Source organism: Brachyistius frenatus, unplaced genomic scaffold (genome assembly GCF_029030835.1).
Source record: "Brachyistius frenatus isolate BFR_SWC_R1_liver_20210118 unplaced genomic scaffold, ASM2903083v1 Contig_7, whole genome shotgun sequence".
Taxonomy (NCBI): Eukaryota; Metazoa; Chordata; class Actinopteri; family Embiotocidae; genus Brachyistius; species Brachyistius frenatus.
This window is the reverse complement of record NW_027210606.1, coordinates 134,750-187,815: the sequence shown is the minus strand read 5'-3', so window position 1 is coordinate 187,815 and position 53,066 is coordinate 134,750. Positions and strand designations below refer to the sequence as shown.

General features: G+C 41.1%; 3 protein-coding genes and 1 long non-coding RNA gene across 5 annotated transcripts; 2 read left to right on the top strand and 2 right to left on the bottom strand.

Moving 5' to 3' along the window:
* The first annotated feature begins 553 nt into the window (after positions 1 to 553).
* Positions 554 to 7,047, top strand: dla (deltaA). Its single transcript, XM_069689463.1, has 11 exons — positions 554 to 1,079; positions 1,222 to 1,524; positions 1,810 to 1,870; positions 1,952 to 2,209; positions 3,265 to 3,325; positions 3,430 to 3,560; positions 4,163 to 4,332; positions 4,653 to 4,869; positions 4,960 to 5,740; positions 5,843 to 5,951; positions 6,063 to 7,047. The coding sequence occupies exons 1-11, from the start codon at positions 1,011 to 1,013 to the stop codon at positions 6,066 to 6,068; spliced, it is 2,166 nt and encodes a 721-aa protein (XP_069545564.1). The 5' UTR covers positions 554 to 1,010; the 3' UTR covers positions 6,069 to 7,047.
* Positions 7,048 to 12,032: 4,985 nt separating this feature from the next.
* Positions 12,033 to 26,471, bottom strand: zbtb45 (zinc finger and BTB domain containing 45). Its single transcript, XM_069689461.1, has 6 exons — positions 26,296 to 26,471; positions 24,451 to 25,792; positions 23,940 to 24,074; positions 19,610 to 19,750; positions 16,227 to 16,500; positions 12,033 to 14,195 (listed from the first exon to the last, which is right to left on the bottom strand). Exons 1-6 carry the CDS (start codon positions 26,406 to 26,408, stop codon positions 13,777 to 13,779), a joined length of 2,424 nt encoding a protein of 807 aa, XP_069545562.1. The 5' UTR covers positions 26,409 to 26,471; the 3' UTR covers positions 12,033 to 13,776.
* Positions 26,472 to 26,745: 274 nt separating this feature from the next.
* LOC138615701 (uncharacterized) lies at positions 26,746 to 34,367 on the top strand. 2 transcript variants are annotated; one of them, XR_011310549.1, is made up of 4 exons: positions 26,746 to 27,031; positions 27,598 to 27,745; positions 31,640 to 31,793; positions 33,877 to 34,367. It is a non-coding gene; the product is annotated as an uncharacterized lncRNA (long non-coding RNA). The 2 variants fall into 2 exon arrangements; XR_011310550.1 differs by lacking the exons at positions 31,640 to 31,793; positions 33,877 to 34,367 and adding an exon at positions 30,723 to 30,780 and having other exon boundaries at positions 26,752 to 27,031.
* On the bottom strand, positions 29,769 to 52,244 carry LOC138615699 (hexokinase-1-like). Its single transcript, XM_069689460.1, has 19 exons — positions 52,170 to 52,244; positions 51,819 to 51,994; positions 49,220 to 49,382; positions 44,224 to 44,372; positions 42,883 to 43,002; positions 42,280 to 42,375; positions 41,959 to 42,058; positions 41,353 to 41,536; positions 40,877 to 41,032; positions 40,442 to 40,675; positions 39,463 to 39,767; positions 38,430 to 38,578; positions 37,971 to 38,090; positions 37,501 to 37,596; positions 35,232 to 35,331; positions 34,794 to 34,977; positions 34,361 to 34,516; positions 31,466 to 31,699; positions 29,769 to 30,986 (listed from the first exon to the last, which is right to left on the bottom strand). The coding sequence occupies exons 2-19, from the start codon at positions 51,879 to 51,881 to the stop codon at positions 30,836 to 30,838; spliced, it is 2,760 nt and encodes a 919-aa protein (XP_069545561.1). The 5' UTR covers positions 51,882 to 51,994; positions 52,170 to 52,244; the 3' UTR covers positions 29,769 to 30,835.
* Positions 52,245 to 53,066: the final 822 nt, after the last annotated feature.

Below are 53,066 nucleotides of genomic sequence, written 5' to 3'. Positions count from 1 at the left end.
CTTTAGTTGAGTTTCTATATGTTCCTAACTTGACTGTAACACTTGAATCATGTACTTTATAGGTGGGGTAACTGATCTCCAAACACAACAGTGTTTTTCCCAGTGAGCCCATTGAATTTTGGGTCCACCACAATAATGCTTCATTCCACCAGTGAACGAGATGTTTAGAAATATTTCAACAACTTCAAAATTGTTGTTATCATCATAATGAAAATTAATTGAAGTCATATCCACAGTAATGCATTGTCGTCTGTCTGTGGGAGTCACACAGCTGTCTTTTAAAGTTTCACTTCTTATTCGGTCAAAAATACATTCACACAACCCCTTTTGGAGATCAGATATCAACACTGTATGTGCTGTGGTGCTACAGGCGCAATAAGGAGGCTGTTGGGGTGCTTGCATAGGATCCCATTGTGGAGAGCCGGGCCAGATTGGGAGGTGAAGTCGAGCAGAAGGAGGAGGGGGTCTATTTGCATGTTATTACCATAGCATGTGTCAGGCCGTATATAACAGGCTGCAGGCGGCCTTTGCTGGAGACAGACGCACAGTTCACAGTGAGGAAAGACATTGGGAGATAGAAGGAAGCATGCTGGACCAGTGACAAATCTGTCCTTGCGTTAGACCAAGACCTTCACTCAAACAGCTCAAATTTGTCACTTTTTTGCAGCAACAAACAAGGAACCCATCATTTTCCCTCTTTAAGCACTGGATTAACGCTTTTCAACGGAACTGGATGACTTCTGCTTTTGAATCACCCACCGCGCACTCGCACAAGTTCACGTATCTCGTTTGGTGATATTCTTTTTCTTTTAAAGGTTTGGGATTTACCCTTTTTGGTTCAACGGGACATGAATGAAAGCGTAGCTGACATCGGCAGCAGTTTATGAGAAAACCTCGTGAGGCAACATAACGTGCTCAATGCATCTTCCTCAGAGGGATTGAACAGGAGCAGGCACCCTGAGGACAAGCCGAGCCCCGAGACTTTTTACTTTATTTATTCATTATTTATTATGTATTTATTAAATATGGGGCGCGTCATCCTGCTGACGCTTGTCGTCATGTCCATGTTGCTGTGCCAGGTGAGCTTCTAAATCTTTTTTGTTTCTTCTTCCAAACAGTGAATCATCACCCCTCTCTCCCTCCCCTCCCACCACAGCACACACTATTATTACACAAGCGGCACTGTGAGTATAGTTAATGATAAGTTGTTTTCATCCGCAGGGGTTTTGTTCGGGAGTGTTTGAGCTGAAACTGCAGGAGTTTCTAAACAAGAAGGGAGTACAGGGCAACAAAAACTGCTGTAAAGGAGGCCTGGCTTCGTCTTTTCAGCAGCAGTGCGAATGTAAAACCTTCTTCAGGATCTGTCTCAAGCACTATCAGCCCAACGCCTCCCCGGAGCCTCCATGCACCTACGGTGGCGCTGTGACGCCCGTCCTTGGCTCCAACTCGTTCCAGGTCCCCGATGTCATCCCGGAGAATTCGTTCTCCAACCCCATCAGGATTAACTTCGGCTTCACGTGGCCGGTAAATACAGCTATTCGTCTCAATTTCACTTTAGTAGGAGTTAAGGCTGCGCTATCGCGCCATTTCTGGTAAATCCCTGCGTAAAAAGCGAAACGGCACGATTTCTGACCACAATTTAAGAGCTGAGAGCACACAAAGCTTTCAGGTATTTAGTTTCACTGGATCAGGTTAGGCACTTTACATTCAGCACAGTGAGTGTATGGCACAATTGCCTCTGGCCTTTACGTGATGTTATCGCCACATCTCCGCTGGCCACCTGTCTCACGAAGCCATTTGTGTTCCCAGGGGACCTTTTCGCTGATCATTGAAGCATTGCACACCGATTCCAAAGACGACCTTTCCACAGGTAGGAAATAAACCCAATTTCCCTCACATTTACGCACTTTACGCAAACCGCTCACCTCCTGCCTTACCATAAACATTTTAGAGAACCCAGACCGGGTTATCAGCACCATGACCACCCAGAGGCATCTGACGGTGGGAGAGGAATGGTCCCAGGACCTGCACACCGGAGGAAGGACCGAACTCAAGTACTCCTATCGATTCGTGTGCGATGAGCACTACTACGGGGACGGCTGTTCGGTGTTCTGCCGGCCGAGAGACGACGCCTTCGGCCACTTCACCTGTGGAGAGCGCGGGGAGATTGTGTGCGACGCAGGGTGGAAGGGACATTACTGCACTGAACGTGAGTTACCCAAGTTTGTTTCTGTAGTAGAAGTATGTTCGTGCGTGTGTATTGGACGCATTATGGGAACTTTAAAGGATAATCGTGAAAAATACTTTTACAAAACTAGGTTTAAATCAGAAATTGAGAATAAAAATGGAGATAAACCAATACCAAACTTCACATAAACAGATTTGGTGGTGATTTATGAGTGTTATTTGTTTTAAGTGAATGAAATGTAAAGTTTCAAAAGTTGATTTCCACGTAACTCTAGTCAGATCTCTGAGTGCCGTTAGAAGGCAACTTGTGCGTAAACACCACGCGCACCCCCTTTCCCCCCTCCTTTTCCCTCACACACACACACACACACACACACACACGACCACTTGATTTATTCTAAGGAAAGTTTTTGGGAATAATCTCACGCGTGCCATAAATTTACATGCTACCTTCCGATTCGTTACTCTATGAGTAGGGCGGGCGCTGATTGGCTGATGCAGGGGAGGTATTGTTTGAAGTGGGCAGCTGCCGGCAGAGCGGAGACAATGGAGCAGCTGTCGCGCACTGGCAACACACTCGCCAGCTGTCCACTCTTATCTGCCCCAATCCGAGACATTAAGGGGAGTGTGTGTGTGTGTGTGTACGCACACAGAATGAATAAAAGAGTTTTGACCCGCAGCGAAGAAGAAAAAAGGAGGGTGGTTTGAGGGGGTGTGTGTGTGTGTGTGTGTGTGTGTGTGTGTGTGTGTGTGTGTGTGTGTGTGTGTGTGTGTGTGTGTGTGTGTGTGTGTGTGTGTGTGTGTGTGTGTGTGCACTCTGGGGCACACACATTCACACACTCCCTCCTTTGTCTCTGCACTATGTTAAGCAGAAAATTCTTCCACGGTGATAAGGAGATTGGGTTTAAGGTAACAGTTAATGGGTTTAGGAGCCACTCCTTTCTTTTATTTTAATGACTTTGTTGGAATTTAGGTAATACGTTTTTCATATTCAAAAGCAAATCTAAATTAAGAACCTGTACTTCAGTTTTTCTTGCCTCAGTGTGTCTAAAACATTCTCTTTCTCTTCCTGTACAGCGATTTGTCTGCCGGGTTGTGATGAAGAGCATGGCTTCTGTGAGAAACCGGGAGAGTGCAAGTAAGTTTTCTCCACCAGTTCACTGAAGCATTAATTAATTAGTGGGACACATGAAGTAATGTGAGTGGACTGACCGGTGTTCCCTCCTAATTGGACAACAACAGGTGCAGAGTGGGATTCAAAGGCCGCTACTGTGATGAATGCATTCGTTACCCGGGCTGCCTCCACGGGACCTGCCAGCAGCCCTGGCAGTGCAACTGTCAGGAGGGCTGGGGGGGACTCTTCTGCAACCAAGGTGAGGAGAGAGTCTGACGAGATGTGTGGGGTCATGAGTGATGACGATGGACAGAGAGGAAAGGAACCAGAGAGCAATGATTTGGTGGTTTGCTGGCTATATCTATATTGCCTTACTATATATGTTGAAAGGAAGTCTTTGACATGCTGTTGAAACATTGGCCACATGTAGCCAACTCTAAGGAAAAGTGTTTTGCTCGGGCACCCCAGGGATCTTTTGACAGTGTAAATTACAAAATCTTTTGCTGGGTGTCGATCAGCTGAAACTTAACAAAACCTTGCTTAGTGGGAAGAGAGACAAAGGCATCAGCAAGTGTACAAAGTGTTTCTTAAGGCCAAATATTTTACAATAGTTTGGCAAAAGATCCTTCCAGGATGTTTTCTCTCTGGTTCGCCATCATTTAAAACAGAAAATAACAAAATAGAAGTGGTTGTTTTGAAATGAACAGTAAAGACAGGAGGCTAGGAAACAAAAACAAAAAAACACTTGAGGGAGAGAAATAGTCAAGTGTGCCGAGGACAAAAGACATTCTGTCGCCGCTGCTGTCGTCCTGCCATGTGTTGTGCTGTGGCTAATCCACATGTGCTGCTGTGTCTTTCCAGATCTCAACTACTGCACTCACCACAAACCCTGCATGAATGGAGCCACTTGTAGCAACACTGGTCAGGGCAGCTACACCTGTTCCTGCAGGCCTGGCTTCACTGGGGCCAGCTGTGAGATCCAGGTCAACGAATGTGCTGGAAACCCCTGCCGCAATGGAGGAAGCTGCACTGTAAGTGTTGTATGCTCTTCTGAAATGTACTTGGAATAAGAGTGTGGACATCCTGTCAACTGTGGCTCAGTGCCAGTGATATCTGAATGCAATCTGGCACCTTTGTCACATGCCTTAATTCTCATCCGCCGTTTTCTGTTTTAACTCTTTACTACACATTAAACCAGCAAAGCTTCCAAACAATTAAGTGTTTAAAAAAAAAAAAATCAAACAAATACACCATCCTGGAATACTGGAATTCAAAAGGGAACAGTTTTTTTTAGCAGATGCAGTAGAAAGACGGATCTTGATGTCAAGCCAGTTCTATTTTTTCCCCACAGGATTTGGAAAACACATATACCTGCACTTGCCCTCACGGTTTCTATGGCAACAACTGCGAGCTGAGTGCCATGACGTGTGCTGATGGGCCTTGCTCCAACGGTGGCCGCTGTGCTGACAATCCTGACGGAGGCTACTTCTGCCAGTGCCCTACAGGATACGCAGGGTTCAACTGTGAGAAGAAGATTGACCACTGCACCTCCAGCCCCTGCTCCAACGGTAGGAGAGACTAACTGGCACAGTGTAGTCTCACAGAATTGTGCACCGCATAGACCAAACACTAATGCCAGGCTTCGTCTCTGTTCTCAGGTGCACGCTGTGTGGATCTGGTCAACTCATACTTGTGTCAGTGTCCAGACGGTTTCACTGGAATGAACTGCGACCACACTGGGGACGAGTGCTCAGCGTACCCTTGCCAGAACGGTGGGACGTGCCAAGAGGGTCTGAACGGCTATACCTGCACCTGCCCACCGGGATACACCGGCCGCAACTGCAGCTCGCCCATCAGCCGCTGTGAACACAATCCTTGCCACAATGGCGCCACCTGCCACGAGAGGAACAACCGCTACGTCTGCGCATGCATTCCTGGATATGGTGGCAGAAACTGCCAGTTCTTGCTTCCAGAGCACGCTGCGATCCGCGGGTCAGAAGTGCCCTGGATGGCCGTCGGGTCCGGTGTGGCCCTGGTGCTGCTGCTACTGGCAGGGTGTGCTGTTCTGGTTGGATTTTTCCGATCCAAAGTCCAGCGTGGTGGACAAGTAGAAACTGTTGGCGAAGGAGAGACAATAAATAACCTGACCAACAACTGTCACCGCAGTGACAGGGACCTGGCGATCAGCGTGATGCCGATGCCAGGCGTCAAAAATATCAACAAAAAGATGGACTTCTGCAGCGGTGACCCAGATGAAGGATCTTCACCGGGGAGGGGCAGCTACAAGAGCCGCCATCCGCCCTCAGACTATAACCTTGTACACGAGGTCAACTATGAGCAGGCGGCTAAAGAGGCCATGCTGGAGGCGGCCTGCGAGGACAAGTGCCAATCCCTGGACTCATTTGAGTTTGAGGAGAAACGAAGCAAACGTTTAAAATGGTAAATATTTGATACTGAAAAGCTGACAGTCTACACTGATAAAAAAAAAAAAGGAGGCTATCAGAATGTTAAAACTAACTCGGTTCTTTTTTCCCCCTGAAGCGATGCATCAGAAAAGAAAGCACCAGAAATGTCTGCATGTGCGGACACCAAGTACAAATCTGTGTTTGTGATGTCAGAGGAGAAGGACGAATGTATAATTGCAACTGAGGTGAGTTTTGTATGTTTTATTTTGTTAACCTGTCAATGGAAATCAGATTTCTGTTCTTGTCATTTGGCCAACAATTACTAAAGTTTTTTTTCTTCTTTTTTGTGTCTCCAGGTGTAACTAGCCACCAATGGGCTGCCTGTTGCTCATTTTGCTCTATGGGAGAGTTTTTATGCTCCTTCAGATGCTGCTCTAACCCTAGGGGGAGGTGTCCCACCTTGAGACTGCTGCTGATACTGAGACGTTTAACTGATATTCAGAGTGAGCTGGTTCTCTACTGGAAACTAAGCGCAGGCAGCGACGGCCTGTGGGATGAGAACTGGCAGGGTATAAAAGAAAAGTTTACAGTTGAAAGTAAACTGCCACTTAGCTTTCTGTTCTGCCGTTTATTGGGAAGTGTGGGTATAAAGAGAAATATACACGAACACTGTCACGTGGCGAGTTTTGTTTTTGCAACATTTGCACCCAGGCCTTTTCTCTAACCCACACGCTGTTGCTGAGCGCAGGAACTGCATCAAACGGTGGATGTTTGGCCATACTGGCCTGTTCTTCACAAGGCTGTTCACATGGGCTGTGCACCCATCACTACACCTGCGAAGACTGTATGTATACTTGATCACTGTGTTAACTGAAGTGCGTGTTCTTCCTTAAGCCCTCCAAACCATTTATGACATAGTATTGTTATTTTCTTCCTTTCTTTTTCGGGACATGAAGACAGTGTCCTGATTTTTTTTTTTTTTTTTTTTTTTTTTTAAATGTTGCTTTTTGATACAGATTGTCCTTTTGTAAAATAAATAAATAAAAAAAACAAGAAAAAAGTTATGATTTAAAATTATGATTTAATTTAAGTTAATTTAATGATTTTGTGTTATTTTTATTTTGTATTGTATATTTGTGATGTTTGTTATGATTATTTAAGTTGCTTTTTTACTGATGATATTTGCAAAGGCACTTCAGGTCAATGGGACTTTTTTAAAAGAAAATGTTATTTAAGAGGGATTGTACTGTACAAATTGTTATGTTACTGTTTCCTTTACCGTTTTTGAATGAAGGAATTAGCCAAGACTATTTTTCCAAATAAATATTGCTAAATGTGAAATTTTAATTGCATCCAACTTTTGTTTTGTCCATCTGCAAGCACTCTGAAAAACACTTCTTTAGGGGTCTGTGAGCAAAGTTAATCAGTAACATCTGTTGTCTTCCCCTGGCGACCCCATAGTGGGCTTTTCTATGCCGACACTGTTGGCTACTGCCAGAAGTTGAAAGTGTCTCCCTGGAGACGGGAGAGGGGGCCTATTCATAAAAAAACAATGTCCCTACGCTAGATTTACCACTCCTATTTCTCCTCCTAAAGAACAAGTCAGGTAATTTATAACTCTAAAATACAGATCACTGTAAAGTAACGCCTACTGGACTTCCAACACTTTGGGTTTTAGTTTTCCACTCTTCCTGTTTCCACCAAAACAACTTTAATGGCGTTTTCAGTGCTAATGTCTAAAGCTTTTCCTTTTACCAGCAGCAAAGTTTGACCATATCCGAACACAGCAACCATACAGTTTAAAATAACACATTTATGATTCCTCACAACGACCTCTTTAAATTCCCCCTAGTTTTCTTTCTTAATTGCCCCACAAAGCCACTAATTGTGTTGAGACACAAATAACTGTAAATCATCAGCCCAGTAGAGTTGGCCTCTGAAGGGGTTTATAACCCCGCAGCATTATGGGAACAGACTTCTGCAGACAATGATGGAATTGACAATGGGGCACACAAAAGGCCACCCTTGGGAGAGCCTGCGTGTCCCTCGGCATGCTGGGAGAAAGAGAGTAACAGGAACAGATGTTGTTGAGTAACAGATGCCTTCTGGCCAGAGTTCAGCCACGACCAGCCAGACCTTCAAAGGCCTGAGCTGCAGAAAAAAGATTATCTATGGGCCTTCAAGACAGCTTTAACATCGTCTTCCCGATACTTTTTTTGTTTTTAGGATTTATGAGAAATGGCCAAGATAAGAGAACACCAGAGAGGAATTTTGTTTTATGTGAAAAAAAAAAAAAAAAAAACTAGTGTTAAATCAACAATTTGAGGAATACAGGAAGGTCAGTTTACACTTTTGAAATAATACACAGGGATTTAGCTTTTGAGGACCAAACTGTTGTGCAAAAATCACACAGCAAGAGCCACTCTGATACTGCTTCATTTATATGGAAGGTAAAAAAAAAAAAAAAAAAGCATCCTTTATTAACCTGACATCGCGACCCGACTGTAAAAGCTGCACATTATGGAAAAAGGCTGCTCCTAACTACTAATTGGATTATTGAGTCTGCTAGATATATTCCTGAATCTCGATTAACAGTTGTTTGTAAAAGGTAAAACATGTCCATCATCATTTATGTTGACACATCTGAATTGTCGCAAAAACAAACATATTCTGTTTCCTGCTGTAAATGAAGACAACAGCAAACATTCACATTTGAGAAGCTGAGAATTTGTTTGCATGTCTTAAAAATGTCTCAATCAAAATGATTTCAGTTATGTTTTAGTTGAGTGACGAGTCAATTAACTAGCATAAATTACTTTTTTTTTTTTTAAATGACCTTTTTTGGATGTGCTACTTTTCTCAGACCGTTCTTTTGTTTAATCTTCTTGTGTCTTCTTTTAGTCCTTTAAGACTTGAGGTTAGCTTTTGTCTTGTTCATCATTTTTCCAGTACAGTTCAAGTCTTACTAAAATTAAACAGTTTTAAATTTGCAGCATGTACTTTAGTTATTAGTTATTTAATATCTCAAAACAGAATCATAGAAGTCTGTGTAATGCCAGTTTTTTTTGTATAAACCCTATTTTGTCATTCAATAATCATTTTTATTTTTACAATGACAATAAACTGCCATATGTTCTATAAAACACTGAATTCTGAAGTGAATTTGTAATTAATATGCTAACTTTGACTTCATAGCCCCAGCAAGCTTTTCAAATGCATCAGTATTTCAAGGTTGCTTCACATCTATTATGGAAAGTGACAAATTACTTACCCCAATACCCCAAATTGCCCCGATGGCAAGCGAGCACCTTGCATGGCAGCTCAGCTGTCTTTACTGTGTGAATGTGTGCAAGCAAGTGAAAGGGAAGCAAACTGTAAAGTGTTTAGACACCCCTAAAGTCAGAACTAAACATGGAGAAGCAGCGTTCAGTTGTTCTGCTCCACATATCTGGAACAAACTCCCAGAAAGCTGCAGGTCTGCTGAGACTCTCAGCTGCTTCAAATCAAGATTGAAGACTTTTCTGTTTGCTGCTGCCTTTAATTGAACCAGATTCAAGGATGTTGATCAATCTCCTGCATTTCATTACTGTATTTTATTTCTTAAACTGCACTGCAACTTTCATTCTATTTTTTAGCTTGTTTAATGTTTTAATGACTGTTTTTAATGTTTTGATCAATGTTTTAAATTTGCTTTTCCTTTGCCTGTTTTGATGATTTTAATGGTTTTATGTGAAGCACTTTGAATTGCCTTGTTGTTGAAATGTGCTATACAAATAAACTTGCCTTGCTTTGCCTAAGGTGATAGTGCACTATATAAATGCACATCCTTAACCATTTAGTTACTTGTTAAATGTTTTACATAATTATAAAACATGTTATCAGCTTTATTATTAGTCAGTATTATTGACTGTACCAAACTACATTAAAAATGGCTAATAATTAGAAGTGACTACTCTGCTTACACAGAAATTCACTTGTAATAATATTCCCACACTGGAATATATAATCGCTCCGTATAATGACCCAGTGTTATATTTAAATAGCATCGTATGGCAGTGGTTCACTACTTGAACGGAAGATTTGTTTATATTTGTTATGTTTGTCTTATTGGCACTTGTGTGAAGGAATTTATCCACCAACGTTTATCACAAACAACCATGAACTTTGACGCCTCATGCTGCAAATTAAAATGATGCGTATACAAATTAGGTACTGTATGTTTGATCACCAGACAGTGACAGTAAACCTGAGCTACGATAGGTACAGACACGTGAATAAGAGGAGTCGGAAAAACTGCAGAAACAGGACGGGCATCTGGCCTGGAGCCATAGAAGACTTTTTATTTGGAGAAAGAAATCTTTGAAATCACTCATTTTTAAAATTCAATTAATTCATCGAGTACGACATCTAAGTTCTCAGAAAAAGTTAAAATCATGCCTTTAGTCTTTTTATACATAAAAGATGTAGTTTTACGATGACGAGTGATTTTTTTTTTTAAATTTTTTATAAAATGACTGTTTCTTCTTCTGACATATTTATTAACCTTTGTTAAAGAATTATTAATGTAGAAAAACAATGATCATCCCTCAATAAAACAGAAAACAAACAAAAAAAGGCAAAACACAGTACGTTACAATGCGCTGACATGGCTTCAAAGCACACATATTACAGTACTGTACAAGGGTCCGCCTCAGACAAAATGCACCAAAACCACTTCCACTGCTGAGGAAAGATCAAACCTCTGAAACAGCTCAACACTGCTTATTTACCAACCCAGATGACAGCGCGGTGTTGGCAACTGGCAAATGAGGTAAATTATTCCAAAAAAGCACCAAAGGTTTGGCGTAAAAATTTATATATAGCTTATAACCAACGAGAAGTTGGAGGGGTTTCAGTCCAGCTTCTCTTAAATTCATTTTTAAAAGTCTTTTTTTTTTTTTTATCCACAACAGTAGAGAAACAAACTACAGAGTCTGCAAATTAGTTTGCAACGCTCAGAAGCCAATGAACACACGCTGCCAGGCCTGCTCCGTGTAAATAAGCAATTTTTTTCCCACATCTAAGTGGGACATTTAATGTCATTATTTATAGTGAAGTTCAGAAGATTCACTCTTTTAAATGAATAGAAGTCTTGATTCAAGTGATTTTTTTTTTTTTTTTGTCAAATTATCTCATCACTCGCAAAGTTCTCAAGCTCAAAATGTCTCACGTCTTAGGGAGGTCCACTTATAAAATTCTGTCAATTAGAAGGCTGTTACAAAGCTTAAGTAAACTACTGAATATCATATAATGCTTCGACTAACAAACATTGAGGAAAATGAGCAAAAAGCAGGGACGTATAAGGTCTTTTTAAGATCACCTTGAAGGTGGTACAAAAGGAAAACAAAAACAATCTTAGGCCAAATACTTTAGGGGACAACAACATCTAGGTCTAAGTAACATGATGTGCAAACTTAATTGTGCATAGAGATCAAATTGTAATAAATATTAATGTGATAATAAACATTATCACCAGTTTGACTTTGTCAAAACTTGTCGGGGTGATTGTACATTTTCATGATTAATTTAGTTTTATTAAAATGTTAAAAAGTTAAATTTTTTTCATAGTGCTGAGAAAAGCTTTTATTGTTTTTTTTTAAGCAACAAACACTTCCCATTTATTATTGACCAGAGCCCCAAAAGACAAACACAATCAAACACTCAATAAAAATCCTGATGATAGTAATTGATTTGTCATAGTTATTCATCCAAGTTTAACTTCCTCTGAATGGCTCTTTCACTTTAAAAGTTTTTTTTTTTTTTTTTTTAGTTTTTTTTTTTTTTTTTTTTAATGTTCTGCCTTATTTCTGCATCAAAAAAAAAAAAAAAAAAAAAAAAAATCACATGAGCAACAAATAACAAACTGAGCGTTATAGTGATGTACAGGAATTTTACATAGAAGTACTTTAGCAAGCTTTCAAAAAGGAAACGGATCTATCTTTGCTTCTGTTTTCACTGTTTCTTCGTTTGATGTAGCTTAAAGATGTGAAGCATAATGCCTGTCTTTGGACCACCGAGGTAATTGTAGGTGTGTGTGTGTGTGTGTAAAACATGCTGAAATGTTTCCCAAACATTTCGAATGAGAAAATAGTGTCCCTCTGAGCCGCCGGGGGCTCGTCCTGGTTCGAGGTATATGATCCTAGGGGCCGAGCGGTGGCGCCTGTGGAAAATGTTACAAAGCCATCTGATGGATGATGGTGAATTTCATTCACGGTGCTATGCATCATGCCCCCCCCCCCCCAACCCACTCCACCCCACCACCCCCCACCCCACCCACCACCACCCCCTCCCTGCTGTAGTCTAACTCTGTTTGCACTACTTGCCCCTCTTCGTCGATTCATTCATCAAAAACCGTCTTTGTCACCGTGGTTTGTTCGTGATGAGTGCCGGGTTCACATTCACATTCAATTCAATTCATTTAATTCAAGAAGTGCATTTCTTTAAATGTAGAATACATGAAAAAGGGAAAATCATTTGACAAAAGGGGGTCTTAAGGTGCATTTGAACTAAAACGGAAGGTAATGTATTTCACCGAATCTGGCTGTGAGCGTTATTTCAGTCGGTGTTTTTAACCAGATAAAGAGAACGAATGTGAGAGCCACGTCATCCAGCGGTTTAACAATACATATCCGACGATGTGCGTTTCTCTATCTGAATTTCCAACAGCTAAACCCAACCTGAACACTGTGTTGACCTTGTAGGTATTTGCCTCGACATGAAAAACACCTTAATAAGAAAACAGAAATCACTGCAGCGCAACTGGAAACTTCAGGAGTCGGTTTTTCCACGTGAACAGATTTACACGGATTCCATTGACCAAACTGATCATTTTACTGAAATGTAAGCTTAAAATGTATTTAGAAAATAATATTTTACTTGTTTTGGAAGGCTGGTTTCACAACATAGCTAATATAGAACTCCAGCTGCTTGTAAGCTAATGAGGTGCCATCTTATGTAAGAGCAAATGTATATTCACATACTACTATACAGAATGTTATGATGGTGATCAGTACCAGAAAGAAGATAATAAAAAAGCTGGATACATTTTTTTTTGCTGTTATTACAGCTAGATTAAATAGAGCATATTTTCATCACATGCTAACAATAGGAACTTTAAATAGTTATCAAGCTAACTTGCTAGTGCGGGAGAGAAAGCAAAACATAAAGTCTTAAATACAAAATCCTTTCTTCAACTAATGGAGAAATTCTGTTCTCGGTTACATTATGGCTTCTTTTTTCATAGTTTTGTACCGTGAACGGTTGCCGAGAGGTCAAGATGAACAAATTGCTACACAGCGGTTGTATGATTGGGTTGTTAACGAACCTTGTTGTGTTCACGTGTTTGATTTTATGAACTTGAAGGTTTGACACTAAGGACTGAACTTAAATGAAGTGAATTGAGGGTGAACCAAATCTCCCCTCCCGGCTTCCTTACCTCCCCATCCTTTCCCAATTTCACAAACTCGCATCCCCTCATAACTTGAATCTTCGTCCCTCCCCACCCCGTCCACCACCTCCCCATCCTCACCCCCGCTCTGTTTTCCTCTTTGGCGACTCTCTGGTCTCTTTGAAACAGGGTTCCTACACAATTCGCCATTAAAAAAAACAAAGACTTTTTTTGGATGACTCGTTCAACAAGGTGTGTGACTGTTAGCGATGTTACTCTATAGCTTATACAGTAATTCCTTTTATCAGCAACAAATGTCACTAACCAGGAAATGACAGTAGGGCTACAAGAATTTAAGGTTTCTGGAAAAAACAACCTCTCCCCCCGCATCCCAAACTTTTCCCAGATTTTTGTGCAACTTCAAAACACCTTTTGAATTTACATTATTTTCTATGGGGAGGTCTTCCAGCCGTTTGTAGGAACCCTGATTGAAGGTGAGCTATGGGAACTGATGGGGACCTGCAGGCGCTCTTCCCACCGAGACAAAAGATCAACAAGATCGTCAGGACCAAATCAGTGTTGGTTCAAGGAATGGGCTCACTAACAACCCCCCCACCCCCACCCCCCCCACCTCCTTCCCCACTCTAGGTGGAGGAAGCTCCGTGGCTGGGTATGTTGGCCATGCTGCCAACCATGCCAGCAGCGCCAGCCATACCTGAGGGCCCTCCCATAGCTGGAGGACTGTGCTTGGTCGGTGAGGTCATGTCGGCTCCGCGCCCCTGGCCCGGGCCCGCGGTCTGCGGGGCGTGGTGGGCGTGCTGCAGGGCGTGGCGCTCCAGCAAGGTGCGGTGGGTGAAGGCCCGGTGGCACACGTTGCACTGGAAGGTGCGCTCGGCACGGTGGGTGCGCATGTGCACGTTGAGCGAGCTCTTCTGGGTGAAGCGCTTGCCGCAAATGGTGCACTGGAAGGCCCTGACGCCGGTATGCACCACCATGTGTTTGAGGAGGTAGTCCCGCAGGGAGAAGGAGCGCCAGCAGATGGAGCACTGATGAGGTTTCTGACCTGGAGGGGCAGATAGGTGCGCGCGCGCGCACACACACACACACACACACACACACACACACACACACACACACACACACACACACACACACACACACACACACACACACCCAAAGCAGTCTTGTCAATAAATCTGAATTACTTTTTAAGTTTTCTTCTCTCCACGTGGAGAGTGAATTAAATTGATTAAATTAGGCACATTAAATATCTAGTAATGTTTATTATATGTATTTTCATACATATCACACGAGGAAATCTGCACTTTTCTCAAAGTGGATTATCTCTGAAAGGCTTTGTCACACAGACGAGACACTGACATTGTGGAAATCTCCAGTCGTACAGTTTCAGGAAATGCACCGCATCTCTCTCTCTCTGATTAATACGTGCTGCGCAATTCAACCGGGAAGAAGGGTCGGGAATTTGGATGCAATTTGCATCCTTCGGGTTCTTAGGATGAACTTACGTCACCGTTCTGCTGCGGCGGTTCAGCAGCCAGATTGTCAGAAAGCAGCCCACGTATGAGGAGCTTGAGTGCGTCGGGGAAATATCTCTCTTTATCCTTTTTTATTAAAAATAAAAATAAAAACTTTATCAGACACCTGGATGAACTGCCAGACAGGTGAAGCCAGTGAAACCAATTCAGCTGCGTGCAGAGAGTTTTACGTAACGTGATGAGCTCCTCGGATCGGCCTTTTTAGAGACCGCAGATCAAACTTTTTAGAGCTAATATCGGATGACCATGATCAGTGGACGATAGATCGGAGCACCCTTATTTTAAAATCATTTTTGTGAAAAATTAGATAAATCCCTTTTAACAATCAAATAGATAAATCAACTTCAAAAAGCTTTTGCAATGCAAGTGTTGCTGATTGTTGAGGTTAGACGTGTTCAAAGAGGTTCTCCCATATAATCAATAATAAATTACACGGAATATCGAACACGTGAAGCTAAAGGGCTTCCTGAAATGTTACATTGATGAAAAATACTATTTTCAACAGCTGACTGAGTCAGTCTGCTGTTTTGTGCTGCACGGGTAGCTTACAAAGTTTTTAGAGCTTTGTACTGAAAACAGAACAACGCTGGTACTGGAAAAAGTCAAAGTCAACTTTATTGTCAATCCACCATATGTACAAGACATACAGAGAGACCGAAATATTGTTTCTCACAGTACCACGGTGTGCAAAAATAAAACGATCAAACAAGAAAAGTATAAAACAAGGTTGATGTAAACTGTGAGACGAAGGGCCGTCTTAAGACAAGAAGTGTTTTGTACGATCTGACTACTAGTCAGTACTATGAGGTGCAATCATAGAGAAAGTGGAAATGTGATGTTGTTTATTGTTTGTCGGGATAACTGCACATTTTCAGTCTTTCCTTGTGGTATTCTTGTTATACTCTGTTGTTTCAATGAAAAGTGACAGAAATGGTTGTGATGAAAAACAAACAAACACCAAAACTATTGATTGTATATAAAAGTGTTCGTAGCTTCCGGGTCTGAACAATGAGGCCGATGTGGAAGTGCTTTAGGCCGCAATACCACAGAGTGCCACTACAGGTCGGCTTCAAAAAGCCTCCGGCTCCGTAACCTGCCATTCAACCAGTCTTATCAAATTCTCAGTCAATAAAATTTCCCACCCGAGTTATTTCGTTTTTGTTAACTATAGTCTAAAGTTTCTGGCAGTCCATCGGAAAATAATTCGTCATTAATTAGAAAATAAGCTTCAAAAATATGCGTCTGTTTGATTGACAGGCCTGTGGTGCAGTCAGGTTACGGTTATCGGTGGGCGGGACGTGTTGTCGCCGGGTTTCAAATCAGATTGAGTCAGATCCCCGCATGCCCATGCGCGCCCAAATATGGTCACTTCCAGCTCCAAACTGCTCGGGACTAGCAAAACGATGCCGGCCAAAATCCGAACTAGAGGCTTCATAACGGCCGTTCATGAACCTATGGGTGACGATGTTGGTTGCCACTTAGATCTAACCCAGCACACCTACGCACAGCTGGCTAATCACTGTGTGAAGTGAACTTACCAGAATGGATGAACATGTGCTTGCTGTAGTTCTTCCTGGAACGTAAAGATTTGCCACAGTGTGTGCAGTCAAACGAGGTCTCAGATCCCTGGGAGGAAGGGGAGGGTCCCGCGGAGCAAGAGGAGGTGGAGGGAGGTGGGGCCGGGGTCATTGGCGCTGGGGGCGGAGCCTGCTGGCTCGGTTCTGTACCCCCCATGTTGTCAATCCCACCCATGGGCCCGCCCACATAGAACGGAGCAGGCTGCGACTGGCTCACTGGGTACTGGAACAAAAGCTGAGGAACACATAGACTGTTAGTTGTGGATGTAGATATCCTGACATTATCCATCCATTATCTATACCCGCTTTATCCTGAACAGGGTCACTGGAGGGGGGGGGGGGGGGGAGAGCAACTGTATGAGGGACAATCAAAAAGTTCAGAGGCTGTTCATATTGCACCAACAGAGAGCAGCACTCTGATGTCCACGCAGCGGGGGGGGAAGCTACAACCTTCATGAGGAACTATTCCATGTTGCGTTGCCAGATCAAAACCAGCACCTGAGCAGCGGTCCGTGCGTATTTGCGATTTCACCGTAGACATGAGCAGAGAGCATACGTCGTTCATCACATTTTGTGTCGACCTCTGCAAAATCTTCAACGGAGACCGTGGAAATGCTTTAAATAAATCTACAACAATGAAGCAATGAGCCGGGCAGATTTGGCTTAGAGTTTGTTTCTGATCTGTTCCCCAAAAACACTGATGTGCGCTTTCTGCTCAAGATTCAGGTCCAAGTCCAAATTGAAAATATGCACAGACCAGCGCTCACACAAGCATGCGTAACTCGGGTGCTGAATTTGATCGAGCGAGGTAACGTGGTTTACTCACTCGGGGAGGTTATAGATTCCTCCTGCTCCGTGCGTGTCACGGTGCTGAGCTTCATTCGAGCGAAACAGGAGCACCCTTGGAACTTTTTGATCGCTCCTCGTAAATGTCTGTTTTGTTTATTTAGTTCTTTGCTTTTCATTCGTGTTTCCAGTATACCATTAAAGTCAAGCTGCTTTGCCCTTGTTTTGTTTGTCGTGTCCTCGAGAAAAGTGAAAAAGAATACGAGTGTGAAATTTTAAAAAGTATGATCTGTAATTGCATTGTTCATTTTTTGTATTTGTTTTTATTTCATGTCCACTTGATGCCAGATGACATTTTCAAGTTAAGGTATGCAGCAGCCAATTTTTTTTTTCTTTAATGTATTATAAACTTTCGTTTTTGTTCTGAATCTTAACCCCTTTTCTCTTGTTTTTAGTGTTTCTAATTTTCTACAGGTTTTTTAAATTTCTTGCGAAGCACAATATTGCATGTCTATAAAAAGTACAATAATAACCATAATTATATGTATAATTAACAAACTAGCATTTAGTTTTTATATTTCTCTTCTAAAATTAGTCATTTAAATTAAAAAATTACATTTAAAAAAGAAAATGATCAAAGACAAAGAAAATTCTAACTGAATTTGCCATTTTATTGTTCATTTATTACTGTGCAAGGGTGAAATCAATCTTGGTGGCAATTACCTTTTCACACTTGTCTATCAACTTTACAAAAATGTAAAAGCAAATGTAGGCCTCTTTTGCATTTTCAAAGTTGACACACCTGTCAATCAAATTGTGTTGGCAGATGTTAACATCATTTCATTGTTCTGAGCTCAGTGTGGGTTTTTTTTTATAACCTCGTTTTCAAAAAGGTTTGTGACGTTGTGTAAAATGTAAATACAAACAGAATGCAACAATTTCTTCAAACGACACTCTGGAAATGTTTTGGAACTGAGGAGACCAGTTTCTGGAGTTTAGAGAGTGAAATGTCCTTTTCTTGCCCGATATAGGACGTCAGCTGCTCTACAGTTCAGGGTCTCCTTTTTCATTTCATGATGCGCCAGGTTTTGTTTAAATGGGTGACAGGTCTGGACTGCAGGGAGGGCAGTTTAGCCCCTTGACTCTTCTACTACGGAGCCATGCTTTTGAAACACGTGCAAAATGCGGTTTGCCGTTGTTTTGCTGAAATAAGCAAAGCCGTCTCTGAAAAAGACGTTGTCTGGATGGCAGCAGATGTTGCTCCAAAACCTGCATATATCGTTCAGCATTAATGGTGCCTTCTATGTGCAATAATGCGTCCCTGTACCATCACGGATGCGGGCTCTTGAACAGTGTGCAGATAATAAGCTGGATGGTCCCTCTCCTCTTTAGATTTCCCAAAAGAACGTTAAGTTTTGATTTCTCAAACCACAGGACAGTTTTTCACTTGACCTCAGTCCATCTTGAATGAGCTCGGGCCCAGAGAAGGCGTCATTGTTTCTGGATGATGTTTATATATATGGTTTCTTCTTTGCATGGTAGTTTTACCCAGCATTTAAGCAGCTTTGATCCTTGTGCACAGCAATGGTTTTTGGGAGTGTTTCTTAGCCCAGGCAATGATTTCCATGATAAATTTGTCTGTTTTTAATGCAGTGCCACCCGAGGGCCTGAACATTACGGCCATCCATGATTGGTTTTCAACCTTGTCCCCTGTGTACAGAGATTTCACCAAAATCTATGGATCTTTTGATGATATTATGTACTGTAGATGATTAAATCCCCAAATTCTTAGCAATTTTAAGTTGAGGAGAATTATTCTTAAATTGTTGCATGATTTTCCCCACACAGTCTTTCACAGAGCGGTGAACCTCTCCCCGTCAGAGACTCCGCCTCTCCGGAATGCTCTTTTTAAACCCAATCATGTTACTGATCTGTTGCCAATTAACCCACGTAGTTGTAAAACATCCCACAAGGTGGTTTTTTTAGCATTACACAACTTTTCCAGTCTTTTGTCGCCCGTGTCCCGACTTTTTATTTGCATGTTGCTGGCATCAAATTAAAGATGAGCATATTGGATTTGTCACTCTCTCTCTGTGTGTGTGTGTGTGTGTGTGTGTGTGTGTGTGTGTGTGTGTGTGTGTGTGTGTGTGTGTGTGTGTGTGTGTGTGTGTGTAAGTGTGGTGGGTCTTCAAATACATAAATAGTAAATAAATAGTTCCCAGTGAATACTGAATAGTATTAACGCTTGACATGCTTATCCCTGCCACACATTATTCTTTGATGGCACTCTTAATGTTGGCTTTCACATTATATTGGCTAATACAAACAAAAAACAAAACAAAAAGATTTAAAAATTTGGGCTTCATTTAGGCTGAGCAATGGGGTGTAGTGTGACTTGCAGCTAAATATACTCACTAGCTGTAACTGCCTTTGGTACATACTTTGTTATCACTTGTCAAGTCTTAAATCACTATAAAAAATTTGTAGCACCATTTTCTAATTGCAGGACAGATTAAATATAATCAGGATGCATGACATAAGACACGGACAGCACCAACCTGGTTGTTGATAGACTGTGTGGTCGGAGGCGGAGTCAGAGGCTTGTTGACCCTTCCTCGGAGATTAAAAGCCATGGCTTGAGGAGGCTCACTCTGGGGCCAGAAACTCTCAGAAAACACCCCCTGTTCATCATAGAAATCCTGAAAGCCAGATAAAGAAATAACTGATATTGACATTTTGGTGGTATTCATTGGCTTTTAAGGGTTGTTTTCGGTTCCGTTTTTCCAATGATATATACGTATACTGTATTTTGAACCCCTTCAGATGTGTTGGATGCTGAATTAGAGGTTGACCCATTAATCGGTCAAACCAGTTTGCACTTGGGCTCCATACAAAAAGTCAAGGGAATGTCATTGTCTACCCGAGATCAGTAGTGTGCTGGCCATTAGGATTATTGGGACAAATCCCGGGCTGCCACATTAGTCGGCCAGTGAACCATCAAAAAAAAAAAAAAAAAATCCAAGTTTTTACCGGCTCTGTGTATCTTTTTCCAACCCTGTCATTCAGGGTGTGCATGGGAGTGTGCTGTGTGTGTTCCAGACTATGCTCACCGGCTAATCACAACCTCCTATTGAAACTTAATAGGGGGGGGGGGGATATCAACCAATTAATTGGCTTTGAGCTTTTTACTTCTCCGAACCTCTTTTAAATCCAATGTTGGTCGATCTCTATGTTTAACACTTAACTGCTTTATAGGTGTAGAGCCTGTCTGTCTCTGTGTTCTAACACCGAGAGTACACAGAAGGCATTGTGCAAATCACACCACCAGTGTCGACAGCTGGGTTATATCAGACAAGCATGAGAAAGATGACTGAAAAACGCAGTTGAAATTCCTGCTCAGGTGAATCATAGTACGCGTTAACCTGAACAAGTGTGAGCATATGTGAAGAAAATAATTTCTTCTACCCTACACCTCTTCTTTTATGTACGTCCCCCATTTTTGTATTTACAAGCTTTTGCTTGCACAAGCATGACTATAGACGTCGACAAGATCGACTTGCACAGTGTAATCCAACCACTCAGGGTATGTAACTGTCAAAACTATTGATTAAAAGACCAGTTGAAATAAAACAAATTATAATAATTCGAGCAATTCACAAGGGTGAAATCTTCGGTCAGACATGGCTTTCAGTTAAGATTCAGTGCTACACTAATCTTCTAATTGAGGCTGTGTTCTGTAATGTTAATGTTGGCATCCTAATACACACAATCATGTTTTATAAAAATGGCAAGACTCAGTTTTTCAGTGTTTTCACTGTGAACTCTTAACTGGCAGAAGCATGTTGTATGTTCACACACAGGATATGCTCTCCGGTGCATGTCCACCCGTAAGCATACATGCATTTAGACCAACAACACAATTAAAACGTGGTCATATCCTGTTAACACAATTTACCGACCCAGGTTTCAAAAGTTGGGTCGTCCTGCGGCCTGTTACACCAACCAAAACCTAATCAGAGAGTCAGAGATCTGTGCATGGGCGTGTGGTGAAAGAGACAGAGGCAGGCAGAGCTGGCAGACCTGAAAACATGGAGGGTACATCCTCAAAGGCGCAATGACACACACACGGCGAGGGTTCGTTTCAGACAGAAAAAGCCAAAAGCATCTGTTGGCTACTTTGGTTCTTGATTTGATAACGAGGCAAACATTACTTACGACACCAACAGACTTAACAAACTGGTTAACAAGGCCGGCTCCATAATTGGCTGCAAATTGGACAGTCTGGAAAAGGTGGTGGAGAGGAGGACACTGAAGAAATTATTATCCATGTTGGATGATCCTGACCACCCTCTCCACCACCTGCTGCAGGGACAGCAGAGCACGTTCTCCAACAGATTCACCCAGCTCCGCTGCCACAAGCACCGATACAGGAGGTCATTCCTGCCCGCTGTAATAAGACTGTACAAGAAATCACCTCTGGCAAAATCAATAACACTGTTGGTTGTTTGTTTGTTTAAGTCTTTGCACTATTGTTTAGTTAATTTAATATTATTAAATTTGTATTGTATATATTGTGCATTTTTATATTTAATATTTTTTACTCAGTTATTTTTATTGCTTTTACCCTTTACCTATAAATGCTGCTGTAGGGAAAAAAATGTCCCCTTGCGGGATTAATAAGGTATCTATTTATCTATCTGTACACTCACTGGCCACTTTATTAGGTACACTTGTTCAACTGCTTGTTAATGCAAATATCTAATCAGCCAATCACATGGCAGCAACTCAATGCATTTAGGCGTGTAGACATGGTCAAGACGACCTGCTGAAGTTCAAACCGAGCATCAGAATGGCAAAGAAAGATGATTTAAGTGACTTTGAACGTGGCATGCTTGCTGGTGCCAGACGGGCTAGTCTGAGTATTTCAGAAACTGCTGATCTACTGGGATTTTCACGCACAACCATCTCCCGGGTTTACAGAGAACGGTCCGAAAAATAGAAAATATAGCGGCAACAGTGAGCGGCAGTTCTCTGGGCGAAAATGTCTTGTTGATGCCAGAGGTCAGAGGAGAACGGCCAGACTGGTTTCAGATGACAGAAAGGCAACAGTAACTCAAATAACCACTCGTTACAACCGAGGTATGCAGAAGACCATCTCTGAACGCACAACATGTGGAACCTTGAAGCAGACGGGCTCCAGCAGCAGAAGGCCACCGGGTACAACTCCTGTCAGCTAACAACAGGAAACCGAGGCTACAATTCGCACGGGCTCACCAAGATTGGACAATAGAAGATTGGAAAAACGTTGCCTGGTCTGACGAGTCTTGATTTCTGCTGCGACATTCAAATGGGTCGGTCAGAATTTGGCGTAAAACACATGAAAGCATGGATCCATCCTGCCTTGAATCAACGGTTCAGGCTGGTGGTGGTGGTGGTGGTGTAAAGTGTGGGGGATATTTTCTTGACACACTTTGGGCCCCTCAGTACCAATTGAGCATCGTTTAAACGCCACAGCCTACCTGAGCATTGTTGCTGACCGTGTCCGTCCCTTTATGATCACAGTGTACCCATCTTTTGATGGCTACTTCCAGCAGGATTACGCACCACGTCACAAAGCTCAAATCATCTCAAACTGGTTTCTTGAACATGACAATGAGTTCACTGGACTCCAACGGCCTCCACAGTCACCAGATCTCAATCCCATAGAACCTCTATCTACTTGTACTGAAAGTAGGAAACCAGAACCAGTGCAAAAGCTTACTTGCACTACTTCTACCACAGTCAGTCTTAATCCTCTGACATGACACTGCTGCCTGGACTCTAGTTATTTTTAACCGCCCATCCACTGATTTTTGACAGAGAGCTTGAGATAGATTGATGGAGCAGATTTAAATTACCTTTTGAGGTAGGGCTGGGCAATAAATCAATATTATATCTATTGTGTTAAATGAGACAACATTTCCTCTTAGATTTTGGATATGGTATGATCATGATATGGCATAAGTGTTGTCTCTTCCTGGTTTTTAAGGCTGCATTACAGTCAAATGATGTCATTTTCTGAACTTACAACATTGTTCTAGCTGTTCTATTATTTGGCATTACAGTCTTAGTCATTATTAGTGATCATTTATAAAAAAATTCCAGGGTATAAATATTGTGGCATCTGATTTTGACCATATTGTCCAGCCCTACTAAGAACACTAAATGTTTTGCATAGAAAAATCGTACCATTTAGGGAATGCAATTTAGAGGTATAGTGATAAATAAGAAAAACAGTCTGTGCTGAAATATAAAAGTAAGAATCTACTTCACACCATGTCGTGTGGAAAAAAAACAACTGCTCAAAGACAGAAAATGAGATTATTCAAGCGGCGGTGGGTTGATGATCCCCTGCTGTGCCTGGAAGGAAAAACATAATGTCTTAACCTCCTAAATTGAGTAGACTATTCCATTTCCAATGATTACTTTATCTGCAGCAATTTCTAGGAAACTGACAGACAGAGTTGAATCCTTCTGACTGCCATCTGTGGCAGATGTTCCTTGTGTAGTCTGCAGGGTACTGCAGGCTGCGGCATAAATCCGCTCCTACATCTTTTCCCATCTACTTACTTCAGGACGTATGACAGAAATGCTCAGTATAATAGAGAACAAAAATGTCAGACTGTTCACCAAAATGTTTCCTTAAAATTAAGGCTCAGAACTCAACAGATCTGACTGATGTGATAAGCTCTGAATGTCATCCTTCTGCAAGTAGGCGTTGATCAATTATTTAAACATTCAATAAAAGTGAACTTTACTGCTCTAATATGGTTTCGTATTGTATAAACACTTTCTTTTATCAGTCCTTCTTTTTCTGAAAGCTGTAGTTCACCTCTTAAATGAATGTACCTGTCCAAAGCTTGCCATGGATTCCTGGGAGCCCTCCTGCTCTTGATCCCGTCTCCCATCCTCCAAGGCATAGACGTTGCCATCTGTGTCCTGTACCCCTTCATCTTTCACCACCACTCCCTCTCCTCCCAGCACCTGAAGAGAAAAACGTCCATTTCAGTTTTGAGAAGCAAAGAAAAACAAAAAACATTTACAACAGTGGTCGGAGCTAAAAAGCAGCAGACAAGTCTATAAGAACAACACTGCATTGACCCTGCCACACCCCTTCAAACAGGTTCTAATAAGTTGAATGACCTACAGTGAATATGCAGAAGTCCATAGATTATCACCAAGGCAATTACTGCTCAAGTTGAGACGAGATTCAATTGTGGTAAGTGCAGAAACATTTCAGCGATATACGCCAATGCAGTGTGAGAAGAGGGAAAAGCATAAAAAGAAAGAAACGGAAAACGTTGCAGCTCTGCATGCCTGAAAGCTGTAACCATAGCAACCCTTCCCATTATCCCCCTACCTGGAGTCTTAGCGGCTGCCTCTGCTTGCGGCTGTGGCTCGCCCCCCTGTCTCTGTCTCCATCTCTTCCCCGCTCTCTCCCGTCCATGTCCTCCTCCTCACTGTATCTGTCTATCCCCACAAGGTCATCAGAGAGGTCAGTTGTATTGCCACGGAGGCTATCCCTGCCAATGCTGTCCACACTGCCCACACCGGAGCTGCAGCCCGCTGAGAGGTTCCCTGTGCTACTAGCGCCGGCTCCGTTGGCCGACTGTGCCAACAGGTCTCGGAGCTTGTACCTGACGTCCTGAGTACAGCTGGAGCTCTGCTTCATGAGGATTGTGCCGGCCCCGGCGCCCATCCCGTCACCGCCGCACATGGCGCCGGGGCCCATGTCGCCCAACGCCATCAGACTTACAGTGTTGGCTTGATCCATTGGGCCCGGGCCGCTCTCACTGACACTAACACTTGCACCCCCCAACCCCCCGCCCATGTTACTCGCCCCGCATTCAGCCATGAAGTTAGAGAAGTTTGCGTAACCCCCACCTCCACTTGCACCAGTAACCGAACAGCTTCCACTGCCACCGCTCTCTCTCCCTTTCCCCCCACCGCGCTCTTCCTGTTTCGGTAGAACTCCTCCAAGCATTGCTCCTCCTGCCGCTGCCGCTGCCGCTGCGGCTGCAGCTGCAGCTGCCCCTGCTGCTGCCTTCCTCTGAGAGATGATCTGGGTACACTCGTCAATGACCGTCTTAATCTGCAGGATGCTGGCGGCAGTGAGGATACAGAGGGCCTGCGACTGCAGCACCACGAGCGAGCCGCTGTACATGAAATCCACGAGCTGCTTCACCGTTTCAGCGGGCACCAGTGGTGGCACGGAGATTTCAGAGTGACCCAGCAGCAGTTTGTCCTGGAAGAAGGGGCTGCCGGCTGCCAGGACACAGGCGTGGGCACGCAAGGAGGCGTCGTGTATCCGCACAGTCACATCGCAGAAGAGGCCCTCACGACGCTGCGTACGTAGGGCTTCCAGCACCGACTGGCTGGAATTATGAAGGTGGATGTAGTGCACGGTCTCTGTGCCGGACACCATAGCGGGAGGGGGAGAGTCACTGGGAACGGGGTGGGAGTGAGGGTGGGGGAGAGGGGGCAGGTGTCTGGGGTTTTGCGTCAGCTTGAGGGATAAGGAGGACAGGGAGGGAAACGGGTACAGTGCATGGGCCACGTTGGGGCCGCGTCCCCTCAAACAGCCATGAGTCTGATGGAAGGTTCCAAAGTGCTGTTCTGCTGTGGTGGTGACGTGTGAGGAGCTGCCTTTGTTGTCCTGAGAAGAGGTAATGTCAAGAGACGGTTTCCACCAGCTTCGCTGTCTGTTAAAAATGTGTTGAAATAAATCATGATAAACATAAATAAACAACATGCAGTTGTATGAAGAGTTTTCATTTGTTCTGAAACAATCAATGGCTTGATTAGTCAATGAGCAAAAAAATAATAATCACCAACAATTTTGATAATGAGTCACTTATAAAAGTAAAATTCTCAAATGCAAGAATATGCTACTTTGTCTTGGTTTAGCATTATTTTCAATTGAACGTCATTGGATGGACCTAACAAGGCATTTTAAAATGTCACCTTGGTAACTGAAAAATTGCGATGGACATCATCATTATTTTGGAATATTTTGCAACCTGAATAGGTAATTAATTAATTGATAGCGACAATCCTAATAATCCTTGTTTGGAGCTCTGGTACGTGTTTTCTTCACTGACAAATGTCATTTTCAAGCCTGTTAATACAACTTAGGATGACATCGGTAATAGCTGAGCAGCTACTAATTAAGCATCAAATTAGTCGCGTGCATCATCTGTAGCACCTGTTTTGGACAAACGACAGCACGTGCCGTGCGCGAGCGCAACTGTTCCCCGGGTCGGTGTGTTTGGCAATCCTGCACAGTGGGTGGCCGATGTCGTGATATCGAAAGATCATTTAGACTGCTACCTTTGCTAAACAGGCGCACGGAAAGTGGGGGTAGCACGGGCTGGAAAATAAAACGTGTCGCCACCGAAATATTTGGCTGCTGGTTCCATTAAAACTGATTCAACCAGCAACAAGCGAACATGATACGGTGACAAGCTAACACCAGCTAGCGTTAGCTGTTGACATTAGCTGCTTAAGTCCCGCACGGAAATCTGCGCGACATGCAGTGATTTCTACACGCAAACTAAGCTTCGTCATCGACGAAAATACAAACGCCAAGTATTACATGTTAAATGGCAAGTGGCAACGTGACTATCGTTACATAAAAGGAGCTATCGCAGCTGCCCTCCCCCCCTACGCTCAAACACAATGCTAACCTAGCTAGATTACTAGGCGTTAGCGCATATCGCCGAAGACACAACTAGTAAAGTTAGCAATCCAGCAGCTAACAGGCTACCACCCTTTTTCGTGCTGGGCTCGCGGACGCTGTGCTCGAGCACTTTCCTGTCGGAGTGACGCGACATGTTGTTCCAGCTCGACTACTTACCGTCGAAATGTGCAGTGACAGTTTAGCGCGTGATAGTTTCAGTGAGAAGGATGCAGCAGGAAGCCCTCATAACGCACCCAACCTGGTGAGGACTGGACAACACACACACACACACACACACACACACACACACACACACACACACACACACACACACACACGCGCGCGCGCGCGCGCATGCATGCACGCGGACACTCAGACTCACACGTTAATAGGTAGAGCCACAGAAAGCGATGTGGAGTTTCTCCTGAACAATGACACCTGAACCACCCGCAAACTGTTCATGCACATGCAGTACCTTGCTCACTTTAATGCATACGTCTTGAACAAGGAGGGCAAATACCTTCACACACACACACACACACACACATACCACACACACACACACACACACACACACACACACACACACCACATACATGAATATGATGCAAACACACCTGAACACACCCTCAAAGAAACATACCTTTTAGATATTAGAATTTAAACTAGAATCTACGCGTTTGATTAAAAATGGTATTTTACTCATGGGCCAGTTATTATATGATATCAGCTTAAAGGAGGGAACGAAGGCAACATATTAACTTTTTTTTTTTTTTTTTTGACTGGATACGACTGTTGACAGATTTATCAGTTGGTTTCTGTTGGCAGGTGTTGAAGAGAGCTTGTGTACAAGGAGTTATCCTCTCTGTGCTGCAGCCTTGTTCTGGATGCTGAAGTGATGGTGGCAGCAGCCATGGTGCGCTCTGCACAGTCAGATTCCTGGATCAGCTTGAACCGCCAAGGACAGAGACTTAAAGTGAGTACAATTCAGTGTTGCATACAATGGACTACGTTAGTGACATGCAGTAAATACTTTTGTAAACTCGCAAGAAATCCATCACATGCCCGGTCCCAGATACTCAAGGGAAGTAAGATACAATTGGAAATATCTTGTATATAAAGTAGAGCTGAAAAAAATTACTCAGTTATTTCATTTTTTTAAGCAATAAAGCCAAACGAGTCACCTGTACCAGCTTCTCAGATATCTGAGAATGTTTGATGCAAGTATCTGGGTTTTGGAGTGTGGGTAGGATTAAATAAGGACTTTGATGATGTCACCATGGGCTCTGGGAAATTGATATTTTCTGATATTGTGGAGACAAAATTTCACCTTGGAAGCTGGGAAATTGTGAGATATTTTTCACGATTTTGAACATTTTGTAGAATACAAAAGTAATGAATTATTAATATCACAATTTTCTGACTGTGTGTCGACAAAATGTTTGATAGATTAATCAAGGAAATAATAGTCAGTTTAATTGATAAGTAAAGTAATAATGTTTTGAAACCCAAGTATTAAATGTGAGCAATATGTAGATTGACATAAAACTCCAAATATTCCAAAGGTTTGTCAGAGTCAATTAAGATGAAAGGATAGACAGAATGGAATGAATCATATTGGGCAAATTGTTTTAGGGTATTTTTCATATGTCTAAGGAACTGGCAAAAAGATGAAATGTTTGAATTTAGACTAATATTCTCTCAAAATGCGACAATGTTTACATAATCAAATGTAAAATTTATTTTTTGAAAATATATAATTTGCAAGCATCTATTTTTCTTTTTAAAGACACAATTTAAAAGATGTATTTTGTCAGGTTGTGAACTAATTATGCCTGCGCGTCAGCGATAGCCATACGTCTGTCTGTCTGTCCATCCCTTTCTCATAAACTCAATTTCTCAAGATCACCTTGAGTGAGTGAATTTATTCAAACCTGGCACAAACATCCATTTGGACTCACTCAAGGTCACCGTGACCCCTCGCATCAGTTTCACACTTTGAATATAATTTCTCAGAAGAACTGAATAGATTTTGTTGGTCAGAGGTCACAATAAATAGGACCTCACATCTGTCTTATTTTGTCTATCCCATTCATGCAACAGCGATATCTCAGGAATGCCTGTAGAGAATTTCCTCAAATTTGGCTCAAATATTCACTTGGACACTCGGATGAACTTATTTGAATTTGGTGGCCAAAGGTCACTGTGACCTCACAAAACATACTTTATAACCATAGCCTATGAATTCATACAACATTTCGCACAAATATCAAATAGGACAAAATGAAAGGGTGACATTTTATGTCCAAAAGGTCAAAGGTCAACTTTACTGGGTCATCATAACATTCTGTGAAGAACAGGCTCTTTAACATTCCCAGGTTCTTTGCAACAACATCTATGTTTTAATCAGTTTCTGCTGTCAATCAGCTTTATTGGCCAAGTACGGGAACACATTCAAATGTCCTCTTAAGTCTTCGACATACGTATATAAGTTTGGACAAAAATGGATGTAAACTCCAACTCCAGTGGTGAAAGCATACAACTGCGAGGCGGTGATTCTAGTTTTTTTTTTAGACTTTATCAAAATGTCTCTCTTTTTCCTTTTTTTCCCACCCATAATATTAACTAATAGTGACAGGTTTTCTGATAAACACAAATTCACAGATACTGTGCCATCGGTTGATGAAAAAGAACTCCGTTTCTTTTTTTAATAAACAGGACTTCATTTTTTTAGGGAGAAATTGAAGAATTCCACAAAATATGCTGGAAGTTACTTGTATTGCCACTACATATTTCTGTCTTCACCCTAAAACAAATCAAGCTACCAACTGTTGGATGTGTAGCCTGCAGTGGTTATAATGCTGAAGGCTCAAAGAGAAGACAATTCATGGGAGTGTTCAACATTAAAATGTGTCAGCTTAATAGTGAGTTCACATCTTGTATTACAAGTTTGGACAATTCCTTGCATTTGCTTGATAGTTTAAGAAAGAAACACAGGATTTACTCCACAACAAAATATAATTTAATGAATTCACGTTTTACTGTGTCGATCACAAATCTATATTGATGTAAAAAATAAAGAACAGAAGAAAATGATCCAGTATTCTCCTTTTGTATTGATGTAAGGCATGCAGTCTCCACAGAGCTTTGGACATTGAAAGCTACAAGTCACTACAGTAGGACACACTGACACTCGGCCACAAACACGCACAAAAGCGCTCATAGTATCCACTCTTTTCTTGGGGCCCAATGAACATTTATTCTTTGCACCTACAATGAGTAGAAGTGGAATCACAACACCAAAAGAATAGTAGTTCACAAATAGCAATAGGATACGCCAACACTTCCGCTGGAGCTTTTACTACCTTGTCCGCTCTTGAAGAATAAATGGTATAGTGCAGCAGGAATATTTGAATATGTGAGTTACACTGACAATTACACAAAAAAGGGTTAGAAGCCTAGCACATTGTGTGAGCATGTTGCACATAAATGAGGATGATTTTAACAGCCGTGACTCTTGCATTCAACCCTTTGCAGGGAGCCCTTTTGGAACTGGTTTTCTGAGCCAGTGAAGCCTGTAAAAAGGAGTTTTATCATTCAGTGAGAAGGACGTCCCTCATTTGGAAGTTACATTGAAATGCTGCTGTTGTAACTCTTCTATAAAAAGTGCAGACATTTTGTCTACGGTGCAAAATCCTAATGACCTTTGGGATTCAAAGTGGCCTCGGCTACAAATGCAGTTATATACTTGCCTCCATAAAAAAATAAAATTAGCAATACACAAATATTGCACACCTAAGGAGTTTAGATTTATCAGATTATTGACAAGCTATTGAGGAAAATGTACAAACATGGAAATCATAACCCCTGTGTTGAAGTATAAATAAATATTTAGATATTCAGGTTTAATCCTTTATTCATGCAGCATGTCTCTCTGGCTGTAGGTGGACCAGGTGGGGCAAAGGTGGAGTCACGGCTGCCAAAGGGGGATGGATTTGGACTGTGAGGTGGGTGAAGGTCAAGGTGGAGCATCAGGTAGTTTTGAGGACAAACTGGACAGAACTCATTAGTGTTGCTGGGCGTCCAGCTCCCTCTGGCGGCAACCCACAGCAGTGATGAGGGCAGCCCCCTTACCGCTGCCGTCCTCGGATAGCACGAAGGTGACATCACATTCGGGGGCAAGTTCCATCACCGTCTGTTGAAACTCCAGGGAAAAGCTGAGGAAAGAGAGCAACAGGAAACTGTGGTTAGCCGGCAGTTCTGAGAGATGCGTTCCCGTGTCAGCAAAGAATGTAGATATTCAAGCTTTAAAAGTAGGATGAGCAGCAGGACGGAGGAAGTGAAGTCCATTCAGGGCTCGTCAGAGGGATCATAAAGTTTTGGACTCAAGTTAAAAGATCTCTGAATTTTACTTGGTGCAATTGTCCAGCTCGCTTAGTTATTGATAATTCTTTCAAATTACAAATGTATATTTGTTATTACGGTGCATAATATTTGATTTGTATTTCTACAAAGTCTATATCCTTGACACCTGCATAAGTACAAAGGGTCTTCAAGAAAATAAGACAGAAAACTTTTGCAGCCCTATAAAACACCATGTACCGTTACCATGTAGTGTAGTGTTTTAGAACGCATACATTTCTTTGCCCACAAAAGTGCCCTCTTTTTGTCCATATGTTATCATCCTAAGTCTTACTGTGGGTGCAGCTTGTATAGCGTGCCGTCGACGCCCACGGTAACATTCAGGTGGTCTAGTTCTCGGTTCTCACGGATCTTGTCCACCACAGCAGCCATTCCGGCACCGCAGATCTGAGCCGCTCGGCGGGACACCGTGCCACACACCTCCTTGACGATAATACTGTCATCACAGGTGGTATCGAGCCCCAGCTGCTGCAGGATTGCCCTGACCTGCAACAGCGCCAGACGATCACTGTGGAGCGAGATGGGCGGGAGGAGAGTGAGTCAGAGGTCAGGGAACAGCAGCAGAGTCACCGGATACCTCACAGCTGCTCCAGGAGGCTAAGGTAGGCTTAAACTGAGTATAAACTCAAGTTGCCACATTGCATCCCCCTTCTTTTTTTAATTTTTTTTAAATTTTATACACTTTATTAATCCCCGAGGGGAAATTTCTTCATTTCTTCTCATTAGGTGTGTTGTCTCACCAGTTGCTACTTTTCTGTGAACTATGCTGTTTCTGCATATGCTTTCATGCGATTATCTTCCAAGTTATAACAGTATTTTGCACGTGTAAACAGATGCATATTTTGCAGTTTTGCAGAATCTTTAGTGTTTTAGTTGTTGTTGTTTTCACTACCTCCAGACTTCCACTTGGTTTTCATTAATTTCACAACAGTTTGAACATCCACCTGCATCTGTTAATCCTTCACATTACAATTCTGTCTACCTTAAGAAATACCATTTCAGAAGTTATGTTATAGAGTGGTAATTCAGGTGCAATATTCAATGGTCTGGTCTGCATCACCACAAGTAATATTGGAACTCTGAAAAAATGCCAGCAGACACTGTTTTCTCTGTGATGAATTACAGACTTTATATCAAAACACTGTAGCTTATTTTTCCTACTATATAGAAATCTGCGAAAACCAGTGCCTGCCCGAAGGCAGAAGAAACAAACTATATGCTTTTGAAAATCGTTAAAACCCTGTAAAACATGTGATTTTTACGAGTGCTGGAATACTTTTTATATACATTTGTAATGCGGGTATCCCATTGGTGATGCATCAGCTAACTGTTATAATTTGTGGTTTTGATGTATTCACTTTCATCTGCCTTGACTATTATACTCCAGTTAGTACATTTCCTACATTTTCTATAATACTCATTTTATGGCATCTATTACAAAGAACCCAAAAGGTGGCTGTCAGAGGTGAAATTGATCTTTACTGTGTTTACCAATGGATTTCTGTGTGTGATCTTGAAAATGAGTGCAAACGTTATTCAAGCTTTACCACCAATTGGTTCAATTATATATTTTTTATGGTCCAAAAATATCTTGTAGTGTGAAATTTATCTTTTAAAAATGACAGAATATATTGCAGCAGTCACAAGAGTGCATTGTCATTCAGCTATATCTTTCTATAAAACCAGATGAAACTAATCAGTTAGTAAAACTTGAAGCCTGTCTAAAAGACATAAAGACCTGGATGACCAAAAACTTCCTGTTTCTAAATTCAGACAAAACAGAAGTTATTGTAATTGGTCCTAAACACCTCAGAAACTCTTTCTGTAATCACTTAGTTACTCTAGATGATGTTGTCTTGGCCTCCAGCAAAACTGTGAGGAGCCTTGGAGTCATCTTTGATGAGGATTTGTCCTTTAGCCAACATATAAAGCAAATCTCCAGAACTGCCTTCTTTCATCTACGTAATATTAATAAAATCAGGAAAATCCTTCCTCAGCGTGACGCAGAAAAACTCATTCATGCGTTTGTTACTTCTAGACTAGATTATTGTAATTCCTTGTTGTTAAGATGTCCAAATTACTCATTAAAAAAACCTTGCAGCTGATCCAAAATGCTGCAGCAAGAGTACTGACGGGATTTAACAAGAGATCATATTTCTCCAGTTTTATCTTCTCTTCACTGGCTTCCTGTGAAATCAAGAATAGAATTTAAAATTCTCTTGATGACTTATAAAGCTCCACATGACCAGGCTCCATCATATCTTAGAGATCTTATAGAACCATATAATCCGAGCAGAGCACTTTGCTCTCAGTACGCTCGTCTACTTGTGGTTCCCAGAGTTTACAGAGCCTTCAGTTTTCAGACTCCTCTCCTGTGGAACCAGCTCCCAGTTTGTGTTGGAGGGGCACAAACCCTCTCTAGCTTTAAGATTAGACTCAAAACGTTCCTTCTTGATAAAGCCTATAGTTAGGGCTGGCTCAGGTAGACCTGAACCAACCCTGAGTTATGCTGTTATAGGCCGAGGCTGCTGGAGGACCTCGTTACATGCTGATCTTCTTTTCTTTCCTCCTACTCTTTAACTGACTCATACCTCACCATCTTTTTCTCTCCCATAGCTTTTTCTTATTGTCTGTTGTCTCCATTCAGTTCCTTCGCTCGTGTAGTTTCTCTTCTTTCTTTTCCAGATGTCCCGTCATGGAGCTGCATGTCTCTGCTCTGCGCTTGTCATCTCCACCAACAGTTCTTCTCTTCTATCTCTATGCTGTCCTTTTCTCTCTCTGCTCTCCTCTCACCCCAACCGGTCGAGGCAGATGTTCTCCACCTCTGAGCCTGGGTCTGTCGGAGGTTTCTTCCTGTTAAGAGGGAGTTTTTCCTTCCCTCTGTTGGAGGTTTTTCTCCCTTAAAGGAGTTTTTTTTTTCCCTCCTAGCTTATGTGGGAATTGTTGAATTGTTGGGTTTCTCTGTATAATGTTGTAAAGTCTTGCTGTAAGGACTTTAATGTGTTAAGTGCCATGAAATAACCTGTGTTGTGATTTGGCGCTATATAAATAAAATTGAATTGAATTGTCTGCCTTTGGATTAACTCTTAGGGATTAGATATTGCAAACAGCCACTGAAACGGCACAGTGAATCACCATCTGTAAAAAAAATGTGAAACGGGTCACTCACCTCTCTATCTGGGACAGGAACTTTGTCTCAAAGATGCCCCTGGTCTTGAGTGTCTCTGAGATTTGTCCCCGGAAGAGGAAGCCCCGCTTGGTCAAATCAATCAGAATCTGCCTGACTATCTCACCCAGGTACATTCCACTGCACATCTTCTCGTATCTTAGATGTATAAGAAAGGGGATCAATTTTAGTTCGCAGTAAGATGACACATCAACAGTTAAAGAAAACATCCTTTTCTCAGTACTGAACAGATGATGCTAAATAATTTGTTAATTCTTTCTTTTCATATCTTCTGGTTTTCAACCAAAAGGTTTTGATCCTTTTGTGAATTGAATTGACAGATTGTTAAAACTGTTCCACGTTACCATAGGACACCATCAGAAATGTTCATTGTACGATGTTTCTAAGTTATACTCTATTGATGAAGCCTCTTTACCTTTGTTTGCCTTCATTGAGCGAGTTCTCATCCACTGCTTGGTCATACTGTGTCCTGATGTCATCCAGACAGCCGTTGTCTCCAAACGCCCCCCACTCCATATTGACACACATACGGCCTTCTTGTCCCTCCACTATCTCGATGTTCTTCATTTCCTCCATGTAACAGGCATTACTGCCCGTCCCTGAGAGGACACAGCACATAATCTCAAAAAACCTCAGGGATACCTTATTTTTCAAGGCTTTCTGGTTTTAAACATATGAATGCAGTCCTTTCTAACTGTAGATTATGTATGGTGGTAAATATAACAGTAATATAAACTTGACTTTATAATTATATACATAATTATATTATATTTTCACCCTTAAACTTTGCAAAATATATCTAGAGATTAAATGTGTTGAGAAAACCTTTTAAAAGAAGTGGTGTTTCACTCACCTGCAATCAGTCCCACCTCACAAGTTGGTTCCTCATATGCACAAGTCATCATTGTTCCCACTGTATCATTCACTATGGCAACCACATCCAGCTCAAACTCCTACAACCAAACAACACAAGGAAAATTGGTCAAAAGCCATATTCTGATAAAAAAGAAAAATTATGCAATACAATAAGAACTTAAATGCTCTCACGATTTTATACAAATTCAATAGTCATGCATTGTATTACAACTCAGCAAATCAATGCACTAGTTTATTTTTATTTTTAGGTTAGAATGCCACAGCTAGATAGTCGTTTCTTTCTCTCCGGGGTAGAAAGTGGCACATGATTACTGCTACCAAAGATGAATTCTTAAGAAAGATGTTGTTAATACACAATATTACTTTCCAGTTATTTACTCTATATTAAAGCAATGTTTAGTCCACGACTATATCAAACAATGCTGAATGGATGTGTTAGCACAGCGAATAATATCAGGCCTGGCAACTTCTCAAATCCACACCCAGTACAATGCTTTTCACTCGCATTCCCAGACAGACAATATCATGAAATACACAAGCTGTTTCAGAGAGCTGCAAAGTTCAGGAGCTCTGCCAAAAACACAAAATACAGAGAATACCTCCTTGTCAACACTGTATGTCTTCCAGGCATTATTACATGCTATTACAACAATAACCACACACTGCTTCAGTCCCGCATTGCTTTACCTGTCAGTTAACAATTTACTTTCAGTTAATACTTACTGGATTCTCCATCTAAAAGTGAAATCAATATACGAAACCAGGAAGTGGTCATTTAATAATGGGAATTTTGTAGATACAAAAATGTCACTCAATAATTGTTATAGAAATGTATTTGATTAAAAAGAGGGATTGGCTATCCCTTTTATATGTGTTTGCTATAATGGTCTTGTTCAGCTGTAGGTTTACACCATAGGGGGCGGGGTTAACTGTGCTTATACTGAAATTGCAAAGTTGCTGTTCAGAGTATTTGTTGGCCAAAATTGTCAATTATGTAATGTGATGTGGTTGATCAGTATATGTTGTGGGATTGTCTCTATTAGTGAGCCTTTGTTTTGATTTATGTGGTGTAGTTAGGTTACATTTCCCTTTTTTGTCCTGCTGTACTTCAGTGAAGCAAATACTAAATTTGTTTTTACTTCATCAATCTAAATCTGCAGGAATATACAGTGGGTCGACAACACTAACACTTCATATTGACACATTTAAGCTCCGACACAGCTTGATCACATTAAACTGCTTCCAAGGCTGGTCAAAAAGATGCATTGGTCCTAAAAACCTTATTAATTAGCAGTAAATATGTAAAAAAAAGTTGCCTTTAAATGTCTGTTAAGTCTCTATTAATATCCAAATGAGGTAACACAATAGTGATTGAGCCCTTGCAGTAATACAAAGTGAACATGTGGGTGTCAGTGGCAACATTTGCTGAAAAAAATCACAAGTGGCACATCCATCTCGCAGCAGTGGTTGTCCTGCCAGAGAGAGTAGGCGGAGATCAAGCAACAGGATCTTCAACTAACTTGTATGCAAATTTCTGTAATTGACTGACGTCACTCACGCACCGTTTAATTGGGAAGGTGGAATTTCTGAGTTCCAAGTGGAAATTTTTAACTAAATGTTGCTACATATTTGCATGGCCCCCCAAAAAACAGCGTAATGCATCGTTAGTAACTGGTATGCTAACAACGGCTAACCCGGCTTTTCTGACTTGGCAGGTCAACCCGGACCACGTACTGGAATGCGGTCAACTTGGATGTGTTGTCACTCCCAGTTCTGTCTTCCAACTTCTGAGGGAAATGAACGCACCAATGGGCGACACTATACGGCTCTCTGGGAAGTCCAGAAACTGCAATTACCACATCTACAATTAATTGATGAAATGCCTCCAAAGAGAATGAAACCTTTGAAGTTGTTCACAACACTTTCCAAACAAGAACTGCCCTGGCGTACAAGTGGCTGACAACTCTGTCAAATCTTTTACAATGCTGAATTGATTACTTTAAGGATCGTTGTAATAACCTCCTTAGGTTACTTGACTAAACCATACCATTTTTTTCATTTTTATTTCCATCTCTGGCTATATTTTCTTACTGGAGTATTCTTGGGCTGCCACTGATTTTTCAGTAAAAAAAAGAAAGAATGGTTTTCTATTGTGTTGTCCTGTGTGTGGTGGGACAGTCTTTGTTGAAGTTCTAGTAAAAGCTATTGCTATAATTGAAACTAGCATAATTATTGTTTGTAATTACCTCTTTTCTTTTGATCGCGTCCCGAAGAAGCTCCACCACATCCTCACCCTCACAGTCTGTAGCCTTGAAGCCTTTGGTCCAGGTTACAAGAATACCCTGTAGATTACATGACAAAAATCTCTTAAAAAATATTGGGTTGGGATATAGCAACCCTCCATAATCCTCTAAAGGGTTAGAGCAACTAGAAGGACATTCATTAAAAGCACTGTAGACAAAAGAAATACTTTAGAATCTTCTCACCGCCTACAAGTTCCTGAATTCAAGCTAGTCGTGTTCAGCCACAGAGTAACTGGCAGGAGACTGTACTCTAAGATACTTCAATTCAAACTTCCTGATACCATTTGTATTTAGTCTATCTCACAAGCTCCATCTACATAACCTGGTATGGACCCAGGTTTGGTGCTCTTTTAGGCAGATTTACACCGACATAGCATTTTGTTTGTTTTGGAGATAACTGGTATAGAACGTACTGCATCCAGACTGGTCTGATGGCAGGGGAAGGAGAAGGTGAAACCCAGCGGCAGTCGAGCGCTTTTCATACCCATGTAGTCCAAGAAATCGGAGATGCAGTATACAATGTGGTCAAAAAGCTGGAAAGAAAAGAGATGTGGTTTTTAGCTGTTTGGATAATGGGAAGGTGAGGTTTGACTTTTTAGTAAGATGAGACTAAAAATCATTGTTTCCTTATCACCAGAGCGACTTAAACCATAATGCATCCACTTATGTTTGAGACTCGGATAAATGCATCCTCCAAATGATTTTCGGTGTGACTATTCTTACTTAAGGATGTTAATTAGAAATGGGAATGAATCTATGTAAAAAAAAAACTAAAAAAAACCCGTACAAGCAGTAATGTTGTCTATTTTAAAAGACGGAGCTCCTTTAAAAAAACCAACATGAAATTCAGACACCATACTGATCGTTGTTACCTCCTCTCCTGTGCCCTGCATGACTTCTAAAGGAATGGCGTAGATTTTGTTATGCATCTCCACCGATCTCCTCTTCCCACTGCGAATCTTAACTAGAAGTACACGGAAATTTGTCCCTCCGAGGTCCAGAGCAAGGAAATCTCCGTTTTCTGTAAGAAAAGTCTTGTTAGTCTGAGAACCAGCAGAATTTAAGCCTTTAAGCTCAGAGCAAATTTTATTCTACGATACTGATTTTATCTTAGAAGCTTATGTAACTTCAAAATAGAGGATTTATTGAATATAAGTTGTATTGCCTACAAAGCATCACAGACTATTAATAACCTCTTGGCTTTTACATCTTCATGTACTCATGTAAACGTGTTGTCTGTGACACTATTCTATTTTTTAATGTGATAAATAATTTGCCTCCAGATTTATTTCAAATAAGGTGGAAGAACCCGATTCACTTGCCGTGTCTGTTAATGCTGCTATAATTTTGGAAAACTGCCAAGAAGACAAACGTTGCCTCCAACTAGGAAATCTGTATTTAAATCCCAAACAGTGCAACTTGTAACCCAGCATAAATTATAAACTACGATGAAACAGATTTTATTTATGTTGCTTCGTCTCCCCCTTGATGTTGAAACATGTCCTGGTAATTTGCGCTGAAATATTCCGTACAACTCAACATTTCTACACAGCAATGGTGTATCCAATCACAGTAAATGAACCACACCATTTTTAGTGTCTCAGGAAATTGGTTGGTGGAAAATCATTTTGTGATTAAAAATAGTCTGCCAATTAGTCATAAATTATCAAACTGCAAACTAATAGAAAACCGAAGATAATACAATAGTTTGTTTCCCTTTAACATTAGCAGGGATTGTCTCTGTTTCAGGTGAGACGATACGCCTGCACTTGTACAGTGTAGTGGAACTCTGGTTTCACTATAGCCACACTTAGGAGGAAAAAAAAGTGTTTAGAAGTTGCAAAATGAAACAAACTCTGCTACTGTGTTTGTTCCACCTGTCTCCGCATCTCTCTTTTTAGTCACCTGTTCCATCTGGTATACTTCGAACAAAAGTAGGCAGCATTTTGACCGTAGCTTCCTCGTGAGTGTCCTTCTTCAGGCCTCTTTCAATTTCCACTTTCATCCGTTTCTTCACTTCCAACAGCTGAGTTTTGCTCAGCCGGAATTCTGCCATAGTCTGCTGAATCTGGCGTGCTTGCTCCGTTAAACGGTACGCCACTGCTGTCACCATGGCAGCGCCTTTCGCACTCCCACTTTCAGACAGCAGGAAGCGGACATCTGAGTCTGGGACCAAGCGTCGCACTGTCTTGTGCAGACGGCGAGCATATCTGTTCAGAGAGCAGAAGATATCCTCATTTGAGAGGCTTCTTTTGTATAACAAAATGTCACTGTGAACATTAGGGGAAGATACTGTACAGTATAAGGTATTGAATGGTATTTGACTTATACATACAGTATGTGTGTACATCCTCACTACTACTGTAATGCTAGCAATATTTTATCTAACATATTATAATGTAAACTCATGCACATGACTACTAGACAATGTAGTTGAAATTATGATCACCGTACCAGTCTTGATATTTTTTAATTTATGTTATGTTATGACAAAATCACATACATATAATCAATATCATATTTGAATCATGTGTCAGACCCATTATATTTTTTTAGTTATTAATTGTAGCTTGGTCCGAATAATTTAAACTAGAGAAAACAATTTAAGATCACACCATATTAAGATTTATTTTATAACTGGATTATCACCCAGCCTCATCACCAAGTCCCTTGCTGAAAAATATATTTTATGAGAAAAATATCGGTCACACTGAATTAAAAGCATAAGTGATTTCAAAGTGTGGGGAGTTTTCAGTACTGATTGATGGGAATCTTAAACCCCTACATGGAATGTCTGGTGTACATCCTCTGTATTTCTCAGAGGGTCTTGAATGTTACTCTTTGTCACACTCTCCCTTCAGTTCCTGTCTTATGGAATACTCACTGAGGGTGCATCTTGTAGAGAGAGCCATCGATACCCACGGTGGTCCGAAGGCGTGCGACTCCTTTGTTTTCCTTTAGCCGAGAGAGGATACCTCCCAGAGTTGCAGCGATTATATTTGCAGAGCGGAAGGATACTATAGTGCACACGTGCTGCACGGCCAGACAATCTTCATCTGAAGGCTCCACCCCAAGCCTCGTCAGGATTTCCATACATTTCTTTAGCCCCTCTTTAGTCCTAAAATGAGAAGTAAATTTATATAAACATCTCAACCCCGCTGTTGCAGAAAACTACTTTTTAGGTCCAGATTATTACCTTTTTTTTTTTTTTAAAAGGTGAAAACAATGTTTTGTTTTTTTTATTCCTAAAAAAAACTTTCTGCAAACAGGTTTTTTTGTTCTGCATTACACTGCAAGCCTTTCTATATACAGTACTCACTTTTCAATGGCAGAAACATGTTTAGTCTCGATCTTTCCTTTCGTCAGGAGCTCGGGGGTTATTCTCCCCTCAAAGAGCAGCCCCTCTTTGGCCATCTTGACCAGGATGAGTCGAACCAGCTCTCCTAAGTACATCCCGCTGGCCATCTTTTCAAACCTGATCGTAAAAGAAACAGCATTGTTAGACGAGGCGTCAAGGCCATAGTTTGCATCGGTCATTTAATCTTCTCTTCAAAGTCCCCTAGTAAAGATTACATGCTGCTGCTGCTCGCAACATGGAGTGTGGACATCCATGTTACATTACTCAAGCATAGTTACATTGCATGAAATGCCTTAATTGATGTGGCTACATTAATAAAAGTAAGGCTGATGCATTTTGGGAAACTGTTCAGAAATACATACAAATTATTGTAAATAACATTACATATTAAAGGAATTAAGTGTTCACTTGACTAAAGGATTAAAGGAAAATCTTACAATTGTTTTCCTGGGTTGATGGAACCTCTGTCAATCTCGCGGTCAAACTCTGTCCTAATGTCCTCGAGGGATCCGTCATCCCCAAAGGCACCCCACTCAGTGTTGATGCACATACGGCCTTCGTCTCCTTCCACCAGGTCAATGTGACGCAGTTCCTCCATGTAGGAGGCATTTGTTCCCGTCCCTGAAAGGATGGACGGCATGACTCCCGTTCTAACTGACTTTAGCTCCTTGGTGCTCAGTAGGCGGAGTACATGGTTTGACTAATGTAAGGGAAGGACTGTAAAACCTATGGCGCCCCCATCTGTAGAACTGTGTTCATGATACTGCAGCTTCATTGGAAGTAGTCAGCTTTTTGCCCAAATAAAGAGTGCTCTGATTAAAATATCCTGTCCTGAAATTTTATGAATGGACAGTTGTATACTCAAAAAAATTTAAGAACATCAATATTAGGTGAAATATGTGTTTACAATCCAGGAATGTTATGGAGCACTGAAAAAGAAAGGTTGGATCCAGTCTTTTTTTTTTTGGTAAATGCAACCAAATGCAGGTTGAGCATTTGTAAATGTAAGATACCAAATAATCAAATCCACTCTGATTTTTCACCTATGATGATTCCCACTTCACAGCGTTGATCGTCAAATCCGCAAGTCATCATAGTGCCAACTGTGTCATTCACCACTGCCATGATGTCTGCCTCATAGTCCTAAAACAAAATGATGTGTAACTTAAAACACAATCCAAAATTACGGCCATCAGTCAAAGGCTGGAAAGTTTGGACTTTGGTGTACTTTTCAAATATTCCATCATAGTCCAAACTAATTTTCTCTTCCCAAATTGCATTTTGACTAGTAGAACAATGTTGTTGTTGTTGTTGTTTTTTTTTAAATCACATGTTTAAATGAACTACTTAAAAAAACAACTCACCCCTCGTTTCTGGATGGCTTTGTTCAGAAGCTTCACAACATCCATTCCTTCCACACCACTGGCTTTAAACTTCTTTGTCCATGTCACCAAGACAGCCTGTAAAACAAGTACATAGGACTAATTTTACTTTACAGTTAAAAAGGCTTGAAAAGTCTGAAATGTCGGTCCATTGCTATTACAATCACAGCATCACAAAAACAAAATTTTTTCACTGTTCCTGCTGAAGATACTGAAGACCCTTTCTACTTGTAGGAAAAACCTGACAAAGTATTTCTCCAAAACTTTTACACAACTCGTATATCATGCTAGATTAAGATCAAGGAGGGTGAGATACTGAAACATAACTACAGTACATTGTTAAATTTGTTCTATTACATTCTCTGGCCTTTAATAAGTATCGAACCCTAAAATAAGATGAAAAAATGACAAGCCATAACATTTTGAAGTTGTGGCAAAGATATGCAGATTTATCTAGCTGAAATTTATATTTGATTTTGGTAACTGTTGACCAGCAAGGGAACTCACAAAATATATCTACATTAATAGTCTTAAAGTTGCCTGTGCCGCAGTTAAGTAGACAACACTTTCTTCTAAGTTGTTTACCTCATCCAGTTTGGTTTGGGAACAGGGGAAGGAGAACGTAAATCCCACAGGAAGCTTTTTATCCTTTATATTTTGCTTCTCCATGAAGTTACCCAGGCATTCTGCAACATGGTCAAAGAGCTGCAGACAAAAAAAAGACCATTTTTACACAGTAGAATATCAATTAACACTCCACAAGGTTAGTCAACATAATTTTACCAAGCATTTAACATTTCCTTTGTTATTTACTGCTCATTATTAATCTTCATGCAATTTTTCCCTTACATTATCAATATTGTACGATCTTCACTTAATAATAATTCATTATGTAACTTTATTGGGAAATTTAAAATGTACTGCAAACAGTGACAAACGTATGTTTGTTGTTAAAAATGGTTTATTGAAGTTGTTTGAATTTAAAACGGAGTGACAGAACAGCTCTGTACTGTAGCAGTCTGCCGCGTTTGTTTTCTCACTATATTCTGTTTTCATTTAATTTTCACAGGCTTTAATTGATCACGTAGTTTACAGAGCTGATATGTAACTGAAAAGTCTTTGCAGGATTTTGGACAAAATTTTGTAACCGTTATAAAAGAGTTTTTATTAAAGGGAAAACATAGACAATGTTCACTTAATATATTAATTCCATAAAAACTCAAAATTGTTTAAATAATTTTAGTTACACTTTTAAACTCCTACTCTGCTTTGTATTATTAAAATAACATAACTGTAGATTTTGCACACAAACAAACATTTTCACTCCAATGAAGACTATTGAAAATGTTATATTTGACCAAATCCCTCACAATACAAACACAACTCTTTGTTAACAAACCTGTTCAAATATCACATTACACTTCTGGCCAGCTGTCCATTCAACTTCTCATTAAACGGCATCTGTCTTGTTCTGTCTGTGTAAGTCATGCCCCGAACCAATCACGCAGCCCCAGACAGTCTCTCATGTTTTGGTTATCGTGTTACAATACGACTACCAGCTGTTATTTGAGAGTTCAGTGTAGGTCAGTGTCGGCTCTGACTTTGCTCCTGTTCCTGTTACTGAGGAGGTCATTTTACACAAATTGAACCTCAAGCCGACCTTAAATACAAATGAGCTCTGTCGGGGGCAGATGCAAACAAGGAACATTTTGAACAATAGAGTGTCTGACCTTGGCCGTGCAGTAGGACTACAACATGAGGACATTCTAGACGGTGGCTGTTGAACGCGCTCAGCAAAAGTTCTCACGATTTGAACCAAATCAATTTTGGAAATATCAAGAATTTTTAAGCCTGATGTTTCAACACTAAGACTCTTGGAAAATTGAACACAAAATGTACAAGTTTAAAAGATGTATTTGTGTTTACCCCTGTCCCGCTCCCATGGATGATGTCATCAGGGGTCTCATAGACCTGGCTCTCCATCTGTACCGGCTGCTTCTTGTCCTGTGTCACTTTGACACGCAGAATCCGGAAGTTGGAACCGCCAAGGTCCAGAGCTATGAAGTCTCCCTTTTCTGTCAGATCAAGAATGCAATCAAACATTGAAGATTTAAAAAATAATATGAGGCGTTTCCTTTTTGATATATTAAACGCTTAATGCACTTGCAATTCGATTCATTTGTCAAAATTGAGCTGTCCCTGCTCATTTGGACTCTGCTTTTAAGTGTATTCAAACCAAACCAGAAAACGGTGTGTGGCAGTTTATATACCTTTAATTTGTAAACCTGACTTTGTATCATAATGACAGATTACCTCAATATGCGACACAGGTGAAGCATTAATAAGTAAACTAATTGAAATTGTGATCACCAGGGGCCAACAAATTAGACATTGCTATTGAGAGCGGAACGTCCAAAATGTCAATTTTAGGGAGAAAATATGGCTCAGTGTAAGTGAGTGTAAAAGTCTGAAATGTTTTTGATAAATCCCAAAATTACAAAAATTGGAGTCTTGACTTTGTCACTTGTTTTTTGTTTTTTTTTAAATTTTTAATTAAAATTAATTTAACCAGAATCAGTCTTTAGGACCCTAAAAACCTTTGGGCCAGTTCAGATGTGAGGAATGCATTAGTTTTTGATACTCCATTTAAGCTAAAACTGTAGTCTAAGCTTAAATGGAATGGCCTCAGGTTTGTTCCAGAAGGCCATCATCATTTTTAAGTCTGATATTTCACTAAAAAAAAGAAAAAAAGCTTGACATGTCTAACACAGAGCACTTGTTATTAGTAACTGGAACAAGAAAGTCTTTAGAGTAAAACTATGTTTTCAATTTATCCCAACTGGCGTGTGGAACGTATTCTCCCAGTAATTTCATCAGGTTCCTTTTTCTGACTCTTGAAATACCATAGTTGGGATAGATCATGTCTGTCTGTCTTTAGAGTCTAAATCTGTGTTAAAAGCTTGTAACAAAACACAAACCCACAGCTTACTTGTAACATAGTGTAGTATATCCCCATTGGTTAGAACATACAGGTCGTTACATGCACTTTTTAGGCCTTCATCTGACACTGACTTACAATGAAGGAGAAGGATTAAGTGTCTTGCAAAACGAGACTGAATAAGAACACATGATAGTGTGTGGATGTGAATTTACTGTTGCAGGAAATGTAAGCTATCAGTGACAAGACTGCCAGCAGAATGCCCCGCCTCCCAACAAAAGACTGCTCTTCAGTCCATGCTACCGTGACTCTAGTGTTTGCTGTGTTGAGCTATTTATCCCCTTGACCTGACTGGAATGAGATATGACTGCTCTTGGCATACAAGTGGTACTTATTTGCTGCAGAGCACGTGTCCATTTTACAGTCCCTCTCCTGCTATAATCCCAGTGCTAGTATGTATAAGATGTGATGCTATTTCTTGTTTTATTTAGGCTACTGTTGGATTTTCAGTATTTACAGCAGTAATTTCACATCTCAGTCCGTCAAGCCAAGTATGATCAAATAAACACAACTGGCTTTGTGTGTGGCAAGGCTGCCGACTATAATAAGCAAGTCATGTCAGTAATGAACTACCATAAGAGGCACTTTCATACGCACAGTGTATGAGATGTGCAATCACTACCCAACTGTCTGCCAGGACTGTGCAATATGTAGCATAGCGTAGCATTAATTATTGATTTAATTTGTATATTCTTGTACATATACATAATGCCTATTCCTGTTATATGGTTATTTCATTCTATTAAGTTTCCTCTTCTTGTCTCACTTTTACTCAATGTCAGTGTGCTCTTTTACGGTTTCATTCTGCTTTGCTTTTCTTTTCTTTCACGGCACTAAATCAACAAGACAAATTCCTGTTGTGCGTTTGGCAAGAAAGCTATTCTGACTGAAGGAATAATCAAGATAAAAATGCGCAAGCTCAGAGAGTTAGACAATTTATTGCTAGATAATATATTGCTAGACAATATATGTTGTTGTCACGTTTTGAGGTTTAAGGGCTTTGTTAGTTTTCAAGGCATCTAATTTCCAAAAATCCAAGCCAGCCAGAGCAGCTGTAGTAGTCACATTGTACTGTATGTTTAAATTCTAAAATTGACCATGTCTGTCTTTGTGTCCCCACACTTAACCAGTGTTCACCCTAAACAATATGAAATACACTTGTCTTCAGAGCATTGTTTGCTGTGTCAAATATGTACAGATGGAAATTCTATCAAGGGTCCTTCCAGCATCTGATTTCATGAAAGTACCACATAGTGGAGTTTTGCTTAATGTTTTTGTAATGGAAGGATTTTACGATTGAGAATAAACAAACGGTTTCACCAAAACTGGGAGTACAATCATAACTTCTTTTTTTTTTTTTTTTTCTAAACCAGAAATAGGCCTAGCAATATCTATAAACTGCTTGAATTTAGATTTAGAAAGTCAATTCTTGATCTTGTAAATCTTAACTTAAAGTCCTTTTACAAGCTTTTATTTGGTCTGTATGGCATCATTATGCCTTTTCAGTGTTAGCACATTACCAAAGTTCTATAGTAAGGTCACATATTAGTGACAGACGAGCCGCTTTGACAAATGAATAAACAGCATCTGCGAAAGACAAAATCTGGGGATGTCTGAAAGATTTCTTTCTTGTTTAAAGTATATCAAACCCCTTTGTGATACGTTATATTGCTGGATTTTTGTTTTTGTTTTTTGATGAGTTGGCCTATCTGCATTTTCATCTTCATTAGGTTTTACTCCCAGTTTGATTTTATTGCACCATAAAGATTACTGTTAGAGATTGGCCACGATTTCATGTCTTCATTTTCCTTTTAGACAAAGAAAGTGTGCCCCGGGGGATCAGATTATCTTTTACAGAAACTACAGGTTGCAGTGGAGGAGAAGTTATACTTTATTGTTGTTGCCATGGCCATCTTTCCCATCATGTCTTCCATTGCAGATCTGGCTTTTTAACTGTCAGCAAGGCTTCAACTTTGCCCTTTTTCTGATCCTAGTGACCACATGTAGTTGTTGAAACTTGAGGCTATTTATAACGCGAGAGAAGGCAGGAGTCAGGCGGCGGGGCATGTCCGGCTGCATTGGCCTCGTTCGGGCCTCAGTCTGATGTTTTTTCTGTGTACGGACGCTGTTCACTAACAAGAGGTGTCATTTTTATTCAGAGGACGTTTGGCACTTTAAAATCTTCCTGCTTTGTCAAAAAATGTCTGCATACAGATGCAGAAAGAGTGTCTGGAAGAAAATTATGAGGCAATTAATTCATTTTTTCTAGCTTGTTTCCTTTGTAATTTTATTACTGTGATTTGTAATAATCTGTTACAGTGACTTGCAATTAAAACATGGTTTATTCCCCTATTATTTCAATATCGTAGTCCCTACTTGGAGGGCTGTAATATGCCTTTTTTGTCTGCTATTTTAGTATCTTACTATTTTAACGTATGTTTAATACTTGTCAAACTAAACCAAGGTGCATCGTCACAAACGCTGATCTGGCTTTTATATTTTGATTTATTTTGGATTCGGTAGAAATATTAACAGAAATATACTAAATAACTGTAATATTTAAATTCTTACTTTATAGTTGTATCTTAAATTTAAAATTGTGGATATGGGCTTTTATACAACCCTATTCCAAAAAAGTTGGGACGCCGTGTAAAATGTAAATAAAAACAAAATGCAATGATTTGCAAATCTCATAAATCCATATTTAAAGACTCCTACAAAGAGCTTGAAGCAACTTCAACAGAACTTCAGCTCCGGTTAATGTTTTGTCCAAACCCAGATTACGTTTATGACTTGTGGGTTTCATTGATCTAACCAGTTCCAGACTCTGTCTGGATTGCAGGAAAGAAAAATGTTTGAAGGCGTTTTGGTTTGGAATAAATGTAGAACTGTAGAGCAAACTCAATGAGGTAAAACCTGACATAGGTAAAAGGAGTTTTGGGATTGTCTGTGTGTGCGCACCACCGTCACCTTAAGGCACGCAAACTGCAACTTTTGTGCACTCACTGATGGAACCAACATTGGTGCTGAAATGTGGAAAAATCCTGTTCAGACATTCCAAATATTATTAAACCAAATGGATTCTCAAAGTAAAGTGAGTCATTTTGAGGGACTTGTGAGGCTCAAAACAATTTATCTTCCATTTCACAGCTGCAACTGTAACAACAGAACAGGCATGAGCACATGTTGACAGCGATTTTGTAATTACTCTCATTGGCAGGAGGGGGGAGACAAAACCTGCTACTTTTAATTGCACTGTGGCTTTAGTATATTAGATTGCAAAGGGTTCAGGATTATACAAACCTTTAGGTCATTAAGTTGTGTCTCTACATTTCAATTAAAAACAGATATGAGGTTTTCATATGACAACAGTGTTATATGATGAATACAATGTGTGATCACGTTGTTTGAACTGTTTGGCCTCATTGCTAGAACAATAGTGATCTACTTAGTCTAAATCCAGAGCCCAAGCACAAAGGCTTATGTCACAGAGCATGCCTGACGATTTTAACACATCAGCACATTTTTATAGACCGATACACACAGGATACACCAGGGTGTGTTTTAGGATGCTTACAGTACAGATAGACTGCATATGAAATATCAGACACCATATTCATTTTTAATCAGCAAAATTGTTAAGCTACAAAACTGCCTCGAGTGTATAAAAGGCATCATTTAAAGATGCTGCTGCTTTTGTAAAATGGTGAAATGTTTATTTACCATGCTTTCCCAATACAGACTAAAATGTCAAAGTATTAATTTGATCTGATTAATATTAGTAATAATCGATTATATTTGACCTAATTAATGAACCCCGACAGGGATTGTGGGGCGCTCTTGGACACTTTTACAAAAATCAATATTTAAGTTGATTTAACACAGAATCTGTGTTTTCCCTGAAACTTTGTGTGCACACTCTACCTGATCCATCAGGGATGGACCTGACGAAGGTGGGGAGCATCTTGACCGTGGCGGTGGGGTTGGTGTCATGGCCGAGCCCGTTCTCCATTTCCCTGCGGAACCTGTTCATGATGTCCTTCAGCGTCTCATCCGAGAAACGCATGGCGAACAGGTACTTATCAATCTGAAAAATAAGCGTATACAAACACAGGATGTCAGGAAACTTTTTAAAACATGCCAGTGTTTTTTTTTAAACAAGAGTTACCAACAGACCACTAACTTTTGCTGATGATATCAAAGATTTTCATAGCCGAATGAGGTAACATAATGGTGATTAAACCTGTGGCCAGTAATTCAAGCCCTTGCAGTATTAAGTACTGAATTAACGGGGTGTCCATGGTGATATTCCCAGGAAAAATCTCAAGTTATGTCCAGTTAGTGACACGTTTTCCATCACCAAGCGGAGAGGGTAGTCGGAGCTAACGCAGCAGACTCACTCTTCAACTAGCTGTTCAATTGTCAACTGACATCAACACAGCTGTGGAATTTTCACAGCTGCAAATACTGCTTATCACTGTTGGGCCAAAGAGACATCTTCAAGAATATAACTTTAACTGAAGTACAAATGAAAATGTTCACAATGCCCACTTGTTTTTTTGACACAAAAAGACACTTTATGGGTTCCTACTGGTATACCAGGGCACCATATATTGTATTAGCTCTTATGGCATGTTGGGAGATTGAAAAAAAAAAAAAAAAAAATCGTTATACGCTTTCACTTAACACAAAGTACCTCTCCTGCCTAAACCAGGACACATTAACCCTGTGAACCACAACTGCATAGCTGCATAGGTAAATGCACAGTTTGGTAAAATATTGAAATAATTAAATCAGCACCATAATAATCACTTTGTTTGAAATGGCTGCACTGTGTAGTTGTATCATAGTTGATGCATCTAATTAATGAAATGTTTGTGAGGGCATTTGCAAAGGACATTCTTTGTTATTGTTATATAATCCCAGCGTGCATGCCATGGGGCACACCACAGTTCAGAAATCTATTCTGTGCCACGAGACGGACTCCACAATTTTAATCCCATCAAGCTGCTCTCTGTGGGATTAATATTATTAGGCTATTATTAGAATTTTCATAGATTCAAATGAAATTATGTTTGTATATTTATAACCCACTGGTGAGGACATCAGAGATGAAGATGTTAAAACGCTTTAATGACAATTCCACACCTCTATAACAGACAGGAAGTCATTTTGGCTACTGCTAAATTTGACTACGTGTCTTGATTATGGTTAGAGGGTACCAGACCTATCCAGGTTTTAGGGTTGGAGAACCTTCATCCTTTCATGGAATGTTTTCACTAAAGATTGTTATTAGTTCCAGTCACCTACTTGAGTAGAGGCATGTGCATCTACTGCATTGTGACAACATACGCTGCGAACAGATCGGGTCCACTCTACATCCAGGACATGGTCCAACCCTACATCCCAGCCCACTCCCTCCGCTCTGCATCGGCCAATCGGCTTGTTGCTCCTCACTGAGATAAACACTCTACAAAATCACGACTGTTTGCTGTCCTGACTCCTAAATGGTGGAATGAGCTCCCCACCGACATCAGGACAGCAGAAACTCTGTACATCTTCCTCCGTAAACTAAAAACACACCTCTTCAGACTTTACCTTGAATAGGTAGCACTTTAGTAGCGCTTGAAATGGCACTTACTTTTAGCACTTTGTAGTTTGGCTTTCTTGAAGAAATTGTATTTACTTGATTCTTGTTGTTCTGGGTTTTGTACCCTCACGGTTGAAATGCACTTATTGTAAGTCGCTTTGGATAAAAGCGCCAGCTAAATGAAATGTAATGTAATCCTACGTGACATCATGAATCTTCCACCCACAGCCATTTCTACTGCCCCCCCTCCCCTCAACCCCCCCGGGAATATCTAACTGGGTGTCCTCCCATCCAGTGGTTAATTTGTCCTGAACTCAAGGTCAGTTCTTACTGACAGCCAGAGGCTGTAATCAAGCTCAAATTTCACTAATGGCACCTTCTATTGTCTGCTAATGAGGTTATGTTGTCATTTTCAGAGGTACTAAAAATAAAATTGAGTCAACAGAGGAAAGTTGAAACGAGAAAACAACCCTGAAAGAGAGTAAAAATATTTGACTTAAAAAAAAAAAGCAGCAAGGGAGGGAAGAGATCATAAAACTCATGACTTATCCCAAACAGCTCCTCACAGACACCTGTCTGCTTCAGGCGCCATGGCAACCAGTGCTCCAAAAAAAAGTCAATAATGAGGGTCTGTTTGCAGTCCACCACCACCACCACTGACCACAGCCCTTCTCAAGGACATCCATGTCAAATACCACTAACCCTTGAACAAACCCAAAATTAATCAAATCCAAATTAGAGCTCATCGTGGCCTCCCCCTCTTCCTGTAATTGCGGTCTGCTGCATCCTCCTCTCCCCAGCATGATCCACCCCACTGGCTCCAACCGAACATGTAAACGTTAAACGGTTCAACTAGATGCCCTCTCACTTCAGAAAACTCTTCAGTCCAACACAAAATAAACACGGCAGCGGTTTAAAGCTGCTCTTGCTCACCTTTTTGAGCTGATCATCTTTCAACTCGGTGAAGTAGTAGGCCAGAAGCTGAGCCGCTATCATCCTGCCTGCACGTCCGCCAGGAGCTGTCAGCTACTACGAGGCGGTTGGAGAGTAAAGGAGGAGGGAAAGGAAGTCCGTCCTCTCCTGCCCCCCCAAGCTGATCCCTCTTTATCCTGAAGTGGAAGAAGAAGCAGGCCTTAACTGAGCACCGTGGCAAGGCAAGGTTACAAGGAAAAAGTCTGGTGAAACAAGAGTACAGCAGCAGCCCGTGTCTGCTAGTCTACGACAGGCAGCAGTCACAGCCTCGAGCACACACACACACACACACACACTGATACACACACATACAGGCTGGGTTTGACCGTGCCTCCTCCCTCTGAGCTGTTAGCTCCCTGTTAGCTCTGGGGAGATGTAACTGCTCGACACTGGAATGGTGGTTGTGCTATGCCCTGCCCCCACTGAGCACTCTGATTGGCTGAGCTGGGGACGTGAAAGAGAGGACGGAGGGGAGGAGTATATGAGAGGAGGGGGCAGCAGGGGAGTGAGGACGGGAGAAAGAGGAGGGGGACGCTGTGGGCTGAGGGAGGAGGCTGCATCTGCATGATAACCTGCCGCTCTCTCCTAGACCTCCCCCGCCCGACACGTCTCACACGTTGCCACGGTACCCAGAGGTGGACGTGCAGAGGGCCAGGGAAACCACGTGATGATGTCATCATCTCTCTTTCTGCAACACACTCAGCATCAGCTACAGACTGAAGGCCATCACGTACCACCTGCAACGCTAGGCCGTCTCCTTACAGCTCTACAAGTGCAGCGACCGTTAGAGAAACCGGCTCATGGTTGACGGTTTCTTATCTCCTGCAACACACACACCCCGCCCACAGCATCAAGGCACCAAAAAACATTGCTTGAAAATTTACTTGATAACTGAACTTTATTTCTAACCACAGGACAGCTTCATTTAAGGCAAGGTTTAATACCTTTGTCTCGACCTTTTGAACATACAGAAGGCCGTTAAACAGTATGTATTCTGCTCTACCCACTGATTTGTGGTCTTTACAAGGTGAACTGTATGAAGAAAACTTAACAAAAAGAGAAGGAAGAGCACTTGTTTACATTTTTAAGTAAAATTCTCATTTATGAGTTTCAATTAATGTTATGGCCCAAGCCTATGGATTCCAGTCATAACATGCGTATAGAGACTCCCCTCAATTTCCATTCCCAAGGATGACCTCAAAATGGTAC

Excerpts from the sequence above, each read along its gene's own strand:
- dla (XM_069689463.1), top strand. The coding sequence starts at position 1,011 with ATGTATTTATTAAATATGGGGCGCGTCATCCTGCTGACGCTTGTCGTC. Across the intron at positions 3,561-4,162 it reads GGGACTCTTCTGCAACCAAG|ATCTCAACTACTGCACTCAC; the intron begins GTGAGGAGAGAG and ends GTGTCTTTCCAG. Across the intron at positions 4,870-4,959 it reads CTCCAGCCCCTGCTCCAACG|GTGCACGCTGTGTGGATCTG; the intron begins GTAGGAGAGACT and ends CTCTGTTCTCAG.
- zbtb45 (XM_069689461.1), bottom strand. The coding sequence starts at position 26,408 with ATGATCTTTCGATATCACGACATCGGCCACCCACTGTGCAGGATTGCC. Across the intron at positions 25,793-26,295 it reads CTGTCGTTTGTCCAAAACAG|ACAGCGAAGCTGGTGGAAAC; the intron begins GTGCTACAGATG and ends CATTTTTAACAG. Across the intron at positions 19,751-23,939 it reads CCATGGCAAGCTTTGGACAG|GATTTCTATGATGAACAGGG; the intron begins GTACATTCATTT and ends TCTGGCTTTCAG.
- LOC138615699 (XM_069689460.1), bottom strand. The coding sequence starts at position 51,881 with ATGATAGCGGCTCAGCTTCTGGCCTACTACTTCACCGAGTTGAAAGAT. Across the intron at positions 42,059-42,279 it reads AAGCCATCCAGAAACGAGGG|GACTATGAGGCAGACATCAT; the intron begins GTGAGTTGTTTT and ends ATTTTGTTTTAG. Across the intron at positions 37,597-37,970 it reads ATCAGACCAGTCTGGATGCA|GGTATTCTTGTAACCTGGAC; the intron begins GTACGTTCTATA and ends TGTAATCTACAG.